The 72,089-nt window shown below is 35.7% G+C and overlaps 2 protein-coding genes across 3 annotated transcripts; both read right to left on the bottom strand.

Moving 5' to 3' along the window:
- Positions 1–39,780: 39,780 nt before the first annotated feature.
- Positions 39,781–40,827, bottom strand: LOC131857344 (uncharacterized). The gene has a single exon (XM_059209770.1). It carries the CDS (start codon positions 40,825–40,827, stop codon positions 39,781–39,783), a length of 1,047 nt encoding a protein of 348 aa, XP_059065753.1.
- A 2,551-nt stretch (positions 40,828–43,378) lies between these two features.
- LOC131051191 (uncharacterized) lies at positions 43,379–70,708 on the bottom strand. Of its 2 annotated transcripts, XM_057985584.2 has the most exons (3): positions 70,207–70,708; positions 66,428–66,586; positions 43,379–44,070 (listed from the first exon to the last, which is right to left on the bottom strand). In XM_057985584.2, the coding sequence occupies exons 1-3, from the start codon at positions 70,492–70,494 to the stop codon at positions 43,693–43,695; spliced, it is 825 nt and encodes a 274-aa protein (XP_057841567.2). In that variant the 5' UTR covers positions 70,495–70,708; the 3' UTR covers positions 43,379–43,692. The 2 variants fall into 2 exon arrangements, with proteins under 2 accessions (XP_057841567.2, XP_057841568.2); XM_057985585.2 differs by lacking the exon at positions 66,428–66,586.
- Positions 70,709–72,089: the final 1,381 nt, after the last annotated feature.

The following is a 72,089-nucleotide window of genomic DNA, read 5'->3' as shown; positions in this document are numbered from 1 at the left end:
TCTTCTATTATGACTGAATAATGTTCATGAATTTTATATGTAGTTATTAATTCATGAAATTACATTATGTGTGGTATTTGTGAATCAACATTGTTAATAGATGTTTGTTTACAACAAGTTGCGTCTAGATAGCCTATGGTTAAAATTCTTCAATTTACTATGAGAAACTTATCCCTTACATATAGGACATCCTTAGGATCACAGCTTGTGAAATTTTATAGTTCTATTTGTGATGAAGAAGATTGAAATTTAGGAGGAATTTGCAGAGGACTTTAGTGGAGATTCTGAAATTTTGAATTTTCATTTTTTATGAAATAATATTTACTTACAAAAGTTCTACAGTCATCTTGGAAAAGCTATAAGTAATTTGTGCAGGGCTTGATCTTATGACAGTTGACCCATGGTAGTTTGGATCTAGCACTTTTAGACGAATAAGGATCATGCCAAAAAATGAGAGTCTCTTGAAGCAAGATATCTTCCATGATTGGGTCCATGTAAGAAATGGATGATTCCGTGATAGGGGGAGCTTTGATTGATATCCTAGAATATTGATCATATTGATTCAGAGGGAGTGGACTATGTGAAGAAAATTTCTTTAGTGATCAGACAAAAGATTATGATTCATGGGATGGTGTCCCATGTAGACTGAAAGGCCCTTTATGCTGACTCCTAGGTCATGATATTTTTGGATAGATGAATACTTGATGAGCTTGGAATACACCAAGAATAATGTAAATCTTGTATTTCATGACAGGACAAAGCATGTGGAGATTCCTTATCATTATTTTAGAGACATGGTGGAAAGGAATGTTATATAGTTGAGGTATATTAGAGGTAAGCTTGGTATGGTAGAAATATAATTTTATCTGAGATTGAATCTCAAAATTATAAATTTTTTGTACTAATATATTTGAAAGATGTTTAATGTGTAAACTCTTTTGTCATGTGTGTGATTAAATGACTTCATGAGCCCCTATGAACACCTTGAAAGATGACGATATTTCAATGATGTACACCTATACTTTTGGTTATTGTTGTAAGGTGACGACTTTACAATAGTTAAACCTTACTATCATGATGGATATCATTTGATTTGATATCCGTGGACATGTCATGATAGTTGATATCTCTTAAGTGATATTAACTAAGTGGTGGATAAACCACAATAAGTTATATTACTGAGATATTTCATGGTGGATTTCATGTGATGTAATATCTGTGGATATGCCATGAGCAAATATCCTTATGGTAGGCATCATGCAACTTGATGCCTGTGCACATACCACAATGGATATTATGAGTATGGTGAATATCATGTGACTTAATATTCATGGACATGCCATTACTCCTGATATCACATTGAGGTGATATATCTCTCACACAATATATGTATCTATTGTGTTTACTTCAAGATAGTAATCATCCTCCCTAGCTAAGAGTGAGTGTTAATTAATTGTTGCTTTGGTCAAATTATTCCTATCGATGAAATCAAATGCATAAGTGGCCTATCGACCTTGAGCATTTGGTTACTATCCTTCTTTTGTATACTGCTAACAATTATGGTTATCACAATACATGATTAATAATTAGTAAATTAACAATCATATATATATATATATATATATATATATATATATATATATATATATATATATATATATATATATATATATATAATTTTTCAAATATACATATATACATGATTGAGTTTGATATAACAATTATTTATCATGTTGTTCATACTGTTGATATTAATAATGTTGTTAACATTAATCTTAAGGTTGATACTAATTATAACATGCATCGATATTGGATATTGACATTCACATTGGTGAGCATCGATAATAAATATCGATATCATACTATGCTTCGATAATAAGTATCAAGCATAATATGGTATCTATATCTAATATCGATTTTCCATTGACTATTACATGAATCGATAATGAGTATCAATTAAACAACATACATATCAATTAGTATATTGATTAGTTAATGATCAATCATGAGACATGTCTCACGTAGACACATGTCTCTACGTGAACTATGTTTGCGTAGAGACATGTCCCTACGGGAGACATGTCTCCACACTATTATATATATAATGATCGATCCACGTATCTTGTAAGGCACAAAAAAAAATCAATAAATGCTAAGAAAGACACAACAATATATACATAGTTTGTAATCATCTCATCAAGTATATCGGTGGCATTATATATAGTTCAGATTGGTATTGCATTCTCATTACATCTAAGCATCATCTCATTTATATTGATATTAAGATCTTAGCAGATCGATATATATTAATGTTACATTTATATTAATATATATCTAACTGAAATTACTGAGATATTGTTATCAGCAAATCATATAGAATTAGTATATACATCTGAGAGCAGTGATTATAAATTTAAAAATACTATAACCTCTAAATCTGATCTAAACTTTAACACAAATTGATATACAATAAAAATGTAGAATATATATACATTTATTGGTCATTCAATGACCACAACTAACATATATGATCCTATTCTTGTGGTGGATCATCAAAATCGAGCCTCTTTGATGCAGTACACGGCTTTGTAGATGGTTGCACAACCACAATTCAAAAGCCAAGTTAGAATCCTTTTGTAGAAAATAGTTCACAATTATCAACATAACTATGCATTTAACCATAATTTCTTTGCAATTGAAATGTAGATTACCCTCATCTGTTGATCTAGGATTTGTTGTCTTCTTTGTCTTCTCCTTATCAATCTTAGGAGTTTTCTTGAACACAAACTTCAAAGGATCCAAGTTATGGCTAAACCGTGAAGAGGCCTATTGTATATTAAATACAATTAATATAATGTACTAACATATATAGATCAAAAATAGTAAAAATCTACAATATAGAGAACAAAAGTGTACCAGAGCCTCAGATGCTTCTCCAGTAGACTGAAGAGTGCTTGCCATTGATGGAGTAGTTGTGGCTATTACCTATATGAAAATGATTAAATATTAAATACAATTAATATAATGATAAGTATTGTAGGTTAAATACAATTAATGCAATATATAAAATAAAAGTGTGTCAGAGCCTGAGATGCTTCTCCAGTACACAGAGGAGGGATCACCATTGATGAAGCAGCTATAGATATTTCCTGTATGAAAAATGATAAGATTATAATTTATCATAAGTTCATATTTACATGTGCATATAATCATCAAATCAATAAAATAAAGTAGAGATACATACCTCTGCCCTCTCTCGATCCTCAGGCATATCAGGTGCTTTCAATAATTCTACAAAGTCCAATGGCCACTATATATAAAATAGTCAAAAAACATTAATAAATCTACACATTCCAACTAAGACAATTTCAACCTTTTTCAAACAATTGTACAATTAAAAATGTGTTCAATTACCTTCTTCCCATGTTTACGCATTGTCGAGGATTTCTTTCGCTGAGGACGAGTCCTAGACACAAAGGGGGTACTCTAAAACAAACAAAATTAACACAAGAGATATTAGTAGATAATATTAAACATAATTTAAAAAATCTAAAATTAAATGACTTGCATATTTCATCAAAATAATACATAAAATAAGGTGTACAAAATATGATGCCGCATAGCTTTGTAGGCTAAAATCAATCGCTGAGAGCATGACATCATCAGTGTGGGACATTTGGTCCCCTGTCAATGCCTACAAAACAAAAAATTGTCAAGCATTAAAGAGAGTTATTATATCTTATAAAAAAAATTGAATTCAAAGTACTATTCTATTTTAACATGTTACAAAATTTATACTTAGGCATCGAAGTTGCAGCTGCAATAACTGCGAGAGGAATATCAAATGGTGTATTAACACCCACTGTTGCATCCTGAAATGCATATTGTTTGTATCAATTTAAATCAATCTATAAATTAAAATTTCATTACAATTACAAATTTTAAGTGAATGATAAATAAAATGTCATGAATTCAAATCAACACACCTGTGTTTGCAGCTGACTAGCAAACATGTCCATCAATTCATTTGTCAGCGCCACATCCTCAGTCATGCAAGTCTAACATCTACTCCCGCAAATCGTGCATAGATGGGATGTGGAACCATCTGCACTGGTCTCGACCTCCATCCCTGTGCATATGCCTGAGCAAGTGGGACACACATGCACAATGGGCTGACCAATGCTAGCTACCTCAGCTAATGGATCATCGTCTGGGCCAAGAGGGTGTGCTAACTATGTCCCATGTTGGATGATTGTATTAGTCAATGTTGTGGCTGCCTGAAGATCCTATAGCTCCATCGACTCTTTCAGGGCTACTAGGACCGTCGCATGCACCATGGGTTTGGGTGCTAGGCGACGACTCTACAGTTCTATTACCCTACGGCCTCTAGGTCTATCTTGGGCAAAGCCACCACCTCTACCATGGAACTCTCTCATATCAAAATAATTAGGTCACTCATTGAGGAAAAACTCACAATATACTTTCCTCAAAAAATATAACGAAACCTCAAAATTATTACAAGGTGGTTCGTCAAAGACCATCCACCACCTATTCCAAAAAAGATTCTTCATTTGCACATTGGTACACCAATGTATGGGAAATGTCTTTGCATTAAGAGGTAAGGAATCACCAGTTCTAGGATCAACAAAAAGAGCACATATTTGTGCTTTACTTATGTTTTTTTTCTTTTCATTGCATCATATGATAACCCATCAGCATAATAAGTGTGACACCTATCCCTATAGTTTCCCCATTTTGTAATCTAACTCGAAATTGTAGTAGCACCACTAGCCAATGTTTCTAGGGTAGTGGAAAGGGATAAATGATGCTCAAGCTCAAATGTTTTTAATCTATTAATCAGTCTAGTTATTTTAGCAATGTTTTTCCCTAACTAATTAAGCAAATCCTCCTTTGTAGTTGTTGTGCGGTCTCAAGGAGGAGCTGGAGGTGTATCCTGGGGGTTTTTTTGTGGGTTTTGTTGTGGGTTTTTCTGTGAGTTTTGAGGTGCGTCTTGTTGTGGTTTTGCATTTTCAAAATCTGATATTGGTAACAAAAAATTAAAAAAACTAATCAAAATCAATTAAATTAAATTGAAAACGTAAATAAAATTTTATCAAATGTGCAAACAAACAAAAAAAGTGTAACCGACCTCTTTCCATGGTGTCTGGGTGTGAAAATATGTAGCCTGCGTGCAGTTTGGAATGAAAAAAACCCTAAAACTCGATCTCGGCCACGGAAGAAAATAATATAGTCGATTGTTGAAAAAAAAAAATATTGACAGGGACTGCATACACAGTCCTTTAGGAACTAAAACCACATAGGGGTCCTAGTTCCTAAAGGACCACATACGCAGTTTTGTCCCTTTAGGCTCAGGCACAACAAACCTAACCGCGTACAAGGTTTTTATAAATTTTAAAACCACGAACATGATTGTTGTTTTTTCAACTTTTTTTTGGTGTGTTCCACTTTTTTGCACACCATCTTGGTGCACACACTCATGTACAACTACTTGTCACAACATTCTTCAACTATAGTAATGATATAGAAGCATCCTTAGACAACATCATGAAAATTTTATATCTTTCTAAGAAAGTGGATTTTATTATTTAGTTTAGTTTCTTAAGTATGAGTTTATGGTTATTAGGTTGTGGTTATGAAAATTAATATTTTACTATATTTTGAAATTTAATTTTATGCTCTTAAGCAAACTTTGAGTTAATGTTAAAGAATGTCCTACTAATATTTGAGGTGATCTGGATGAGAAAACAATTGTGAATTGTCTTCAAAGTTCATATGAGTAAACAATTATGTACAATTACGATTATTTCTAGTTGTGATAAGTTATTTGGAGTTTGTGTCAATAGAGGAATATTTATAGGGATTTATTTAAGCGACAACCTTGAACATATAAGGTGTACTAAGTGGAAGATATTCACAATTTTCATTTGAAAATCAAGTTCATTGTTACAAACTATTAGTTGGAATTGTTGAAGAAGCTATACAGTTTTTAGCAAAGCAAAATGACTTTGAAAGAATACGTTGAGGACTAATACTAGATGAAAATTAGGTTAGGATATCATTAGGAGGGAACTAATAATATGAAAAAGTATATCTCAATGGGCTAAGGGAGTTCATCTAGGAGGAGTTGGGTGTGTGGAGTATCAAGATAGTAGAAGAGGCCTACCAATTGTTTTTCATTACAAAGAAGTAGTTGAAACTTGAGCTAAAAGTTGGAAGAAAGATGAAACTACTCAAGAGAAAAAGAAAATCTTACTAGCCCACAATAGGAGGTGTGGCAATAGAGGCTCAACAAATTCAAGGGGTCAATGAAAGGATATCCATTACTTCAATAAAGGAGAAGGTGAAATCTCCCACTTTGAACATAAATGGATAATAAATCCTATCATATTTGTAGGAGATAGGACAATAGAACCTACCACAAAGGTATATATGATGATGGATGTTACCACAAATATGAAAGAGAAGAAGTTGTATGCGATAGAGATATTCAAAATATAAGTAGAGGGTATTCTTAGTAGGGTAAAAGAGATTGTGAAAGGAAAAATAATAAACTATTTAGACAAATAGTATGGAGAAGAGGGGCATAGCCCATTTGAGTTCTAAGAAAAGAGGTAATGAGATATAACATGAATTGCATATAGAGAAGAGAGGTCTCCTACTTTAGAAGGCTTGTGTTCTAAATGTGGTGATTCACTTATTTCAAAAAGGTCCTTGAGTTGTGATGGGAGGGGTCAACTAGCATAAAAGAAAATTCTATCATTAACTAGATGTAGGGACAGAGGTAATATTTTGACATGGTGATGGGTGGAAATAGTAGGCTATTTTGCATCCTTAGAAATGATAGACAAGTTGGGCCTAATGAGGATGAACCATATGCAAACATATAGGATTGGATGGTTGCAATAATAAGACAAGATACCATTGGAAAGGATAGTGCTCAATAAGGTTCAACATTAGGGTGTACCAAGATGAGTTGATGTGTGACATCATGTTGAAAGTTAGTAGATTTTCCTATAGCTTGAAATTGATAATCATTATTTGAGAATATTTTGAGTTAACGCTAAAGAATGTTTTTTTGATGTTTTAGATAATTTAGATGAGCAAAAGGATGGGAATTAGCTTGAGAAAACCTATTTAAAATTTACAGGAATATATGTAAGGATTTATTTAGCCAATTTGGGTGTATGTGATGGACTGCATGAAGGATAACTGTTATTTTAGCATTTGAATTTATATGTTTGTTTTTTTTGTTAATGGAATACCACATATGGTAATTGATAATGATGTTATCTTGTAGTTAACTAAAATTAGTGAAAAATTTTGTGGATTATATATTTATATAGGGTTCAGATCGAGAGAAGTAGAGAAAAAAAAAGAAAAGAAGTGATGGAAGAAACTTAGAGGTAGAGCAAAATTGGAGTAAGATAGAAGGTTCAAGATAGAGGTTGTAAGTGGAAAATAAGAAGTATGATATGGAGTGTACTCTCAAGAGAGACAAATATATGGCACAATATAGTTCATTAGAATAGTGTACAAATCTAAGGTTGTTCAATAATGTAGTATGTGGTTGAATTCTTATAGTAAGTGTAATAAAATAACTGTATCCTAGCATATAAGAGGGGCCCATTGAGATAAAGTGTGAATTTGAAATCTTGATTACAATCATGCAAGATCTAATAAATTTAATAACATTTTGTGTTTTTTATGAGATTCTTGTTTTATGAATATATTTTGAAGTTAGGCTACATGGTTGGATAGTCATTCATCGAACCCTTTGGCTATAACTACATGAACTAATTAGAAAATAAGCATTAAAAACATATGGAACACCCACTAAAATAAATAGTTAATTATACATTCTTCTTTACAAAATTGAGAATTTATTAAAAAAATGTATGCCTCAAAAATTTGTAATCGTTTGCTTCTAATTAATAGAACATATTTCTCCAAATCTTTATAAGGATGATTATGAATTTAATATCAATAAACAAAAATAGTTAATTTCTCTTTTCATCATAAAGGATTATGCAAGTAGGTGATTATTTCTTAATTGGTTGTTACTTATTTATTTATATTACAAGTTGCTAAAATATCTCATCTATATAAACAATGAGGAGACGAGTATTTTGCTCACAAAAATGAATAAGAAAGTATACAATTTTTCAAGCTAAGAAGTGATCAATAAATTATGGTATCATAGTGAATAAATTTCTAGTGCGTGGACAATAATGTCTATATTAAGGTCGTTATTTTAAATCCTAAATCATTTTTATCTAGGTTGATTATTTGCTAGTTAATTACTTTAATATAAGATAAATGATTTGTTCACTTTATTTACCATTCTACAAACAATATACACCTAAAAAAATATAAAATATAAACATATTAGATTTATCGAATTAGATTTAAATTTTATTTTTTTATTTTTTTATTTTATTTGTACTTTTTATTATCATTAAACTCTTCCACTTTATATTTAAACTACTTATAAAACCGATGATTCTTCAAAAGTTAGTTGATCAATTTTGTTGGTAATTAAGTGTTGTATGTATTAACAAGGGATGATATGCATCAAGTTCCTGACAATAGTGTTAGGATGTGTATTTAGAGTTAGGATTAGGTAGGATTAGTAGTATGATGTTGTATTCATTTGATGAGAGTGCATAATTTGAAAGTGAGTATGTGCTAGCGTGAGTCACAATGTCTAGTAGGAGGGAATCTAAGATATCAAAGATAAATGTAAATGATAAAGTTGCAAGGTTCACATCTAGGACTATGATAGTGACCTAGGTCAAGCCTACACATATAGATGTAATATGAGGTGATGGAAAATGTATCATTGTTCTAAATATCAATAATAGTATGATTAGAATATGGGATGTTATAAATTACATTAACATAAGAAGATGTTAGTTGAAAACTATATGAATTAGAAGATAAAAATATTGTTATGGAGTTGACTTATAATTATAGACTAAAAGAGTATAACAAGGGAAATGCTTATGCCTAGATTGTGATAAGCACACAAGAAAAACATTAGAGAGAAAAGACGTCTTGAGAAACAAAGTGAAAGAGATAAAGAGAAGAAATTAGAAGCCTAAAAATAGAAAAATCTTGCAGCAAAGAATTAGAAATGGACCGACCCATAAGATCATGATTAGGAAAACAAATAAAATAAAGCAACGATTGAAGTCTTAGCAGCAACGAATGATATAAAGGGATGAAATACATAAATGCAATGATGTAAGTAACAAAAGAAACAAATAGGAGTGATCATATTTAATAAGAAATGTCTAGCATTGAAGGAAGAGAAACAATTATCGAGTGTATTGGAGCAGCAATTTATCAAAAGTGTGATTCTATATGGACCACATTTTGAACAAAGGCGGTAATGAAAGGTCAGCCTTAAACCCCACTCAAAAAGCTAAATATTAAGTCAAGAGAATGTTATTCAATTCTAAGTGTTTGACACTTTTAAGTCTAGAAGTGTATTCTTAGTATGACCACACACCTTAAGCAACATATTAAAACCTAGAAAATGTCAATCAACTCTGAGTGTTTAATACTTGTAAGCCTAGAAGTGTAAGCTTAGTGTCTGTTATTTCAGTTGTTTTGTAATGGCAGGGTGCAATATTATCTTAATATGCAAATTTGTAATTAAATACAAACATTAAAAGGCTGTATTACAAAGGTAATGCAATTTCATTATTTTTTCTTTTACAAATAAAATACTGTATCCAAAAGGTGTGATTAGCAAAACAAAGGTAAATTATTTTTAAGAAATGGTGCGTCAATTTAATAAATATGATTGTTGTGACATTTTCACACATTGCCACATTACAAATGCGGACCCCCACTTTTTTCTTTTAGGGTAGTCCTTTTGCTTAGATTGGAATAGTTTCTTAGATTTTATCTTTTGCTTATGAGAGAGTATGCTCTTGTTAGTCTGATCTTGAATAGGTCTTGAGAGTGTGAATTTCATTTCCAAGGTGACTGAGTCACGTAGTGTTGTTTTGAACCTAAGATCAATGATCAAGTGCCAAAGTTAAGGATTGATGATGGAATTGCAAAATCTTGTCAAGATTAGAAGGTTGTTGGAGCTTTTCGTGAAAATTGTCAAATTATAGGAAGTCATGATAATGGTTATGAATTTGACTTGAAAAAGTAAGGGGTGTTTTCATCATTTTGGGGTGGAATAGCAAGGTTTCCTTGCAATTTTACCCAATCCTATATTCAGCCCTCAAAATGGATTCTTACTCTTAGAGGTTTTACTACACATACATCATGAAGTCATGACTTTGGGGTTATAAATGTTGCACAAGGATAAAAGCATGTCCTTCTTTCGAAGACAAAAATGTTAAAACAAAGAAAAGTTTCATCTTGCAAAGACTAGAAAAATATTCAATTGATATAAATTCTATCATGCATGTGTGCAAGAATGTAAATCTTCATGAAACTCTGTCTTGTGAAAAACATGAACAAAGTCCAACGTTGGTGAGAATAATGAAAAACCTTGTAAAAATCCAACCTCCAATTGAAAAACCTTGACAAAGTCCAATTAACATTGTGCAAAACCTTGTCAAAGTCTAATTCAAACATTGTAAAACTCATTGGAACTTTGATCTTCTAAAATATTGATCTTCAACAAAGTCTGCCCTCACTAGGGTATAAATGTAAAACCTCTCAAAAACTCTAATCTTGCATAGTGCACATTTCACAAAAATTTTAATCTTGCATAGTGCAAAACTCTGTCAAAATCTGATCAATAATAGAATGCAAATCTTATCACAAGTCCAACTTGGGAAATTGCAAAACATGATCAAAGTTCGACTAAACATAATTTCAAATCTTAAGAGAAATCCAACCTCAAGACAATGAAAAACTTGTGTGAAGTCTACCACAGTGGAGAAATGCAACATTGTTTTAAACTTCGACCAAGAAATAGTGTAAAACTTATACAATCTCCACTATCCTAGTGTGCAGGGTGAAAATGGAATCAGGTAAGTTAAGACCCAATCCCACTCTCATTCACACATTGGAATTTGAAAGAGCCTAAGCAAGTGATTCACTTTAACTGAACCTCTTCTAAAAGAGAGTCAAGGAATACTTCTACGGTTTTTATTCCTTTGTTGATATGAGAGAAATGAGTCAAATGCAAAGTAATGATAAGCTAAACTAATGAAATGTATGAAAACGACTATATTAATGACAATAACAGAAAATGCAGAAATGAAACTAAGATACAGAACACATATCTAACAAAGGAATTTTGATGTGCACCTGATATCAAAAATAGGGTCCCTATTGGATACTATGGTCCCTATTGCAGAACTAGAGTATGCAAACTGAAGTCCTGAAGGTCTGAACTATCAAAATATGCCACTAAATGCAAAGGACCAGAGCGCTAGGCATTCTAGTCCTAGACCAAAGCGTTGGGCACTCTAGTCCTAGGGATATGAGACCTGTTTCTGGATTTGGAATTGTCTCTGTTGATTTTGGCTTCCCAAAAGTTTGTAGCTCTGTCGAAAACCTACAAATGTACTTGCAAGTTGGAAAAAGGGGTATGGGTGGCTATATAGGGTTTTTCCTTAGTCAAACCCCTTGTTTTGGTGATTTCAACCTCCACAAATAGTCAATAATGTATTGAAAAGTGTGTGTGCCCTAGAATCTCATGTGTTTGTAAGATCCTAATGAACCAAAATGCAAAACTAGAGCTCTACCCTACACTTGAAGAAAAACCCTAAATGAACATAATGCAAATGCTTCAAATAAAAAATGCAATATGGATCTAAAGCAAATAATGTAAATCTGAAAATGAATGATGTGAAAATCACATAGAGATATGAAAATAACATGAAATCATACCAAACCCTAAGGGAGAGGTACAAGTCAATCAACAGTTAGTGATCTCCTTATTATTCTTCAATGTCTTTTAAGCTTTGATTGATGGTGAAAAAGGTTGATGAAGACTTTATGGATGCTTAAATTTTCTGATTGTAGACTCCACATAAAACATGCATTTTCAGTTGATAAGAGGGCTCCTTCAATTGCTAAAGAATGGATCCTTCAAATGAGGAAAGAAAAGGTTATATATATGCAACCCTAACTTTATTTTGATCATAGGCCAACCTAGGATTGATTAAACTTTGCACAAAGCTAGATTTAAACATTATAATACCACCAAATTAAGATCCCAAAATTCGAGGAGAAAAACTCGGGACCAGTGTGATTCACACTGGTCTAATCAACTTTTTTCCCTTTTTTTAGGGATGAAAGATATCACATGATTACAAAGTCAAATCTATCTTGATGCATCAATCCAAGGTGTTTAGAAATGCAAAAATGAGCCTTGAAAGTTAAAATAGGACCTTATTAGGATTTAATTTTAATTAATTAAAGATGATGAAATAAAAAGAGGCACACTTATGGTTAAGGGCCAATTTTATAATGTGTGGAATGATGAGAGGGGATTTTAGATTTAATTAAGTTAATAATTAAATGCTTAAAGGAACTTTAAAATTCAAATGCAACACACTAATGTGGGTGTTAACCTAATCATGAAATTGGACAACCCTAATTGAGGGTGTACAATTTACGATGCTACCCCTAGGTCAAGAATGTCATTGCATAGGAAAGTCTAATACCCCAATGATCCAAGTTTGTCATGAAGTACGACACCAAGAGGGATGTAGAACATATTCAAAGTCTGATTACACAATGCAAAAATGATTAAAAGTTCAATCTTGCAAAAGCACAAAATCATTAGGAACTCCACCCTTTCACAATGCAAAGATGAATCAAAGTCTGACTTCACTTTCTAAACCTCAAAAAGGCAAGCGACCTATTATGTTTTAATGCAACGATTTAAATTTAAAAGGAGAAATTGAAGTCGGCTAGGCTGAAAAGGGTGTGTCTCTTGGATTGAGTCCCTATATAGAGGGATAATTGCAAATCGATTTAAAGCATTCAAAAACATTTCAAATCCAATTCAAAGAGTAAACCAAAATTGTCCTAGATCAGTCGATTGTTTGGGAAAATTTGATCATTATATTGAGAAAATTTGCAAAGTAAGATTGGAGTGATATCGTCAAGATCAAATTTAAGGTGAATCAAGTGCTTTTGTGATCCATTCCAAGCCAGGTTGAGGCGAATCTTGTTAGAATATAGGGTAAGTTGATAATCAGTCATGGTACGAGTTTGATAAGGAGGTGATGTGACACATTTCTAGGGTCTAATCTAAGGTACTTATTAAGGAATCGAACCTAATTATGAACATTTTCCATACCTAAAAGTGCATGTTTGGGCATGTCTAATCATTTTCAAATTTGAAAAAGGGAGTTTGACATGAAATTGAGTTCATTTTGTTTCCATTATAACCTTCTTAATTCTAATTTTTTTTCCTCTTAATTTTTTATACGAGAATGGAGAGCAAGGAAGGGGAGGTCTTCTAAGGAATACACAAGGTGGCGGATCAACAACCTGAAGGTTCAATCATAATGCAAGGATGAAGATCAAGTATTCAACAAGGACTTCATTTTAAGGATGCAATATCAACAATACAATTTGCAATACTTGAGGCATTGCAATTTCAAGAATTCAACTACAAGGAAGTTGCATTACAACATTAGGATTCGATACATTTATGAAGGCACAGTGGAGAGAATTTAAGCATCAACTCTACTCAGGTGTCCAAGATCAACATTAAGACATCAAGGCAAGGATGAGGTCAACATATACACCTCATTCTTTCAACATTACTCTACAAAGGGAGACAATTTCAAGAACTTCAAGATGAGAATTTAAAAAGTAAAAATAGAAGACAATCTTGAATTTCCTTCAAAAATCCAACAATCAAGGCTAGTACAACAATGAAGATACTTCCTACGTCATACGTACAAGGATGATCAAGAATGAACAACAGGAAGGAGCTCAAGTCAAGTGTATAAGAATTAAAAAAAAACATCATTAAGGAAGATGGAATAAATTGTGATCATGATCAAGGAAGAAGATAGTTTCAAGAGAGTTAGCCAAAGTTAGCTTGATCACTTAGATTATGTGATTCGGGAATATGCCTCATCTTAATCATACCGGGCTTGAATAATGTTGAGTATCAAGATATATGTCTCAATATCAAACACTTTGTGATTTAATGTATCAAAAGTGGCATCCTATTCACCACCAATCAATCAAGTTCTTCCAGGTCAACTTGTCCAAATACATTGAACCTGATTCATCCAAGAGTGGAGCAAGCGATACATGGCGATTCATCAAATATTATTATATGTACCTAACCTCGCCTTTCATTGGTTATAAATCAAAGAAGAACATGTGTCCAATTCCATGTAATTTTCTTATTGGTCAAGAGGGAGTTTGTTGTAGCAAACCCTAACTAGGGTTTCATTGTATAATCCTAGTCGTTGATTTGGGAATCAATCTTGGCCCTTGAATTGTAATTGGGATCTCTTTAAAAGGCCTAGCTGGTGCAGGGCACCTAGCTCAAAGTTGTCTTTTCTTGCATTTTAGAGTTTTTGTGTGATTTCAAGTTATTTTATGTTGTAATAAGGTGGAATAAGTTATATGATGCTTTTTGAAGCCATAGTTTGGTTGTCCATACTTTTGTTGTGCTCAGGATCCAAAATTCTCATTATCCTGAAATATTGTCAAAATGACAATTTTTGGTTTGCACCAGGTGGATGCCTGGAAACTTGATAGAATGTTTGGAAATGGTTTAAATCCATTTAAGTATGCCATTTGAGTGATTTTTAAGTCCTTGAGAGCCTTGGAGTGTATTTTTGCACTCATAGGTAAAAGTTGTCAAAATTGTCATGACAACTTTTGCATTTTTAGGCAAAAGTTGTCCATGAAGGAAATGGCATTGGAAGTTGGTTGGAACCAACTTGAAATTGTATATAAAACCTTCTAAACATCTCCAATATGAGGTTAATCAACTTTTGGTTTGCATTCAATTCATTTGCCAAGGGTTTCATATGCTTTTTCTCACATTTGGACTATTTTTGCTTTGAATTTCTAATTTTGTACGACCTGTATGGTCTGGTATGGTGCTCATAGTAGCATAAGAAGTTATAATTTTTTTTTTACCTTTCCAACAAGTATAATATGAATGTCTGAAGTGCTTTGAATCAAAAGTTATCACTATTTTTGTAATAGTTGCTCACAAACCCTTGAAATTTGGGGTTTTGATTGTAAAAATGCATTTTACCTGAGCATCCATGAATGGCACAAGTTGCAATCCATTGGATGGATTGGGTAGGCTCTATAAATAGTTTTAGAGTAGGCATTTTGTGTTTTTGCGGGCCACAAGGAGGAGAATGGGTGAGATGAATAACACACAAGCTTGTAGCTAGTGTGTAGGGGCAGCAGAGATTGCTCATTTTTCAGTGCCATGGAGAAGTGATACCCTAGCAACCCATAGTGTTTTGGAAAGGTCTATGGGTGTACCAAAATTATTCAAGATTTTTCTGGTTTTAGATTTTGACTGGTGAAGAGTTTGGAGCACATCTTCCAAAACTGCCTGGAAGCCCTAAACCCCTTAAAAATAGCTCGTTTTGAGTTACCCTAGTTGTACAAAAAACCTAGATGGGAAAGTTTGTGATCTTGTGTAACTTCCAAATGGGTATCTAAATATGTAAACATATATAGGGGTTGTTAGGAAATGTTTTGGGAAAAGACCAAAAAACAGTCACAGAAGGGCTAGTCATTTAGGCCTAATAGCAGCCGGTAGAAGCAAGTTGAAAGCCTAGGGCTTGGGAGGAAGGTGCAGACCTTTATAATGAATAAAATGACCTTGAAAATACCTAAAAAACATAACCACAAACTTTAAACATGGTTAGAGTGAAGATCCTTGGCGGAGGTCTTTGGAGCCTAGCTGGAGTTTTGGGAAACTAGTAGGAGACCATCTCAAAATTAGAGATTTGGGGTCAAAACCAACAAGAAACCTCAAGAGGCTATACCTAGGAGGAAAGCCAATATATTTTAGGCCTTGGAGGTCTAAGGAGTGTACCCTGACAAGTTACCTTGGGGGAGCTTGAGTAGAAGGGTGAGTTGATGAGTTGGGGTGAGTAAGGGTGAATTGGAGAGCTAGGCACAAGAGCTCTACATCAGAGTGGTATCAAAGCCATTCTTTGAAAGATTTGTTGTATGTCAGATTGTGAAGAGTCAGAAGCAAGTTCAATGCCTCCAAAGGCAATGACTCCAGAAGCCATCCGATAGATGGTGGCAGAGATGATAGAAGGATTGAAGGATACAGAAGGAACCAGAGGAACCAGAGAGGCAAAGAAGGAGAAGGGAAAGGTTAAGACAGAATGGGGTGATGAGACTGATGAAGAAGTAGAAGATGGAGAGGAACTAGCAACAGTAGCTATGCCTCAAGAGCTCTACATCAGAGTAAGGGTGAATTGGAGAGCTAGGCACAAGAGCTCTACATCAGAGTGGTATCAAAGCCATTCTTTGAAAGATTTGGTGTATGTCAGATTGTGAAGAGTCAGAAGCAAGTTCAATGCCTCCAAAGGCAACGACTCTAGAAGCCATCCGATAGATGGTGGCAGAGATGATAGAAGGATTGAAGGATACAGAAGGAAGCAGAGGAACCAGAGAGGCAAAGAAGGAGAAGGAAAAGGTTAAGATAGAATGGGGTGATGAGACTGATGAAGAAATAGAAGATGGAGAGGAACTAGCTGCAGTAGCTATGCCTCAAGACCAAAAGTTATTCCTAGATGCAGTCAAATCCATTTCTAAGGACAATCTGGATGGATTACCCACATATGGAGGTAATTTCAATGGAGAAGAGTTGATAGATTGGATGGAAGCTCTCAATAATCACTTTGATTACAAAGAGGTAGCAGAAGAAAAAAGAGTTAATGTGGCCAAATTAAGAATGAGAGGATCAGCATTGGTTTGGTGGAATATGATGCAAGAAGAAAGGATACAAGAAGGCAAAAAGAAGATAACTTCATGGGAGCATATGAAGATCAGACTTAAGGCACAATTCCTTCCAGGAGATTATGAAGTTCAAATTCATAAGAGACTACAAAATCTGAAACAAAGGGAGCTAGATGGCAATGCTTACACGGAAGAATTCCATAAGCTAAGCCTCAGAGTTAAGAAGCATGAGAATGAGGTGGAGAAATTGGCTAGATACATGAATGGTTGAGACAAAATATACAAGATGAAATCAATATCCTTACTCCTGATACCGTTCATAAGTGTTTTCAATTAGCATTAAGGGTAGAAGACAAAATCAAGAGGAGGAGTGAACAAAATCAAAAGTTTAGAGGTGGCAAATCCTTTAGAGGAAGGGGCACTTTTAATAAAGGACAGCAAACATCAAGGAATGAAGAAAACTCAAGGCAAGAAGGTGGTGGAGACTCTTTAAGGGGGCCATTTAGAGGATCCTTCAGAGGAAGAAACAATTCTAGGGGCAGATTTGGAAGCTCGGGAAGAGGAAATTCAGTTTTCACTGGTAGATGTTACAATTGTAATCAAGTTGGCCACACAATGGGAAGGTGTCCAGAGAAAGCAACCAGCTCTTCACACTCATACATGGGTGAGAGAAGAACACAATTAGTGCAGGAAGAAGAAAATCAAAGTGTGTCTTCCCCTCTCAGCAAGGCAGGACCGGTGACAGATGTTGAAAGTTTAATGCTAAGAAGGTCTTTGTTGAAGATTCCTCAAGCTCAAGAGCCACCACAAAGGAAGAGTTTGTTTAGAACAACTTGTAAGTCTCAAGGCAAGATTTGCAAAGTGATTGTAGACTCAAGTTCAACTGAGAATATAGTTTCAACTGAAATGGTGGATAAACTCAAGTTAAAGAGGCTGCCACATCTCACTCCCTACAAGGTGTCATGGCTCAACCGGGGCCAACATGTCTTAGTTGATGAGAAAGCATGGATAGACTATGAGATTGGTGAGTATAAGGACAAGATTTTATGTGATATATTGCCTATGGATGCTTGCCATTTGTTGTTGGGACGTCCATGGCAATTTGATGTAAAGGCTCAACATGATGGAGAGAAGAATAGCTATATCATTATCAAGAATGGTAAGAGGTATCAAATGGATCCATTACCTGATCCAAAAGAGGAAACAAAAGTGGGATCAAGTGTGATGATGATGAGTGGAAAAGAGTTTCTTAAGGTGATGAAACAAGAAGGAGATCAAGGGTATGCTATTGTGCTCAAACCTAGTGAAGAAGGTAACACAGATCCAATGGAAGAAGTACCACAAGAGGTGAAGGGTCTACTCAAACAATATGCAGAAGTAATAGGAGAAGATCTAACTAATTCTTTGCCACCAATGAGGGATGTAAATCACCAAATAGATCTGATTCCAGGGGCAAGTTTGCCTAACAAGGCTGCCTACAAAATGACACCTAGTCAAAATGAAGAAATTGCCAAACAAGTGCAGGAGCTCTTGGACAAAGGATTCATCAAAAAGAGTTTGAGTCCATGTGTTGTACCTACTATCTTAGCACCCAAGAAAGGGGGAAAATGGAGAATGTGTATAGATTCCAGAGTAATCAATAAGATCACTATAAGGTACCGGTTCCCTATGCCAAGGATAGAAAACTTGTTGGACAATCTTGGGGGTGCAACTACTTCACAAAGGTGGATTTAAAATCAGGTACATCTCAAGGATGTGGAGATGGTCTTGAAGAAGCTGAAAAAGGCACAACTCAAAATCAACCTTGAAAAGTGTGAGTTTCTCAAGACTGAACTTGTATATCTTGGTTTTGTCATTTCACAAGGTTGTCTAAAAATGGATCCTAGTAAGGTTGAGGCAATCCTTAGTTGGCCTACACCTAAGAATATTAGTGATGTTAGGAGCTTTCATGGGTTAGCATCCTTTTAGAGGAAGTTTGTAAGAAACTTTAGTCATGTGTGTGCTCCTATGCTCAATACTATCAAAGGGGGAGTCAAGTGTCAGTTTAGGTGGACAGAGGAGGCCCAAAAGGGATTTGAGTTGTTGAAAAAGAAGATAGTTGAGTTACCTACCAGTAGGTTACCTGATTTCAATCAGTTATTTACAGTTGAGTGTGATGCTAGTCAAAGAGCAATAGGGGTTGTTTTGAGTCAAGAGGGTCTTCCCATAGCCTTTTTCTCTGAAAAGTTGAATGAAGCAAAACAAAAGTACTCTGTGTATGACTTGGAGTTGTATGCCATGGTGCAAGCCTTGAAGAAGTGGCGTCATTACTTGCTGCCCAAAGAGTTTGTGGTCTATACTGACAACCATGCCCTTAGTTTTCTCAATGCACAAGAGAAGTTGAATCAGAAGCACCTCAAGTGGGTAGAATACCTACAATCTTACACCTTCACTATCAACCATAAGAAGGGCACCTCAAATAAAGTTGTTGATGCACTCAGTAAGAGAGTCATGACCATACAAGAGATTAAATTGCACAGTTTGGGGTTGGAGGAGTTGAGAGACCTCTACAAAGAAGACAAAGATTTTGCTGATATATATGCTACATGTTCTGATTTTTCTAACACTTCTCATGTTTCCTACTCAGAGTATATGATACAGGAAGGTTTGTTGTTTAAAGGACATCTCCTTTGTATACCCCAATGCTCTATGAGACAAAACATCATTCAAGAGAAACATCAAGGGGGTCTAGGAGGTCATTTTGGCAATGATAAAACAATGGAGCAGGTTAGTCGGTTCTACTATTGGCCCAAGTCGCAATTAGAAGTAAGGAGATTTGTTGAACAATGTGCCATATGTCAGAGAGCAAAAGGATCAGCAAGTAATGCAGGTTTATATCAGCCCTTAGTCATACCCCAAAGGCCTTGGGAATGTTTGAGCATGGACTTTGTGTTGGGTTTACCAAGAACACCAAGAGGATTTGATAGTGTTTATGTGGTGGTAGATAGGTTTAGGAAAATGGCTCACTTCATCCCTTGTAAGAGTACCAATGATGCCACCTATATTGCAGGTCTTTTCTTCAAAGAAATAGTAAGAATCCATGGACTTCCAGTTAGCATTGTGAGTGATAGGGATGTTAAGTTTTTGAGTCACTTCTAGAGAACCTTATGGAAGAATTTGGGTACTAGAATCTCATTTTCATCTACCTACCATCCACAATCAGATGGTCAGACTAAGGTGGTCAATAGGTCCTTGGGTAATCTCCTAAGGTGTCTCACTAAGCAGCATGGTCAGACTTGGGACTTGGTGATCAGCCAAGCAGAGTATGCATACAATGATTCAGTCAACCGTAGCACAAGTAGAATTCCTTTTGAAATTGTTTATGGAATGCATCCTAGAGGTGTCTTAGAACTTAGTGATATCAGTACAATGACCCACAAGAGTGCTCAAGGAGAGATTTTTGCTAAAGGTATTAAGGAAATTCATGACAAAGTACGGCAGTCCTTGCAACAAAAATCAAAAAAATATAAGAAACAAGTTGATCAATCAAGGAGGAACTTGCAATTTAAGGTTGGAGACTTAGTTTTGGCTTATCTCATAAAGGAAAGACTTCCAAAAGGACAGCCAACCAAGTTGTTGATGAAGAAGATTGGGCCACTCAAGATTGTGCATAAGTTTGGCCAAAATGCCTGTGAGGTTGAACTACCTCCTTCTTTGGCCATATCTTCTATTTTCAATGTTTGTGACTTGTATCCCTATAAAGGAGAATATCAGACCTCTTAGATGGATACCACATTTCAATCTGAAGAGGATTGGGTGAAGGATTTACCAGTTAGTCAACCGGTTCAGTTGGAAAGCATCTTGGATACCAAGGTGATCAAGAAGACAAGAAAGGGCATCTACAAACATTATCTTGTGAAGTGGGCAGGTCTACCTAATTTAGAGGCTATGTGGATGTCAGAAGCTGACATAAATCATCATGGAGTGCAACTAACAGACTTGATAACTCAAGGGACTTGAGTTCCTTGCCCCAGGGGAGTATGGTGCAGGGCACCTAGCTCAAAGTTGTCTTTTCTTGCATTTTAGATTTTTTGTGTGATTTCAAGTTATTTTATGTTTTAATAAGGTGGAATAAGTCCTATGATGTTTTTTGAAGCCATAGTTTGGTTGTCCACACTTCTGTTGTGCTCAAGATCCAAAATTCTCATTATCCTGAAATATTGTCAAAATGTCAATTTTTGGTTTGCACCAGGTGGATGCCTGGAAACTTGCTAGAATGTTTGTAATGGTTTAAATCCATTGTAGGATTCCATTTGAGTGATTTTTAAGGCCTTGAGAGCCTTGGAGTGTGTTTTTGCACTCATAGGTAAACGTTGTCAAAATTGTCATGACAACTTTTGCATTTTTAGGCAAAAGTTGTCCATGAAGGAAATGGCATTGGTAGTTGGTTGGAACCAACTTTAAATTGTGTATAAAACCTTCTAAACATCTCCAATACGAGGTTAATCAACTTTTGGTTTGTATTCAATTCATTTGCCAAGGGTTTCCTATGCTTTTTCTCACATTTGGACTGTTTTTGCTTTGAATTTCTGATTTTGTATGACCTGTATGGTCTGGTACAGTGCTCATAGTAGCATAGGAAGTTATAAATTTGTTTTACTTTTCCAACAAGTATAATATGAAGGTCTGAAGTGCTTTGAATTAAAATTTATCACTATTTTTGTAATAGTTGCTCACAAACCCTTGAAATTTGGGGTTTTGATTGTAAAAATGCATTTTACCTGAGCATCCATGAATGGAACAAGTTTCAATCCATTAGATGGCTTGTGTAGGCTCTGTAAATAGTTTTAGAGTAGTTATTTCTTGTTTTTGCAGGCCACAAGGAGGAGAATGGGTGAGATGAATAACACACAAGCTTGTAGCTAGTGTGTAGGGGCAGCAGAGATTGCTCATTTTCAGTGTCATGGAGAAGTGATACCCCAGCAACCCATAGTGTTTTGGAAAGGTCTATGGGTGTACCAAAATTATTCAAGATTTTTTTGGTTGTAGATTTTGACTGGTGAAGAGTTTGGAGCACATCTTCCAAAACTACCTGGAAGCCCTAAACCCCTTAAAAATAGCTTGTTTTGAGTTACCCTAGTTGTACAACAAACCCAGATGGGAAAATTTGTGATCTTGTGTAACTTCCAAATAGATATCTGAATATGTAAAAATATTTAGGGGTTGTTAGGAAATTTTTGGGGAAAAGACCAAAAAACAGTCCCAGAAGGGCTAGTCATTTAGGCCTAATAGCAGCCGATAGAAGCAAGTTGAAAGCCTAGGGCTTGGGAGGAAGGTGTAGACCTTTATAATGAATAAAATGACCTTGAAAATACCTGCAAAACATAACCACAAACTTTAAACATGGTTAGAGTGAAGATCCTTGGCAGAGGTCTTTGGAGCCTAGCTGGAGCCTAGCTGGAGTTTTGGGAAACTAGTAGGAGACCATCTCAAAATCAGAGATTTGGGGTCAAAACCAACAATAAACCTCAAGAGGCTATACCTAGGAGGCAAGCCAATATATTTTAGGCCTTGGAGATCTAAGGAGTGTACCCTAACAAGTTACCTTGGAGGAGCTTGAGTAGAAGGGTGAGTTGAGGAGTTGGGGTGAGTAAGGGTGAATTGGAGAGCTAGGCACAAGAGCTCTGCATCACTAGCCTTCTCATTTGTAAAGGTTAATAGTTAATAGATAATAGCTATATAGTTGGTAGTAGTAGAGTAGGAGGAAAGGAGATTGTTGCTAGGGCTTGTTGTAATAAACATATTGTTTTCGTTGAAGGCATGGTGGATTTTTTATGCACACTATTTCAACTTGTTGCATGGTATCTACTTCTCATAGAATAGATCTTAATTAGATGAATGGAAGATCTTATTGGTGATGAATGGTGAGTCTATGTCATACCACTTGGAGTTTGTCGACTGCAAATCACAATGTGTGGTTAAAGTGAACTTGATTATAAGCTTAACTTCAATTACTTAATCTCATTGTTCATAATGTCGGTGTGCATAAGGTGATATGAAAATCGTTCACTCATCCCTAGGAGATTACACCATCTTTGTGTAGTTGTTCCCACATGGTGAAGCAAAGCTTGGTTTGGTGTTACGAATTCAATAATTATTTCTTATATTTCTAGGATTAGATTAGATTTTCTATCCCTCATCTCCTTTTGCCTTTTATTTTCTAGTCAGATTAGTTAGTTTCCACATTCCAACAAGAGTTCAAGTAAAATGTAAGTCCCCTTGTGATTCCAGCAAAATCATGTGATCACAATCACTAAGTCTATCCACAACATTTAAGTCACATAGTTCGCATTGCAAACCTTCTTGTCATCTCATTTGATCGTGTTGTATAGCATATGAGGTTTCTTTGTTTAAGAAAGGATAGAATACCTTGGTATTTTATTTTGTGTTTGAGGTGCATAAAAAACACATCAATAATGATGTCACTTGAGAGATGTCTAAGTTCAAAAGGTATGTCCTTTGAATGCATATGGAAGATATATAAGTCAAATCCAAATCATTTTTGGAGTCAGTGATGTGTGTGAAGAAAAATCAAGTATATACACCAAACATATGTATTCATGAGTCGTAATTGATTGAATATATGAGGCAGATTTGTTTAGACATATGAGACAGATTTAAGCAGATTCAAGCAAATTTGTGAAGCAGATTCAACCATATTTATGAGGTAGATTCAAGTAGATTTATGAAGCATATTTGAGAAAATCTTGAAAGATTTGAAAGTAGATTTTAGGATGAATTTATAACTCTGGAAGATTGAAGTAAAAGAAATATATGAAGATCATTCAAGATCAAAAGTTGTAATCAGATTTATGAGGAAGGGAGAACAATTTCATCCATTGAATAATTTGTAGGTTGGTGCCTATCAAATAAGAGATTGGTGTCTCTTGTTGAGTGGCTGCTTAGTTGTGAGATTCAGTACTTCTAGTGGGTTGGTGTCTGCAAATGCAGAATTGGAAGTTGGTGCTTCTGGTAGGTTGGTGCCTACAAATCCAGAAGTGGGAGTTTGTGCTTCTAGTGGGTTGGTGATCACAAACTAAGCTAGGAGTTGGTGCCTCTAGTAGATTGGTGCCTACAAACATTGTAAAAGAAGAAATATGAAAGCATTAATTTGTTATGTTTTTTCCCCTAAGTTACGGGTTCGGGTTTGGGCTCAGGTTCAAGGACACAAACCCGATTCGTGGATTCGAGCCAAAAAAAATCCCTTCAAGGGTTAGTGGGTCAAGTTTGTCTGTACATGCATACATACATACACACATGCATGCATGCATACATACATACATACACACATGCATGCATGCATACATACATACATACATACATATATATATATATATACAAAAATTTAAAGAAATGTACAAAATTATAAATCTATAAACATTTATAATATTCTACTTCATCATTTATCAATACCAAATGCCAATTGATAATTCATAATTTCAATAATATCATATTATCTCATATACCATATAATATATATCAATGTATCAAAGATTCATATATGTCTAGGTTCATGATTCAAATGAAAATCATTACAATTAAAAAATTGACAATCAAAAATAATAATTGTCTTCAATCTTCATCAATCATCAAAAGGATCTAGATCAAGATCATCATCATTTGCTCCAAGTTCAAATTCAAAATCATTTGAACTCAAAGTAGTGTCACTCCCACTATGTGCATCAGCTATAGGTATCTCATCACCATCATCCATAGTTACTCTAGCAAAATCATCAATAGTTGCATCCAAGTCGGTACACTCATGGATTACATCCCAATGCTTCATTGACCCTTCCTTGTATTGTTGTTCTGTATGTATTAGAAGATGCAAATTGGAATGAATATAAACCAAGTCTTATGCTATTTTTGAAGCCAACCGGTTACGCATCACTTGCAATCTGTTGAAATTGGAGAGAAAACCAACCAAACTTAAGATTAAAAAATGCAAAATAAATTAAAGCATTTTAAATGCTAAAGTCTATAATACAAATGTTAAAAATAAAAACAAAAATTACTTGTGATAGAATCTTGATTGCAAAAGGTTGCAAGAACATGTATAATCTTGACCATGGAGGTACCACCATGTAGTACCATCCATTTTGGATTGGTCATTAATGGCACAAGGAATATGACGTCTTCCTAAGATAAACAAACCAAGCTTTGTCCTTACAATTTCCACCACTTTAGGATGTGTGAAGAGTCTAGCAAATGCCAGCTTGTACCCAGTAGCAACTTCAGCAACTCTATATGGTTTAGTTCTTCGTAGCAAATAAAGTACTTCAATGGGTAAGTACACCAAGATGGTGAACAAAAAGGGGGGTATAAGTGGCTACTTTTTTCCTAAAATCGACTAAACCTAAACTTGCAAGAGAAATTTCAGACTCTTCACTCAAAATTTGAAGATATCAAAAGAGCAAGAATTGTACTACTCTGAATCTAGTTTCCAAACTACTAACGTTTTTCAAAAATGGATAATATTAACACGGTCAAATCTTTCGCGCACACAAAAATGTTCTTATTTTTTTCAGCAAAACATAACATAGTGTCTAGTATGCGCATCAAAAACGCTATAGTTACATATAGCATTTTGAAAAATCCTCTAGTAGTAAAATAGTTAAGAGTGAGTACTAGAAGTTGTGTATTTTTTTTGTAATTTTCTGTTGAGTACTTATTTTTTATGATTTTATAAAGTGGACCCATTCTAAAAATCAAGTACCTATTCGTGTGCATCACATAACTTGCACCAAAATAATAAAAAATTCAATTTTATTTTTTTAAAGTGTAAAGAATGAAGTGTAGAACAATAATATATAATTTGTTTCAAATTTGGACAAGTAGTTAAAAAGTTATTTAAAAAATGGTACACATATGTCTCTGAGAACTCTAGAGACACTGGTAAAAGAAATTAAAAAATATTATGCTAATGTTGTTCAAATCTAAAAAAATTATATGCTTAGAAAGCTCAAAAGATGTGTGAAATTATGCTGGCAATTTTACAAATACCCACTTAATAACGTGTAAACCTTATGACGAGGAAGTTGAGAAACCAAATTTGAAGAAGAAAAGACATAAAAAGGAGAGAAATAAGGCTCCCAAGCCTCATCCTTGTCATCAAAGCCTAAGTACAAGCCTTAATGCATACATGTAAAAATCCATTTGTCGTTTTAGTTTAAAAAACCCGATTGGGTTTTTATGCGTAAGGAACCCGTACATATTAATTTCACTTAATGTCATATGTATATGTATATGTATATGTATATAAATACATGTATACATGTATATATGTATGTATGTATGTATGTATGTATACATGTATATATAAATACATGCATATATATGTATATGTATATATACATATATATATCTATATCTATATCTATATATATATATATATATATATATATGTATATGTATATATACATGTATATATGTATATATATATATGTATATATATATATATATACATATACATATATATATACATATACATATATATATATGTATATATACATATATAGATGTATATATGTATATATACATATATGTATACATACATACATACACACACACACACACACACACACACACACACACACACACACACACACACACATATATATATTTACATATGTGTATATATATACATACATATGTATATATATACATACATATATATATATATATATTGGAATTTCTTAATGCGTACGTGTAAAAATCCATTTGTGGTTTTAGTTTAAAAAATTCGATTGGGTTTTTATGCGTAAGGAACCCATACACTTTAATTTCATTTAATGTCATATGTATATGTATATGTATATGTATGTATATGTATACATGTACATACATACATACATACATACATACATACATACATATATATATATATATATATATCTTGGACTTTCTCTCTCCATCCCCCTCCCCCACCTATGTCCATCTCTCTCTCTCTCTCTCTCTCTCTCTCTCTCTCTCTCTCTCTCTCTCTCTCTCTCTCTCTCTCTCGCGGAGCCATTGGGATCAATTTTGGGTTTATATGTAATCACATTCACAACCCACTTCTCACTTCTATCCCACTTGAGCTTTCTGAAGAAGATTTTCACCAAAATTTGAGAACGTGAGGTCCCATTAGAGTCATCCACCTGCAATGAAAATATGAGGTTGTTGTCATTATGGATTTCTTCAACCTCAAACATGCAAAACAAGCCCTACCTAAAATACAAGGAAGGGCATTTATTGGTCATGGTTGGGGAATGAAAAGAGGCAAATTGGTATGGGTTGAGTATGCCAGACCCACAACCCAGAATCAAGGCACACTTCTTATTTTCAATTTGGATACCATCATGTCACCACACAGCGTAAGATCCGACTTACAATGATACAGTATTCTTAGAAAGTGCTTCATTCCCCCCTCTCTCTATGTTCTTGCCAAAGCTTTCACAATCAGGGTTTGCATTCTTTCATTTCAACCATACAAATTTTTCATCTTAAATAAGTTTATGTTAAGGATTGCAAGCAAAGTAATTGCAAGTATCAGTATATATAAGCCATGACGGTCAGTTTGAATCCACGAGTGAAGGAGTTTGTTCGTCCTGGACAATAAATATATTCATAGCCTCTCCAACCACTTCCTCCATCTCCACCCTATTTTTTCCCCAACTAACAATGAATGCGCCCACACCCATATCACACAATATCTTCTCACCTTTTGCAATTGCAGATGAATTATATTCCACCAATATTTCCCCATTTCTTTTCTTCTTGTGAGTACTCAATTTGTCGGTTAAAGAATAATAGACCCTTTGCTGAACATTATACCTCGTTTATTGGTCATGGTTGGGGAATGGAAGGAGGCAAATCAATATGGGTTGAGTACACCAAACCCACATGCCAAAACCATGGCACGTTTGTTTTTTTCAATTTGGAAACCACCATCTCACCACGTAGTATAAGATCCCTCTCTCTCCCTTCTTCCCTCTCTCTCTATTTTTGCCAAAGCTTTCACAATTAAGGTTTTTGTGATTTCATGTCCCATTGGAGAAGATCAAGTTGTTGTTTCTACAAGAGGAACATGAATAAATTCAAAAATTATTCAAGATCAAGATGAAACCTTTATTCCTAACGACCTTTTAGAAAAGCTTCTACAAAGGTCAAATTTTCTTGGCAGCCTAACCATGCGGACCCCAAGATACCATTGGACTTGTTTGCAATGTACGCATCTCTTGGAGTTTGAAAACTATAAGAAGTAGGAAAGAAAAAGGAGGTGTTTGTTTCAAGTAAACTATTTTCACAAGCTTCAATTAGGAGAGGGTCTATTCAAGAAAGGTATGCATATAATTATGAGAGCTCTTTTGGAGTGTCTATCTTATGAAGTTGCTAAACCCTTTACAGTTATGTACACAACCAAAAGGAAAAGATGTGTCTGGCAACTGAATTTGTTGAAGTAGTTTCAAAAGGTCTATTATTAGAACATCTCCTAGAATATAATTGTTCCTCAAGTTGTTTGACTATGTCTTTAATAATCTTGTTTTCCTCTTCAACCCTCCTAGACACCTTATGTACAAATCTTGCAACATTTACTGTCATGTTTGTGGTCGAGGTGTCTAATACTCTCTTTAGAAATAATTGTCCATATAGTTCATCTTGGTGTTGGACCATTGAGGGCTCTTGAGTGGCAGGGTATAAAGACCAAATAGCTAGTATGTCCAATTTATCATAAAAAACAAAGCCAAAAACAGGCTCCTAGCTTGCTCGGGATCTAGACTTTCTAGTTCAATGTCTTGCCTTATCCTTATGCTATCTGTAAAGCGGAAAATCACGAGCAAACCCTAAGTGTTCCCCCCACCACTCTGAGGAGAGAGAAAGGGGGTCACTAGGGTTGACAGTTTTCACTTAGGAGAGACTTTACATTCAAAAGAGGGGTTGAAACCCACAAGATCCAATCCCACACAATGCAAGATTGGATTCTAAATGAGTTTCAAGGGTTAAGATAGCAAGGCTACCCTCTTTTGTAAAGAATGTAGATAGAAGGATTAAGCTAGGAATGCATAAAAAGTGAGCAAGATTCGCTTATAAACAGAGATAGGAATATAGGATGAAGCTGCGGACCTGGAATTAGCAGTAAAATGTCGAGACGGCACTGTCCTGCAAATTTGAGCGAAAGTTGACGGGACGATGGCGCCCGACGCGCACACGGTCCTCCGAAAAATCCGCGAAACAAAGGGGGATCTGTTCGTCTCTGCACAAGGATTCCAGATCTTCAATTACAGCTGCGTACCTGCAACCTACACACAGAAAAGCGAAGACGATTGGGGGGTTAGGGATTAGGGGTTTGCCCTTAGGTCAAACCCCGGTTTTGGAATTAACCAAGAAATGAGAATGCTGTAAATGTAAATGTTTGTAATGTAAAACAAGTACTAGTACCTTGTTGTAAGAATGTTTGTATTCTTACATGCGAAGGTGTAAATGTTGTTGTATGTTGTATGTTGTAAGTGATCTCCTCTTCAATGGTTGAATCCTTGTCTTGAATGCAACACTTAGCCTTGAATGGAGACTTAGAATGCTCAATTACTTGAAGGAATGCTTGAATGCTTGAGTATTGCTTCCACTACATATGTTCCTCCTCTTTTTTTCTACCCAAATGGGAGAGGAAAATGTAGTTTATATACTTGTCAATTAGGGTTGATAGACTGATTTTTCCGACCTTAGGCCGACCAGGAAAGATTATTTTCCAATTTGCAAACTAAAAGACCCGAAGCCCCAAAAGAGACCGGGCCCAAAATAGGGCCAGGAACCAGGGCGCTGGGCGCCATGGTCCCACCTCCAGGGACAGCAGGGTGCAAGGAGGATCAGGCCAGGGTGCTAAAAAATGCAGTTTTTGATGTCATGGACAAGTTTCAGGGTCTCCATTCAGGTTCCGTGTTGCATCGCCATCGTGAAGACCCAAATGCAGTCGAAATTGCAAGTGTCGCAATTTTAGGACGCTACACTATCAAAGGCAATGGCTAAGGAAAGGTTCCAGCCCTCAAGAAGTAGGACTCCACTTTTCTTAACAATTTGTCTTCCCATCTTCAGAGTCATTCTCTAATTTCTCATTAGCATACTTTAAAATTTCTCATCAAGGGTATCAAGTTGTATGGCTCTTTCTTTCTGAATCCGATTTGTAATACATTTGACCTGGAATTGCTTGAATTCTCTATTCTGAATGAAATTTTCATCACTCGTGAATTCCTCACAAGCAATGAGCCTCACATCCTCTATGATATCTCCTCCCAACCTAAAGGCACTAAGATCCCTTTCAAGAGAAGGATCTTCAATCTGCACCCCTGACCTTGTGTCAAATCTATGGGGTGGCATCAGTTATTCTACTTGAACATTGAATCCCTCAGGGATTTAAGTGGGATGTCTCGGTCGGGAGACAAGGTATGCAGAGGTGTAACAGCCCTTGGACTCTCAAGGACAATGAGTTGTTGTGACCCTGAAGAGGAAGGACCTGACATGGATCTCTAAGAAGATGAAGCAATGAAGGACCTTGGAGGGGGAAGAGAGACCTCAAGGGATGGTTTTGAAATTAAGGGAGTAGTGGAAGGAGGTGCCTCAAAACCTGGTGGGAGTGGTGGATGCTCAGGGACATGTGGTGGACAAGCTAGCCCAATAAGAGAGCCAATGGAAGATGGTGATTAATACCCTACCTCAAAAATAGAGAAACTAGGCCTTGTAGATTGCACTTGAACTCTTAGTCGATCATGGGGCAAGGGCATCTCATCCATGTCCTTGTATGCACCAAAGTTTGCCCTCATCTCTGCCTCGGGAATCAAAATTTGCTCCCAATAGGAACATAGGAGATGTCATTATTCTTCTTCATCTTCAAATTCTCATTGTACATTATTTTGTACCAGTTCTCCTTTTGCTTAAGAACATACTAATAGTCTGAGGCATTCTTAATCAAATCCTCCTCCTCATTCCATTCATGGTTAGGGCACTTTCCCTTTGTTAGTGTTCTTACAAACCATTCAGAATCATAAAACCTACGCTTTGCATAAGGAAGACCATACTTACCAAGCATAGAATCTAAGATGTCAAATTCCTTCTTGTTTGTAAAGTGAAACCCTCCTGCTTGAACTTGAGAAGGGAGAAAATATCCCTTCTTGTGTGCACGTCCAATAATAGACTTATTTGCTTCATAAAATTGGTACATAATCTCCAAAAAAGCAACTTTATCAAATCAATAATTGGAAGGTGCCTTGGTATAATAGGGCTACCAAAAACCATAATAATTGTATGATCCTTAAAATAGAACCAAGGCCCCCAATTATGATCTAACCCTTTCTCCGATTCTATTTCCTTTGGTCTGAAAAACTTCTTTACTTTTTCATTCAAACCCCATGGCACACTCCCTTGCAGTAGGGTCATCATCTTCCTGACATAATGATTTTCAAATACAATATAATTGGGCTGCCTGCAATGCATGTTCCACAAATATGTCCACTCTTGGACAGGACAATACTCATCTTCTACCATAGGCCTAACCCTAAGGTCTTCCTACCAAACCTTGAGACATTGAATAAAAAGATATGCATCAGGATTGAATAATACCTAAAATGTATAGAGGGACTTGCATTGAATTGACAAATTGCATTATGTAGCTTGTCAACAAGCAAACTTGCATAGTCAAAAGCCCTATTGTGGTCTCGGTTCTTAATGTCCATACATAAGACCAACATCCGATTAGGGATGAATGGGTTTGCATCCAAACCAAAAACTTGACACAAAGCAAAGTAAGTGTTCTTGAAATAGCTGGCAAAAAAATCAACAAAATAAGGGGACTGGTCCCTTGGAGTCAAAGCCTTTTCATCTCTTGACAAATGTTTTGGCCTAAAGGTCAGAACCCTGCTCCTATAGAGCCTGTCATGAGACTTGAACTCCCTAGCCAATTCATTTGCATCTAGTGGCCAATCGTTCCTATCATCTAACATAAAAGCATCTTCAATTGTCTTCTTGTTTATGACAATTAGCCTTCCATCGTCATGGGCCAGAATTTCTCTTTGTCCCTCCTTATATCTTTTGGCTATAGCTCTCACAAGGTCAATGTTAACAAAAACATTAGGAACAACCAACCTTCCTAAATTCAAATCCCAAATGTTCCTGATAGGGATGCTCTCTTTCTTCTTGTTATAGCATCTTCTCCACAGATTGAATCCCCATGGTTCAATGATAGGGTCTTTGCATCCCGCAATGTGATCAATTATATAATCCTCTAGCCTGCTGCCAACCTTTGCCTTTTTTTTAATATTAGTGAACCCTAGAAGTTGAGCAATGACTTCATCATTGAATTTCCTCTTGGATTGGGCGACTAAAGACTCAGCCATGATGAAATCCCGAAACTAGGGTTTGGCGAACAATAACCTACTATACTAAGGTTTTGCAATTCTATATCAATTTTTGTCTATAGATGTTCTAACAAGCTCAATTGCAATGCAAAGGGTCAAACATTAATGACTAAAGCATCAAGAAGTAAAATTTTAGGTTTTAGACCTATTGCAAATGCATTCACACAAGATTTGGAGCGAAAACCCTAACCTCTCAAAATTTGAATTGCAAAATTTAATTTTGCACTTTTAGCAAAATGGCAAGCATATAGAGATTAAAGTAGCGTCAATTGAACAGGAATTTTGCTTATAACGGTGCAAAGGGATGAATTAATGGCGGCACATATTCAGTTAGGTGTCGGGAACTAGTTGTTATCTTTCAAATTTGAAAGTTGAGCTTCTAACAGCTATTTAGCTGTTATAATCGGTGACCAATGAAATTGAAACACGTCAGTTGTGGGTCGAGGCTTGCACTGTAGTGACCCTAGCACTATCGAGCATCTCTGGTTAATTGTGTAATAGCGCGTCAATCCTGGCCTTCAATTCTTTGTTAGGTGTGTGCCGCTTAAGGGCACACCACTTATTTGTTAATGAAGAAGCATGGTCAACAAAATCACTTTGACTCTTTGACTACGCCATTGCAGAGATAGATTGGCGCACAAGCTCAATATATCTATGCAATCAGCGAAAATATGAGTTATCGATGCTACGAGATCTGCACAGAAAATATGTTAGTCTTAAAATACTAAGAGAGGCTCAGGTTCGGGTAAACTGAAAAAAGCTAATGCGCTGGACTGGACAACTTAAATGACCGGGAACCTGATGTAGGAGTTTAACTCAAAATTATAACAAAACAATGACCATACGCCTAGGGTTTATGGTTTAAGGATTAAGCACTTCTTGAGACAGTGAACCCTAGAAGACCTCATGACAGTAAACTCTAGAATGACCATACGCCTAGGGTTTATGGTTTCTCACAATCTGTTAGATCTCTTCGCCATCTTAGTATATTTCCTTCACCCATTCTATTTGAGTGTCAATTGCTTGCATCACCAAGTTGAAGGAGTGAAGGATGCATGGTGTCCAAAAAATATGTGAATATCTTAGGTCAACCAAAGCACGTGCAGCCCTACAAACCTTTGCATTGTTTGGAATGACTTGACAACATTTTCATGTCCCACCATATCTATGGAATATGTTTATGAGATAAGTTATATGCTTATGATTAAAGTTGAAAAACTAAAAGTTTATTAATAAATTGATTCACACAACCCCCCCCAACCTCTCAATATATTCATGTGATCTCCAATTTGCTCAATTAGTATCTTCTAGTGACAATATACAATTAGTGGTAACTACCAAAAGAAGAGGAAAATGTGCTCATGGCATAAGCCATGGCAACAAAGCATAGTTTGGTTGTGTTTGGAGGTGCTACCATAGACATAATCAATAAGAAACTTCCTAGGCCCCAAGCAAAACCACTACAATGTTATCACACATATTTGTAACATATTCTAGTGACAATATACAATTTTGTGCTACCTACCAAAAGAAGAGGAAAATATGTACATGGCATAAGCCATGGAAACAAAGCATAGTTTGGTTGCGTTTGGAGTTGCTACCGTTGACATAATCAATAAGAAAACCTTCTAAGCTCCAAGCAAAACCACTACCATGTTATCACACATTTGTAGTCATTCAAACTTCAAATATATACCAAGTCTCAAGAAGAATGTGGACCCAATGTGAGACAAATTTGAAACCAATCTATAGGCTAGAGTGTATTACGATTCAACAAAAAGGATAGTTCTAATAGTGGTATCAATGAATGGTGTAAAATTAGAGAAGATGAAATCAACAATAGAGGAAATACTCCAAGTAGAATAGGAATGGAGAGGTTTGACCAAAGTATGATTGGCCTCATTTATAAAACTTCATTTCAATTTCATGAGAGGTTTGAGAATTGTTGCCAAGCATAACTAGCCCCTCAACACCAATTTACTATATTATCATGCTTGTATAAGAAATAAAAACAACCAAGGAGAGTCAAATGAGCACAAAAATGGTAAGAGTGTCCACACAAGAAATAAACCATGAAAATGGAAGGGTCCTCACCTAGCAAAGCTTGTGACAAAGAGGGTAAGGTGGCTTCTCAAAATCTACTCTACACAACCTCAACCCTAATACTATTTGATTTTCACCTTGCAATACCATTGTAATTGAAACAATAGATTGTTATCGATAGAGGTAGTTGTGTGTACTTGTGTGTTCATAGTCATGGAGTGGTGATTGGCTCCATGGTCAAACTGGCCTCTAAGGAGTGAGGTCTTGTACTAGAAGCATTCAATAGGATCTTCTATAAGAGTTACAATGCCATAGTTGATACTACAGAATACAACTAATGCATTTTGGAGTGAAGCAAAGGATGTGCCTTGTAAGGAGCATACAAGTGGCAACAAATGAAGACCAATTGAGACCCGTATGGATATGATACCCTTACATCAATAATTGACCGATTGCGTAGTGGCCTTATAGTTCATTTTTATGACCTCTTAGGCTATGATCCCATGGAGGGGGGCTTCCTAAAAAATAGAGTAGGTGGCGCAGAGATTCTTTAGGAATTTTTTAAAGCGGGTGGTGCCATGAAATTCGTAGTGCACTTCTGCTTAAAAATTTAAGTTCCTAAATTGAAGGAAGTTGGTGGTCCCATGAACTGTACAATTCAGCTTAAAAAAATTAGCTCCTAAATTTAAGGATTAATTGTGTCTATTTTTGTAATGTGCAATTTTAACAATAATTTTTTATTGAATTATAATTGACAAGTGGCATCAATTATCCCTAAGTTGTAGGGGGCTAATACCAGCCCCACCCCATTTGCACCCGCACAAAAATGAAAATCTAAAAATTAGGAGCTTCTAGTTTTTAGAAGAATGAAAATCTAAAAATTAGGAGTTTCTACTTTTTAGAAGAAGATTCCAAATAATCCTGTAGCCAAAAAAAAAATTCTATGAGACCACCCTTTCCATAAAAATAGAGCCCAAGCCCCTCCCATGGGACCTCAGCCTTATTGATTTTAATGCTTGTTTTATCAAATGATTTTTTTGTTGATTTCTAATATTTTTTTATGGTGACATGAATATAAAAGGTAATATAATATTAGTTGTTATTTTTTTTATCAATAGGAGGTCAAGGCCAAAATTTTATTAATTAATAAAAACATTTATACACCTCCATTCAATGCAGGCATCGGTAGGAAAGAATGGAGGGAAGAAAACCTCCGACTTTGCCCAGGACCATAGTCCAATAAATAAAAGAATAAAATACAGAGCATAGATACAACAACCAAATTTAATCCTGGTTTTAGTTACAGATTGCTATAGATGAGCTGGTTGTCTGGATATAGAGAAGAATAGAAAAATACAATGCAAGATGCTAATGGCTAGACTTGCCATTTTTAATTTATTCTAAACTTCTCATTATGCTTAAACATGCGAGGAGGCTTCCATGTCTCATAGTTTTTGCTCTGATTGAATGCATCCCCTTTTTCACAAACGCTGAGTTGTGGAGAGGTCGTTCACGATGCTTCGGCTTCGGCAACCAGAAGGAACTTCCCTCCCGTCCGTCACCTTTACTGTAATCTAAAAGGAAGGTAAAATCCTGCAAATTTTAACAAACATTGGGTTGCCTAGGCCATTACAGTCGGGGTTACCTTTACACATTTTTCATGGGTAACGACATAATGTAAAAGGAGGTGATGAACGTCCATTGATAGAAACCCACATATATTTAATAACATATATAACCGTCTATGAGTTCCAAGGATCATAATATATAACGAAACAGAGTATCAAAAACAAAGAATCACGAAAAGTTTTTAGTTTATCGGACCAAAAAAGTCCTGCATTAAGCCCTCGAGATTAGGCCTTAGTCTACCTAGAGAATTTTGTTATAAGCATAGCAAATGTACACTAAAAAACTGCCCCTAACGAAACCCTTGAACGCTTAAATCCTCTATCCGACTAGAGAGCGTAGTCGTTGCTTGGTCCCGCCCTCTATAGGTCCCTTGTCTGGCTTGGAATCTCATCTTCCTCCAAAATCACAGTGTTTGGAATTTCCAAAATGTCTTCATACAAAGATCTCGAGATCCAGCCATAGTAACATAATAATGATCCAGAAAATCCGAGTCTAAAAGGTAAAGGATAGATTTAAAATCTTACCCCCTATTTTAAAATATTAAAGTTTCAAATCTATATAAAAGTTGGTTTAAAAGGTAATGAGTCTTGGTAGCTAATTCTAGTAGTTGGCAAAGTGCTAAATTGAATATTAATCTTTCAAAATTATACTAAATTATACTCAGCTAGTATTTAAAAATGGTAACGTAAACTGAAATCTTACAAGAGACAAAGGAATCTCAGAGTGGATAAGGGGAGAAAAAGGAAAGGTCAAGGAAGTTCTTTGCCATCAGCCCCCATGTTGGCTAACTCGTCAGCCCTTTTGTTGCCTTCTCTAAATATATGATTAATCGTTAATCTTCTAAAAAATTTGCTCAAAGCAATGGCTCTTGCAAGTAGTGCATTGAGTCTCCAATTAGGCATACTCCCCTTCCTAAAGCCGTTAATAATAATAGTAGAGTCTCCCTCAATCTCCAATTTCTCCACTCACAGCTCCTTGCAAATTTTCAACCCTTCCAACAGAGCCGCTAATTCGGCCCAATTATTAGTTTTGTGGCCTATTGGATGAGCTTTCAGAGCTATCTCTATGCCCTCTCAGTTGTGGATAGAGCAGCCAATACCTGCCACCCCCGGGTTGCCTCTGGAGGCCCCATCGAAGTTCAACTTATACCATCCCACACCTGGGGGTTGCTAGTGGCAATCAGCTCTTTTATTATGGTTTGCTTCAAGGTCAATCCCTATATAAGAAGGGATGATAAGTCCAGACCATATTCCTTTCATCTTCTCATCCCAATATGTCATATAAGCCTCCTTCTTCTGCCCATTGTTGATCTTACTGTTGATCTTTTCAATAGTGGCAGCCTCAATTTTGTTAACTAACTATTTCCAATCTAGTTTTTCATTTTTGAATAGGCGACGGTTCCTTTCTTTCCATAGTTCCCATAATATGATAGAAGGGAGTGTAATCCATAAGCCTTCAAATAAACACCCTTTCCTCATTGTTGGCCATGCTTTGAGCATTCCTAATAAAGACTGTGGAAAAGCTGAGGACCAACCCAATTTGTTGGTAAACCATCTCTAGCTTTGATTCGCATATTTGCAGTTCAGGAGGATATGATCTGTGTCTTCTTCCGCCTCCTCACATAGTGGGCACCTACTGGGACCCTCATACCCCATCCTCCTAAACCTATCCGCTGTTAGGAGCTTATTTTGAAGGGCCAGCCAGGTGAAGGCGCCTGCCTTGGGCAGACAGTGATTGTCCCAACACAATTTTAGAGGAAGCTCAGATTTAGGTCTAAGGTGTTGTTGAGTGATATGGCTATATCCATCCTTGGAATTATATTCTCCATCCTTGGATCCGTCCCAGACTAGCTCATCCTTGTTAGGGCTAAAAGAGAGGTTTCTTTCCTTAAGGATTGTCAATAGTTTGATCTTATCTGCTTCTAGAATTGCCTCATTCTCAAGGTCTTTCCAGATCCATCCCGATCCATCCTCAGAGGGGGAGATATAGTTCTTAATAGTTAACCCTCGTCTAGATACCAGGGTAGCCATTGTGGTACCAAAATCGTGAATTTTGTCTATGGCCTTTTATCCTCCCCATGAGTCAGACCAAAAAAGGACTTCTTCCCCCGTGCCTAAGTTCCATGTGAGCTTGTCTGTGATAATGTTTCGGCAATCCAGCATGAAGTTCCAAATGCGTGAACCCTTGGGTGGATTGTTTTCTCTAAATAAGTTGATGGGGTTTGCATCATTAAGGTATTTATGGCTCAAGCTTTTGGCCCATTTTAAATGTGGGCCTCTGAACATCCTCCAGATCAGTTTAGCTCTAAGAGCTCGACTTTGGTCACGTATGTTTTTGATACCCGCTCCTCCCTCCTCTATTGGTCTGCAAATTTTATCCCACGACAGAAGTGTTATCTTTTTGTTCTCATTGGCTCCTTGCCAGAAAAAGGTTCTCGAGTGTTTGTTGAGTTCATCCCTTTTTTTAACAAGCAAGTTGTGACAAAATAATTGATAGATGGGCATAGCTGCTAAGACAAACTTTACCATGGTGGCTCTACCAGCCGAGGAAAGTCATTTCCCTTTCCATGTATTTATCTTCTTTCTTATTTTTTCAACCAAATGATCCCATAATTTAGTTGATCTTCCCCCCTTATCCAGAGGAAGGCCCAAGTATTTACAACGAAAGTGTCCTCGCTTAATCTCCAAGATCCTGCAGATCTCATCCTCGGTAGATTTGTCTATATTAAACATGAAGATTTCTGACTTTTCCAGATTAACCTCTTGTCCCGAGGCTACAACATAGGAATTAAGAATTTCTTTGAAAGCCCTGGCCTCCCTAGAGTTACCAAGACCATAAAGCATGGTATTGTCTATAAAATGTTGGTGAGTTGTCGGGGTGATTTCTCTGGTTATGGGAATCCCTAAGATTCTACCATCTTCCCTAGCTTTTGATATTGATCTACCTAAGGCCTCTGCCATAATGATGAATAGGAAGGGTGATATTGGGTCCCCCTGCCTTAGTCCTCGAGAGCTATTAAAGAAACCCTTAGGGGAGCCGTTGATCAAAACAGAGAACTTGGGGGTTGAAATGCATTCAAAGACTAGGTTGATCCATGTTTTGTCAAAGCCAAAGGCCTCTAAACATTTGCACAAAAATCTCTAGTCCACTTTGTCATAAGCTTTGTTGATATCCAGTTTGACCAGCATACTAGGTTCTCCATTTAGCTGGACTGGATGAATAGCTTCTTGTGCAATAATTACACCGTTATAAATAGATCTCTCGGGCACAAACCCTGTTTGTTCCTCACTAATGATGATAGGGAGAAGTCTCTGAAGTCTGATTGCAAGGGTTTTAGTGAAAATTTTATAGAGGGTATTTTAGGTTTGTATTCATTAAAACATTCTAGTTTCTCTTTCTTAGGTATCAAAACAAGGAAAGTGTTATTGATTTCTCTCAAGATCTTGCCCGAATTTCTAACCCCCTCCAGAGCCTACGTGATCTCTTTACCCATGAAACCCCAACATTTTTGGAAGAAGCTTGTTGGGAATCCATCGGAGCCAGGGGCTTTGTCTGGGTTCATGTTCATGAGGACTGATCTGACCTCTTCCTCTGTGAATTTTTTTTAAAGGATTTCATTGTGTTCTTTATTAAGGATTTTGGGAATGTTTTTTAGCATATTCTGCTAACCTATGAGATTAGAACTTGTTATATTATTAAGGATGTCCTTAAAAAACTTGACAGCTTCTACTGCCACTTCTTGTGGCTCGTCTGTCCTAACCCCCTAAGAATTCCTAATGCTAGAAATCCTATTTACACATCTCTTGAGCTTAGTGTTGTTATGAAAAAACTTAGTGTTTCGGTCTCCATCCTTCAGCCATGATTCTCTAGATTTTTGTCTCCAATAGATTTCTTCCTTTGCTAAGATGTCTTCATAATCCTTGAGAAGTGTTTTTTCCCTTAGGAAAAGAATCTCATCCATTCCACTCTTTAGGACTTCAGTATTGACAGCCTTTAGTTTTGTTTCCACTAATTGTTTCCTTTCAAATATGTTGCCAAAATGTTCAACATTCCATTCCAAGAGCTTCCTCTTAATGATTTTCAGTTTGTTTGCCACAATAAACATTTTTGACCCTGAGACAACCTCCTCTTTCCAACACTTCTCCAAAAGCAATATGTTCTCATCCTTATACCACATTTGCTCAAATTTGAACGGACAGTTCTTTGGGCCTTGCTCTACCAATATTTCTAGTTGGATCGGATAATGATCCGACCCAGATATAGGTAGGATCTCTGCTTCCATAGTGTTATTAAAATTTGATAATCCCCCAAAGATGAAGAATCTATCCAGTTTCTCTGCTATGTTGTTGAAACCCTTCCTCCTATTATTCCATGTGAAGGTGTTATCCGTTGTCTGGATCTCCATAAGGGAGTTTCTATTGATCCAATCTGCAAATTCTATGGCTACTACTGATAACTTGTTGCTTCCTCCTCTCTTATCTGAAACTTTTAAAATGGCATTAAAGTCTCCTCCAATAATGCTTACCTCATTCGGATTGTTTTTAAAGAATGTTTCAATTTCTAACCATACAAGGGCTTTGTCCCTGTTCTGAGTGGGTCCATACACATTGATGAGGTTAAATTTTAATTTGTTATTATAACAGTTTACCCTCCCACACATCCAATTCTGCCTCTTCTCAATAGGAGTAAATAAGGCGTTTCTAGGATCCCAAATGATTGCTAATCCACCCGAAACCCCAAGGACTGGAGAGTCCTCTGCTTTTCTAAAGCCTAATTTTTGCTTGAATAGGTCCATCTCTGCTATATTCATTTTAGTCTCTTGGATTATTAAAATATCTCATTTTGATTCCGCGATGCAGCATTTTATGATTCAATGCTTGTTAAGGGCGTTCATACCCCTAACATTCCATGATAAGAGTTTCATGGCTTTGTGGGGAGGAACTTCCCCTCCTCTACATTAAACAGTGATGAGATCTTGGATTGTCCCACAACTTCTCCATCTTTAGCTCTCAGCTCAACAAGAGATTTTTTGCCTCTCTTCCTGCTTGATTTGGCACAGTCAGGGAAATCCTTACTCTCCTCTATGGTTTCAATCCCCAGGATGTTTGGGTTCTGATTCTCCATGTTGTCTAGATCGATCATCAACTCTTCTGTTTCCAGATCAATTCTAACCGAGTGCTCAAGGTCTTTAATTAGGAGTCTCTTCTACAGTTCCAGTTCTTCATTGTCGCAAATTTCATCGACAAACTGTTCCATGAGATCATCAACAACTGATTCCCCAATATAATTAGTGATTATATTAACTTCCATTTCCACTTGCTTTTGTCTTCCAGCTCCTTCATCACTTGACCCATCTTTTTGAGAAGAAGTTTTGTCTGCTACTACCGCTGCATATGCTTCTTCCCCTGTCTTGGGTTCACACTCCATCCTCTGACTAACTGGAGATTCCCTTACTGAAGTTGTTTCCTCAATTAAGAGCCTTGTTACCTCATTCTTTGGTTGTCCTGAGATAATGTTCTTATCTAATGACTTTCCATCTGCAGGGGTAGCTTCATTTACCCTAGTATCATTGATTGATGCACCAAACTCCTTTGGGTGCCTACCTTCAATATTCCTATTAAGCCCTTCCACCTCTCTTGGACTCTCCCTTATTTCTCCTCCTTTTAATTCTACTTTGCCTAAAATATCTCCAGCCTCCATAGCCTTGTCCACCTGTTTGGGTATTAAAGTTGTGGGGATTGTCTCCCTACTGGACATTCCCTTCGGAGATGCCTCAATTATGAATCCTCTGATCTCATTATTGAACTTAACCTAAACATCTAGTGGTTTCTCCATGCTGCTGGGTAAATTTGTCGAGGGAAATGGCCTACAGGGCGATGCTACATTGACTCCACCCTCGAGAAAGGGGCCAGTGTAAAAGGCCAGTTTGATGTTAATAGATTGTTTATTGAGTTTCAAATCAATATTTTTTAAAGATTTTGCATTGATATCCATGCCAATGATGATGACTTGATTTGGAAATGAGCAGGGGGTTTGTTTAACGTCTCTAAAATTACCTAATTTATTACCAATTAATTCCAGGATCTCAGTGTTTTGGCATTCTATAGGTAAGTTAGGGATTACGATAGCTCTGTCTACCTCAAAAGACTTTAATCGGGACGGATCAAATAGAGGCTCCCAGTCCCAACATTCGAATTCGAAGCCCTTATGTTTCCGTTCACAAACTCATTTTTTAGTTTCAAATTACTACATTTTATGCATAAGAAATCTTCAGTGAGGATAGTGATACTTACCTGGTCCATGAAAGACGACATAAACCATTCAGCAATCTGCTCGATTTGGGAACCTATGCCCGTCCATCTCACGAAGACAGACTGGTTTTTGCATTGCTCTTGGTGCCTCGCAAGTGTCTTATAATCAATTTCTACCAACAACGTTTCCTCCTTAGCCGAAGGATGCAGGGATCGAGCTCTCGGGTACTGTCTTTTGGGAGAGTTTCGATTATGAGTATTTTGAGCATATTTGACTTGATTGACTAGGGTTGTTGGAATACGCCAATTATCATTGACGCTATTTGTCTTAGGGTGCTTGCGAGAAGGATTTACGTGATTGAGATTGTGATGGGCCGGTTTTATGAAACCCTCCTCCGATGAATGCAGGGAATTAGGGTAATATGCCCTATTCTTGGGATGGTGAATGTTGCCCACAAGGATGCAGTTTGCGCCGCTCGCCAAGAATTTTGGTTGCCTTATGCGGAGACTGACCTTCTGCCATCCTTGGCTACCATCTCTTGGTGGAGGAGGGGGAGCCCTACCCATCTTTGTGCCCACATATTTAGTTTTCAAAAAAGGATTGTTGTGCTATTGTTTTTTCTGCTATGGAATGCAAATCTCCAACTCTCTACTCTGCGGGTAAGTGATCCGCCTTGCTTAGCCCATGGTGTAGAGACAGGGCAACAAACCAATTCGCAGTTCCCGTAGGATTTTTGTGCGGAGCTTTCTCATGAATCGCATAGTTCACTTGAGAATTGCGAAAGGATTTTTTCGTGTGCAGAGCCACTGTTAAATTTGATTTTTTTATAATATTAGTTGTTTTAGTGGATAGAATAAAACAGCCTTTTTTTCAGTTTAAGCTATGATTCTAACAATTTTATTGTACATTCGAAAGATTCCGATTCATAAAGATGGTAAAAAACAAGGGCAGTCATGCTCATGAACAATTCGATAAAAATTGCATCATTCTTATGATAGAAACTGTGTTTGCTCTAAAGACATTTATTCCTCTCTACCATCATAATCGAGCACTCGGTGATGTCACTTTTAAGGTGGTCAGGAAAGATGAGCATTGATCAACATTCAGCATCACCCTGAACTTCCACATAGGGATAATTCACATTTTCAGAATATAAAATTCAAACATTGAGATAGGATGGAAGCCAAACTAGTTCAGAAGGAATTTGTTCCTTGCAACAACCAAATACTATTTCTTTAAAAAAAATTAATAATAATACAAATTCACACTTTTATCTACCAAGAAATATAATTACAGATAATAAATAAGGGAATTATTGTACTTTTTTGCTTTCTTTCTTTATTTCTACGTCATTGAAAGAAAATCAGTCATAAGTAATTAATAAACATAATTCCTGTCAACCAATCAACTGCAACTTGATGTTCTATTGAGAAATAGTACTGCTCCCTTCTTTGCGTGATGATGTACCACTTGCAGTAGCATCAGCTGGAGTAACGGATTTCTTCAAAACCTTTGGAATGTCATTGTCATCTTGTGCACAACGCTGTTGGGGATGAGACAGTAGAATACAAGTATCTCGAAAAAGAACACGTGTAATACCTGTACCATTCTCAAATATATATCCTTCATGTTCACTAACACGTTCAAGGGCATCAACAAGAGCATCATACACCTTCTGTGGGCAATTCTCTCCACTTGGTTTATCATGAAGATACATAACATCCAAAGTGAAGAGTTTTTGGTTTTCAGGCCAATGTGATGGACATTCTGGCACTACAGACGATCTGCAGTATATAAGAATCTGACAAGAGAAAATACAGCATGTTATTTAAAGTAGGACATATCCCTATGAACCTAGTTTGGTCAATTACCAAGTTGAAAATCAAAACTTGTCAGTTTTTAATAAAGGAGATGAACATTGTTTTAAACCATTGATTCAAATGCCACTACGAATTTCAATTTTAATAATGGTCTAAATATAATTTTTGATAAAAACTTAAAAAGATAAGCCTGTTTGGACAAACCCACAAAGATGACAAATATGAGGAATGATTTATGAACAAACAGACAAAATTTATTGATTGACAAAAGAAGGGACGAAGGTTAAAATCCCTGACACACCACACCAGCAAAGGTAAGCTTCATAAATACTTGCTCAACATGGTAGCTTCCCCAATCACCCATTTACCTACCTATCCACCACCTATCTCACACAAAAACCACCAACATCTAAATAAATTTATTTCTAATTCACTAATTTAAAAAAGGGCTTTACAAAAAAATTATCTTTCAAGCCTACAATTAATAAGTTGGATCACAAACCCAACAAAACTACCTGTCTTTTAAAAATCTTTTCCTAAGTTCATTTGAACACCATTTACGAGAAACCTCATGTTTTCAAGATATAAACAATTGACAGCATTGAGAATAAGGAATGAATGATGTCTTTAAACATATTCATTTTTGTTACTTCTCTCCTGATTGAATTAAAATCTTTTGACAATTAAAATCAAGCGTATGAGGTTTAAAAAAGGAAAGCAAGGAATGAATGATGTATTTAAACATATTCATTTTTGTTACTTCTCTCCTGATTGAATTAAAATCTTTTGACAATTAAAATCAAGCGTATGAAGTTTAAAAAAGGAAAGCATAGGATTGTCATTCTAAAGTAGGAATATATGTGCATGTTCCTCATGGTTCCAGTTTATTGCATATGCTTTAGAAGATAAAGATGACCATGTAGGGAGCATCGATCCTGAAAGCAGTGAAAATGGCTCTTTTGCTCTACTGAACCAAGTGCTCTCAATGATTTACAGATTCCTGATGTAAAATATAGGCCATATGAGACATCAAGAGTAGAAATTGTGTTCTTTGTTTTAGTCTTGAATCTAGCTATTGAAGAACTTCAATTTTGTGCTGATTTAATGCAACAATCAATGTAATTGTATTCCCTGTTTGTTTTTTAATGTCTTTGAATCAGCAATACAAATTCATAATAAAAGTGTGCCATTTTTACCTTGCTACATTTTTAGACTTTATAACAATGAAAACAATTTTGAACTTTAATCCCTTCAAATTCAAACCAAAATTGAATCAGGTCAGTCAAGCAAATTCATTTTAAATGTAAGATGCCTGTCATATATTTCATAGCAAGACAACCAAGATTAGTCTGTTTGGGAAATTTTATTGCAGCCCTTGATCAATTTCTAACAGAAGCCATTTGTAGAAAAGTACTAAAACGGTGCAACTCTTGTTGGAAGTAACCCACCGCCATTAAAGCTGATATAGTGACAATCCATGCTCATTCAAAGTTTTACCATTACCACAAAATCTGATAATAGATGAAGACAACCTCATATAAGTGCAATGCTGCCAGATGAGACCAAAAGAGAAGCAAGAGATGCTGCCATCACTAAATGCTCAAACCACTAAAAGGAAAATGATTGCTATTCCTATTTGTCAATCATTATAAGAAAATTTATTATTTGGTCTAAGTGTTAGGACTTGGTATTGAATCAGCAAGTCCTAATTTATCCTATCCTTTGTAGCTTATCAGATAATGATGAATATGAAATTAATATTAATATGTAATAAATATAAATTATATATTAAATCTTGTTTATTAGTATTATTAAGATTTTATTTAGTTCATTCTATTCATTTATTTGGTTATATATATATATATATATATATATATATATATATATATATATATTATTTTTAATTGTGTTATTATTTATTATTAAATTCTATTTTAGAGCGGCATTATCATGTTTTGATTGTTTAGAAAACTTTATTATTCTTGTTTTTCTGAAAAGCTACATATGCAAACTTTTCACTTTACCCCTCATATTGATAAAAGGGACAACTCCATGGGTTATAATAACATAATTCTTTAAAGTGCTTCGACTAAAATATATTGACTTCAGATGCATTGGATATAAATTCAAAATATAATAGATAAAGTATTGGGGGCAAATATAAATTAACTGGGGTTTTCAATTAGGACCTATCCTATCTAAGATTTTCCCAAAGGCCTATCATGTATATTGTTAGCAAGCAACCCAGGAATCTGTCTTCATTGATCGGGTTGAGGGTCTAGTTAGCTTTCTAGGGCAAACATATCAATCTTCAGTAATATGCAAACCAGTACATTTAGATTGATTTGTGCCTTTTTTTTTATCTCTCTCTTTACCCCTCTCTATCCATTTTTCTCCATCTCTTTATATATTTATCTTGCACAAAAACTTACCCCCACCTACTTTTACATCACCGGTAATAACAACAACATCTACAGAAGATCAACTGGCAGTTGAAAGTATGGATGTAGAGGATGTCAATCCTAATCCTGAAGTATGGATGTAGAGGATGTCAATCCTAATCCTCCTTTATTTTAGCTTAAATTAGGCTATCCATTACATTATCTAATTAGATATTAATTACCCTGAAGTTACAGGTGATTTCAAGATGTTTTGACCCCCGAAATCAAGCCCCCAAGTTCAAAATAGGACCTAATTAGGGTTTTTGATTAAATGATGTATATATCTAATTAAGATGCAAAGTGGTTGATTCTTTGATAACAATATACAGGCCACCATTAGATTGCAGTCTAATGGAATCGTTTCCTATTAATAAAAGGGACATATGTAGAAATATATATTAGTCACTTTCAAATCCCATTACCACAAATCTTCTGGTAATGATTGAAGGAATTACTGAAGAAATTTGGTATGGAAAACTCTAAACCGGTAAGTACTCCTATGACTACAACATAAAATTGAGTACATCACTTGCTACTTATAATGATTGACAAATAGGAATAGCAATCATTTTCCTTTTAGTGGTTTGAGCATTTAGTTATAAGGTTGATTGATATTGTTATAGAGAAATGGAAACAATATATATTATGCAAATTTATATTAGTCACTTCAAAGAATCTATAACTAGTGCATTTATTAATAAGACTATATTAATTTTTATGTTGTAGTCATAGGAGTACTTACCGGTTTAGAGTTTTCCATCTTAAAGTTTTTCTGAAAAGCTACATATGCAAACTTTTCACTTTGCCCCTCATATTGATAAAAGGGACAACTCCATGGGTTATAATAACATAATTCTTTAAAGTGCTTCGACTAAAATATATTGACTTCAGATGCATTGGATATAAATTCAAAATATAATAGATAAAGTATTGGGGGCAAATATAAATTAACTGGGGTTTTCAATTAGGACCTATCCTATCTAAGATTTTCCCAAAGGCCTATCATGTATATTGTTAGCAAGCAACCCAGGAATCTGTCTTCCTTAAATACATATAAAACATCAACAATATATGGAATGGTCACTTGGAGTGGTACCTTATTATGTGTTCGATAGTGTACAAAATACACGTCAACAGGAGGTAACGCACGTCGGCTGAGGAAAACTTGTGATCTGATTTAATGCATTGTAAACAAGGTGTTAAAGAAAAGTTACAAGAGAAACAAGTAGGAGGTAACCAATGAGTTATTATACCTTCTCAATGTTTTCAATTAGGACCTATCCTATCTAAGAAGACTAACCTATTGGCATATTGTGGGCTTACCTATCCTATCTAAGAAGACTAACAGTTATCAGAGATATACGGTGTCCAAAGGATATTGTTTATTGAAATACAAACACTTACTTGAATTTCCCTACAAGACTAATAAGTAACTAATTTGATTATCTTGAGTGTGGGTGGGAAATTTACCTTGGATTGCAAGTTTTACTTTTCTCTTGTTTTAGTGTTGTAGGGAAATTTTAAGTCAATTACAAGTGTACTTTATGTAATTTTTAAACTTATTATGGGAGAGGGTTCGTTGAAGAAGCAGATAGTTCCAGATGAATTAATTAAAGCTAGCTTCTCAACAACATCAAGTTGAATATCTACCAAGTTACAAGTGTCAGATGAGGTGGCATCCCAGTCATGGAAGAACTGCAGATTATATAGTCTTATTAATAAATGCAGATTATATAGGCTGAGACCAAGTGTTGTAGCAGCCACAGTACATTTGGGTTTTGAATGTTGTCCCTCACTTTTATTCTCCGGTTCTCAAATCGTTTAAAACAAGTGATGGAATTATGCCATGTGCATTTCTCAACACTATTTGATGGAACTTATTTATATTTATAATTTTCAAATAGTGTATGGCCTAATACCCCTATCCAATACTTTATAGCCAACACAATATATTCACAACACACATGCAAAATTGTAAAGTGTTGTAGGGAATATATTGTTTTAAAATATATATACAATTATATATACACTATTCAAATATATTCACAACACACAACAACAAAATTTTCACAACACACAAACCAAGTGTTATTGAAGCCCTTGATTTGGAACCTTTATAAATAAGTTCAAGAAGGTAAATCTGCATATGTTTGGGTCATTTATATTAGTCACTTTCAAATCCCATTACCACAAATCTTCTGGTAATGATTGAAGGAATTACTGAAGAAATTTGGTATGGAAAACTCTAAACCGGTAAGTACTCCTATGACTACAACATAAAATTGAGTACATCACTTGCTACTTATAATGATTGACAAATAGGAATAGCAATCATTTTCCTTTTAGTGGTTTGAGCATTTAGTTATAAGGTTGATTGATATTGTTATAGAGAAATGGAAACAATATATATTATGCAAATTTATATTAGTCACTTCAAAGAATCTATAACTAGTGCATTTATTAATAAGACTATATTAATTATCTAGGGTGAGTCTGTCATTAATTGTACTAAAAAAACAGAGTGTGTTGAAATGGAGGGTGTAGTGCCGTCTCCAAAAGTAGCTGAATAAACTATGTCTTTTATGACTATTTTATATGCAAATTTGGGTGTCATAGGCTAACTCAAAAGGTGACTTACTAGTGACTTTCTTGATTGTGATTAGCCAGTTAGAGTCACTTGATTTAATCTTTGAAACAATGTTGTCTTGACATTATTTCAAAGAGGGGCAAAATGTATACACATAAAAATTGGCTATGAGCAATTAAATAAATATTTTATAAACTGGCAGTTGAAAGTATGGATGTAGAGGATGTCAATCCTAATCCTGAAGTATGGATGTAGAGGATGTCAATCCTAATCCTCCTTTATTTTAGCTTAAATTAGGCTATCCATTACATTATCTAATTAGATATTAATTACCCTGAAGTTACAGGTGATTTCAAGATGTTTTGACCCCCGAAATCAAGCCCCCAAGTTCAAAATAGGACCTAATTAGGGTTTTTGATTAAATGATGTATATATCTAATTAAGATGCAAAGTGGTTGATTCTTTGATAACAATATACAGGCCACCATTAGATTGCAGTCTAATGGAATCGTTTCCTATTAACCCCTTCGCCTTCTGCGTCCAAAAGGTAGGGTATGGATGATGCTGAAGCTACATGGGTGCTTGAGACATAGTTTAAGAAGCTTGGATTTGATCAGGAAAAGCTACATATGCAAACTGTCACAAAAGTTTTGAAACTACTCTTATTATTCTTAGTATTGATGGCTTTATTTGGACTTACACTTTCCTTATGTTGTCTACAACACTAAAACAAGAGAATTTATATGTATATCGATTAAATGGGGTTTTCTCTATTTCTCCAGTTCATAGAGATTTCATTGTATTTGGGTACCTGATCGTGGCACTATATAACCCTTAAGCTGCAAGTCTTTGTGCTTTCACTATTCTTGGTTCAAATTTAGATATCAGACATGTGTTCTGTCTCAGTTTGTTTCTTGTCATCACTGGATCATCCTTATCTCCTATAATCTGACTTGATGCATGATTCCTTCTGACAGACTTGGCTAACCACTTTGTTTTCATTGCGGCCTATCATATTTGCATCTTCATTATCAGTTTCATTACCCCATTCATATTTGTAATCCAACCCCTTTAAGGAAGCCATCAGGAAGTTGGTCCAAGACATTTTACTATTCTATAGGACAATATAATTAGGTCCTATAGAATATTATGAAATTTTGTGTCATGTGCTCGATTAGAATTTTCTTGGGTTATAATAGAGAAAATTATAACATATGAGGATTTAATTGACAATACAATATATTTCTATATTACATGTCAATTGGTCTGAATCAATATGTCATGCTATAGATGAACTTAAGTATCCTCGGGATGACTTGTATTTTGTAAATTTTTTGGCTAAATTTTTTGTAAATATTAGTGCTTATATATAGTATAGGGCATCCTATGGCAGTATAAGACATATAAATTCTTTGAACATGGCATCCTAGAGAGGGTTCAGTGAAGAATCAGTAAGCAATAGCGGAAAAAGAACTAATGGGGGGGGCTCTTGTACATCACTTCTTTTACATCACTTTATTTTACATCACTTCTTTTACAAAAGATTCAGGAGGAAAGGAATATTAGGGAAAACATGGTGACTAATGCAGAGTTAGCCAAGAAGGTCGAAGACCAAGAAGAGGAAAACATTCAAATATAGGAAGCTAAATACTCTAGTTATATTCAGGAATCTATAAGAGAGAGCAAGCAACCCAGGAATCTGTCTTCATTGATCGGGTTGAGGGTCTAGTTAGCTTTCTAGGGCACCCTACATGATAGGCCTTTGGGAAAATCTTAGATAGGATAGGTCCTAATTGAAAACATTGAGAAGGTATAATAACTCATTGGTTACCTCCTACTTGTTTCTCTTGTAACTTTTCTTTAACACCTTGTTTACAATGCATTAAATCAGATCACAAGTTTTCCTCAGCCGACGTGGGGTAATAGTGCCACAGTACATTGGCTTTATTTTTTAAATATGATATTAGAAATATATTTTATTTAAATTTTAGTGAAAAATAAATTAGATGAATGGGGTAATAGTGCCACAGTAAACCTAAGAAAAAATTCATCTCACCAATCATAGACATCTCAAATTCATTCTTCATATTATCAGAGAATTCCATACATAACTTATCCTCAAATTTGTGCTAGAATTAATATTTTCTTATAATGATTGACAAATAATCATACAACAATCTTAAAAACTAACTTTAAGATACAGGCCTAATTGAAAGTTTGCATATGTATCAGAGAATTCCATACATAATGATTGACAAATAATCATACAACAATCTTAAAAACTAACTTCTTGATAGTCATTTTTAGCTTCTCTTAGGTGTGGAGCTAATGCTATTTTTGAGCAGCTGGATCGATTTCTTGTTTCTTGTTTTGTAAATCATTTGTTGCATGATTTACAAAAAATGGTAGAAAAAGTCATATATCAAAGAATATGTAAGATTAAGTCTTGAATAAATACTCGAGACAAAATAATCCAGAAAAAGTCATATATCAAAGAATATGTAAGATTAAGTCTTGAATAAATACTTGAGACAAAATAATCTACAGTTGAGTAGTAAAGTTGTTAAGTAATAAGAAATATAGGGTGACTGGTTGGAGCAAGAGGTGGATCGTGGCTGCTAGACTTTCTCCAAGTATCCTATCCTATCCTTACATCGTGCCTAATCAAATCACCTCATTAATGACATATCTCTAGTAGGTAGCTTTGTTACTCTCAACTCTCTCTTCATTGATGATGACATGATTTTAATTCAAATTACTACTAGTGATGACAATAACCTACATGATACCCTTAAATTTTTGAACTTTTCTATATATCAAAAAATGGTAGAAAAAGTCATATATCAAAGAATATGTAAGATTAAGTCTTGAATAAATACTCGAGACAAAATAATCCAGAAAAAGTCATATATCAAAGAATATGTAAGATTAAGTCTTGAATAAATACTTGAGACAAAATAATCTACAGTTGAGTAGTAAAGTTGTTAAGTAATAAGAAATATAGGGTGACTGGTTGGAGCAAGAGGTGGATCGTGGCTGCTAGACTTTCTCCAAGTAATAGGAAAGTTTCCAGTAATTCATCATAGGTTAGTCCTTTATTATGGACTAACCTATAATAGGCCTATCCAAATAGGCCTGAAGTCTTTTGAAAGATAGGCCTTATATATTGATATTTTGTTAACTTTATATGATATTTTAAAATATTCCGGTACGCCGGTACGGCAAAATTTTGAAAAGGGATTTGGGTTCGTTTGGGTTCGTTAGTATATTCTGTAGAGAAACAATATACAGAGCTATCCATCTACGATGGAGAGAATAAAATAACATATTCCAAACAACCCATAAAGCGTGACAAACTTGCTGAAAGAAGAAATTTATAATAAGCTAAACGAAAACAAATATACTAACGAACTATGGACATTGATTAATATATTCGCATTTTGGAAGATGAAAATATTAATTCTAGCACAAATTTAATATACACTTGTTGAAGATTAGTCTTCTTAAAGGGTGGTATTACAATTTAATTTATAATCAACTTTATTTATTGATTAGGATGATTGCTATCTTATTATATATTGTTTTTATTGAATAGTTGTTTTTCTGAATTTTATTTATTATTATATTTGTTTTCTAATTACTTTGTTATTTTGTCAATAATATAATAGTGTAAAATTTATATTATGCAAACTTTACCGGAAGTATTATTATTTTCATATGTTAGGAAAATTTATGTAATTTTGTAATAGTGCCACAGTACATTGGCTTTATTTTTTAAATATGATATTAGAAATATATTTTATTTAAATTTTAGTGAAAAATAAATTAGATGAATGGGGTAATAGTGCCACAGTAAGTAGTAGTATGAAAATGATTGCTATTCCTATTTGTCAATCATTATATGCAAACTAATATTAGCACTAAATGCTCAAACCACTAAAAGGAAAATGATTGCTATTCCTATTTGTCAATCATTATAAGAAGATTTATTAATCTTCATTGCATTAATTTTTTTTCAAATTGCATCCTTGTCAACTATGAGTACGGATATGCAAGCAGGGGCTCTAGGGACGAGTAAAGAATTGTGAATGTAAAAACAGAAGAAAGAAAGGGAAGATGTAGGTGAGATTTACCAAGATAGCAATCAGCATCAGCGAATGAATCCAGACTTCAACTTTAGTTTTGAGCAATTAGTACCAGGGGCTCAATAGCAGCCATTTATTATCCTTTACCCACATACCCTAATTCTGAAAATGAAGTTCAAATTTCTGTCCTGACATTCTTGGTGACTATGCTTCTCCCATTAGGCTATCATTCCTAAACTCAGGACTCCAGGTACACAAATCTTACAGTCTGCTGTTTTCATCTCTCCCCTTGAGCATTCAAAACTAATATGGAGACGCTATCATTTTGTATGTATTTAATGTGTACAAAATTTGAAGGAAGACATGATCCCCATCTCTTTTATGCAAGCAGAGAGGTTGAAGGAATATGTGTTCCAGGATCTGCTGGAATTCACTAGTCTTCCAAGATCTTAAGGAATTTGTGGTTGCTGATGCCCAGTGCAAGGGGTTGAAGTAGCAGTTTGAACCTGGGCATTTTATGTTAGGGTTTAGACAGACCAAAGCAGTTAAAATTATTTGATATAATGCAGAATAAAAGAGGCGAAAATAACAATCCACAATAACACAAAAACTTAACATAATTCACCCCACGCGGGCTACATCCACAAAGAAAAAGACATCAAAACTTTCTTTTTATTATCCAGTAAAGAGCAAATTACAATCTGATGATATTTCACATTCTACAGCCACTTATTTATCAAGCCTTTCTGACGTTTTACAAAGGTTGGTTTAAATACCAAAATAATAGCCAACTCCTTTATCAAATAATGGGGGGAAAAACGCAGCTAACAAAGTCACCAAAATTTAATCCCAACAGCATGATCAGTCGCCACATACCAATAGTTTACATGGACTAAGCATATAGCAGAAAAGATTCAAGTGCCTGCTGTTGTTTTTCATGAGCCGCCTCTATTCATTTGTTGGAGCCACCTAATTTTTCTTGCAGCACCTGCTGGTTAGAAAAGGTGGCTACATACCAAAATAATAGCCGACTCCTTTATCAAATAATGGGGGGGAAAACGCGGCTAACAAAGTCACCAAAATTTAATCCCAACAGCATGATCAGTTGCCACATACCAACACAGTTTACATGGGCTAAATAGAGCAGAAAAGATTCAAGTGCCTGCTGTTGTTTTTCATGAGCTGCCTCTAGTCATTTGTTGGAGCCACCTAATTTTTTTTGCAGCACCTGCTGGTTAGAAAAGGTGGCTACTTCTTTCCCATCAATGGATTTATTCATAGAAACCTTGCAAGTAGATTTTCCCTTTTCTACTAATGAGTATCACATTCATGTTTTTGCTTTTGCACCTTAGATCAGCTGGCTCTTTTCTTGGTGGATCCTCCTCTTGTTAGTTACAGGACTGTTCTTATGGTCTCCTGAAGTTGCCACATGGTTGAAAGTTCATTGTTCTTCCCGTTGAGTTCAATGTGTTGCCATGGACACTGAAGTGGGTAAATCTCAATTTGTTGCATGTGGGTTCTCAAACATCAATTGTGTGACACTCCCACACTAATCACCATTGGTTGCACGTGCTTATCTAGCTAGCTCAGGTGGAATTTCATGAAGGCAGAGGCAGCTGTATGATAGCGGAATCCCTCTTGAAAAGTCCTAGAGAAAATTTCTAGACGAAGAAGTCAAAAAATTAGTTAAGTATTAGGAGAAACCAAGGGATGATGGCTGCTGAAATTATCAAAATAATGAACATGGCTCTGAGGTGGGAAAGTTGAGAACTGCAACAAAAGAAAGGAAGGTTCAGAAAAAGATATACTTCCAGTGTTACGACTATTGGAAAGTATGGAAAATAAGCCTTTGTGTTTGCATGTGTGTAATTTATTGCAAACAATATGTGTGTAATTTATTCCGATCATTTGCACGTAAACCAATGACAAGGATGACTCCATGAACTCATACACTGGGTCATAGGTGGCTTAGGGGAAGCTAAATGACCATTGATCATCCTAGAGGCCTTGGTGGGACAGGTTGAAGTCACAGCTAAGCGGAGTTTGGAGCTCCGCGGCCACCATCCAAGATAAAGCAAGACGATGGTTGTCTCAATGTAACTAGTAACCAGATAGTGGCCATCTTAATTGTAGCGGATGGTCACTACAATTGTAGCTGGATAATGTTGCCTTGTTGTAGCAAGGTGTATCAAGTGATGCTGAAATTCCCTTTTTTCACTTGTGCTTGGGCCCATTAAAAGGGTTGAAGGGTTGTAGCCTTCCTAGTTTGTGCATGAGTCCTATTAATTTGTATGTTAAATTATGAGTCAGTAAATTTGTGAGACCTTCTTCTCCGAGTTTAAAGATGAATTTACAAAACTTTGAATCATAAATTATGCATTGTTGCTTTTGCACATTTTGAGAAATCATGCTAGATCATGTATATAATTAGGTTTTTTGAGTCGTGTCCGCTCTTTGTTCGTAGTTAGGATAGATTTGTTTTCCATATGCTTTAGTTCATAGTTTTAAAACTCGTGAACTCGCCATGGACTCGCGAGTCCATTGGCGGACCAAGTCAACTCGCCAAGGACTTGCGAGCCGAGTCTTGGCGAGTCCTTCCCAAGGACTCGTGAGTGTTTCACCTGGACTCACACGAGTCTTTCACCAAGACTTGCGAGTCTTTAGCCTGGACTTGCGCAACCCAGAAAACACACCCAGCAAGCTAATAAAGTGTTTTTTTTTACTATTTTCATTCACTTAGCATTGTTTCTTAGTGAAAATAGGTTTGTAGGGTTTCAAGTCAGTCTCATTCTCTTCGTTAGAATATATACATGAAATATTACATTTAAGTATAAGTTCTTATACTTTAAGTTATATTTCATGTATATATTGGCAGGATGTTTGAGAGTGGTTTTAGATCTCTAGGAGTTATATAATGCAAATTCTAGGTTTTGGATCTTTTAAATTTTCAGACTTAGTCAAATTTCAATAATCAGTAGGCTCCTATTAGCATTCTCTCGCTCTATCTATCTCACTCACTCACTTTATCTGCCTCGAATTTTAGACCTATCTATCTCCCTATCACTCTTCCTCTATCCCCTCTCTCTACCACTCTCTATATTAGTCTCTCCTCTCTCCCCCAAGATCTAGACCTATCATTATATGTAATTTTGTAAACATTTATAAACTTATGCTGCTATTATACATTTTAAAGTTTGAAACTATGAGTATGAATGAGGAAATTTCAAATATTGAGTGTTTGGAGATCATATGACATGTGTAATGTTTCAATTATGGCTCTTATGTTCTCTAAATGCATTAATTTCTTTATGTTTTTTTTGTAAAACTACGGTTTTTTTTTGCCGAGTCCTTTCACGAGTCTTTCAGAAATCTGAGTCCGAGTCCAATTTTTTGGTTTGTCGAGTCCACGGCGAGTTTGAGTATTAAAACTTTGCTTTAGTTTAGTTTGTTTAGTTTAGTCTACCTTGAGTCGTTTGCTTTCCCTAGTTTAGTTTGCTTCGGCTAGTTTAGTGGTTGCTTAGCTTTAGGTTTCCTTTTGTGGTATCCCAATTTGTGGGAAAGGCGTTGTTGCCTTCACAACATACACTAGCACGATTCTGATCTTATGTTTGGATCCATTTCCTAGATAACTATTCATGAAGTGCTTAGAATTCGAGGTTGTTTTTTTCAAACTTTATCATTTGGTTAGGATTTGTCCTTGACTCGGAAGGAAATCGTTTAATGTGTCTTGACACCGAATCTTGCAATTGCTATATTCTTACACACTCAATCAATTGCTCTCAGTCATTAAGGTTTCCTAGGTGAAGTCGTGGCTAGTGAAAAATCTCAAGTCTTGCTTCAGTGCCACTGTAATTCGCAAACCCATTATGAACTTCATTGCTTATGAGCCAATTGTGAAATGTGAAAAGAGAAAAGCAGTATCATGAATGAGAAAGAAAAGAAAAAAAGAAAAAAATCAAGAAGAGAAAAAATGAAATGGAAAGAAATATCAAAGTTTTTGGCTTTGGGAACATGCAAATAACTCCATCGAGGCTATGTACGCACAATTGGCAACAAAGCAATATTCGTGAGGTTAGACTAATAACCTCGTCGGGGCTATGGAGTCATGGACACTCGCTAGCAACGAGGCTCTATCCAAGATGCTTTTGAAGTTAGGACTACTCACGTAGCTCATCACAATGGATTCTAAGAGTCACAATGATCTTGTGAGATGGAATGAATACATTTGCGCACACATGGGTAATCAAAGACAAAGAGCCTTGATCCAATTTCTGATTTTTCTTCCCTTTTGAGTATGTTTCCTAGTCCCCTAATAGGTTGGGTTGAATTATTCGGAGGTTCTAGGTTTGGTTTGGGTTATTTATCTTTGAAATGTTCAAGAACATTTATTCAAATTGGCGATAGATGTTGTGACATTTTCACTCATTGCCCCATTACAAATGGGGACCCCCACTTTTTGCTTGTTATCATAGGTGTTTTGTTTAAGTCATCTTTAGCTTGACAATAGTCATAGTCTTTAACCTCTGCTTATGAGAAGGGTTTGTCTTGACAGTCCAGGTTAGGAGTGTTGAGCAACCATTAGTATGTCTAAAGATAGTAAAGTCTTATCTTTAGTGTGGTCAAGTTCGAAATTCATGAACAAACGCCCAAGCCAAGGAGTGAAAGTGAAGTTGTAAAATCTTGTCAAAATTGCTAAAATTGCTCAAAGTTGTCAATATTGTCCAATGTTGCAAAATCTTGTCAAAGTTGTTAATGTTATCAATTTGGTCATAGTTGTCAAAGTGCATAAGATGTTGTTAGGAATGGATATAAGAGATAGAAGTGGTAACTTTGCTTGTGATTCCATCAAGAATTGCAAGCACATTACCTCAAGGTCATTAACTTCAAGTCTATATTGGTGCAAGACCTAGGTGAGGAAAAAGTATGAAAATTTGACTAAGTCAAGAGTCAACCCCCTTGCACCATGCACATACCCCAAATGCGCTCAAGGAAGATCTTTGTGCAATGAAGCTCTCAAGATGCGCTCAAGAGGAAAGGTGATGAAATTTCGTTTGGTTAAGATTGTGCAAGGCACCCTCTAATTTCCGCCCTAAGCAAATGAATGTGCACACTAAGAAGAGAAAGCGATGTTAAAATTGCTAAGGAAATGAAATTTCATAGATAGGCAACTGATTGTGCAAGCTAAAGTCTCAATCCCACCCTAGGAAAGGTTGTGCATACACGCATGACAAATCTGATCTAAATTGTGCATGTGCACCATGCAATCCCGCCCTAGGAAAGGTTGTGCATACACGCATGACAAATCCGATCTAAATTGTGCATGTGCACCATGCAATCCCACCTTGCACACTTTTGTGCATCCAACCCCTTAGAATCAGCCTGTTTTAGTGAAAACCTATGTTTGAAATCTGACCTCTTGATGCAAAAAATTATCTAATTGTCACTTTTAAGTGGTCTCCACTTGCATTTATGCAAGACTAGATCTCCAATGTGCTCACGGTTGTGCACATACTCCCTACAACCCTGCCCACTTCACAAACATATGCAGAGGCGTTTCTTAAACCCAACCTGATTTATGCAATTAGTCCTCTTGAATGCGCTATGCACGTGATTGTATAACTCAAATAAGGTCTGGCCCTCAAATCTGCTCTCCTTTGTGCATTTAAACCCTCTAAACCCACTCCAAGGATCAACATCTTCAAGGTCGGCCTTAGCACAAAAAGTTGTGCAAGGACACATGCAAATGCCACCCGACTTTGTGCACACTACCCCTCCAAACCCATCCACATGCACTTTTTGTGCATGCACACGTATCAATGCACTTAAGGGTTTTGTGCACTAGGGTGTCTTGAATGGGTCCTTACATACAACACTTAGTATGAACATACATCAAATGTGCCTATAGGAAACATTTAGCAAGATCAAAAACATGCTTGGAAGGTATAATTTGTTCATTCTTACAAGCTTTCTCATCCTTACTTGTTTATTTTGCAGGTTGGAAGCAAGGAAGAGAGGCTTATATGATGACAAGAGAAGTAAGATGAAGCACATTCAAGGATGCAAAGGGGTGATCAAGAGGACTCAACCATATGAAAGTGCAAATGCAAGGATCAACATGACCGGACATGCTAAAGAATGAAGAAGCATAAGAGAGGATGATCAAGATAAAGTAACATAATGGAAATTGACTTGGATTTGGGAAATCCAAGATCCAAATGGATGGTACCTCAAGGATGACTCGTCAATGCAAGGAAAGATCAATAGGGATTGCTTTACAGTGAAGGGCTCTGAATCAAGATAGGCAATGTGAAAAGAACAATTGCAACATAGAGATACCCCTACATCAAGGCAAGGAATTCAAGTCTAAAGCAAGGATCAAGGTGAAATGCAACACAAAGACGAAGTTCCCAAGTTAGGGGATGAAATTGTGCAAGAAGATCAAGCCAAATACTTTCAAAAGAGTTAATCAAAGTTAGAAACTTGATCACCAAGATGATGCAATTTGAGAATATGAATCATCACACCAAGCAATTGAAAATGTTGAGTATCAAGAGATATGCATGCTAAGGTGGTGCCTATTAATCATCATGACAAGTCAAGGTGCCTAAATGCATTGAGCCCGACTTATCAACAACTATACATGTGGAAGGCATTGAATTCAATGTAACAATTCAATTTTCTCATTGGTTCGAATTCAATATAGGACGTGTCCAAATGATGTAATGTTCTTATTGGCTAAAGAGGAGTTAGTTGTATCTAATCCTAATTAGGGTTTCATCTTGTAATCTCAACCATTGACCTTGAATCAATTTGGGCCATTCAATTGTAATTGGGATGTCTATATAAGACATTGCCTTCTCATTTGTAAAGTTTAATAGTTGATAGTTGATCAATAGATAGTTAGCAAGTAGAGGTAGAGTAGGAGAAGAGATTGTTGCCAAAGCTTGATGGAATAAACATATTGTTTTCATTGAAGATATGGTGGATTTGGTATGTTATTTCAACATGTTGTGTGGTTCCTACTTCTCAAATTATTAAGACTTGTTGATTAGTTGAATACAAGATCTTATTGTTGATTAATGGTGAAGCCTATGTTCATACCAATTAGAATTTGTTGATTGCAGGCTGCAACGTAGAGTTAGACTGAACATATCTAAAAGCTTAGCTTCAATTGCTTTATGCTCATTGTTTATGGTGTTGGTGTGCATAAGTGATATGGAGATAGCACCATCTTTGTATAGTTGTTTCCTCGTGGCGAAGCAAAGCTTAGTTTGGTTTCATCAAGTCAACAATCAGTTCTTGCCTTGCTAGGTTTGGATTAGATTTCCTATCCCTTTATTCCTTTTGTCTTTTCTTTTCTAAGTAAGTTAGATTCCACATTCCAGTTGTGATTCATAAGCGTAAGTCCCTTTGTGTTAACCAGCATTATTGCATCAAATCTTTGAGTCTATCCAACATTAAAGTCAATTGTTCGCATTGTAAACCTTGGAGTTGCCTTATTTGATCATATTATTTTAGCATATGAGGTTTCTTTGTTCAAGAGGGGATAAAATACTTGGTATTTTATTATGTGTTTGAGGTGTCCTAAAAAGCACATCAACAATTCCCTCATCCTTGAGATCCCCTCCCAAATCTGTTGGATCTATAATCTCTTCATCCCCGTCAGAAACCACCTCAACATAATGTATCTTCCCCTTTCCAAGGCATCTATGTCCTAGCGCCCAAGGTTCTCTACATTGGAAGCACAACTTCTTCCTTCCAAGTTCTTCCTTTTGAAAGGGCTTCTTTTGTTGTCGTACATGTGAATCCTCTAAATTGAATTTACCATTAGGGGTAGAAAACTCTCTGTTACGAGCTCTTCTTACTACATCATTTAGAGCTGGTGGGTCAGATGCCTTAACCCAACCACGTAGCGGCTCTAACACTCCATCCACAAATTTGACAACCAAGTTGTGCTCAGAAATATTGGTGACCATAATTGAGAGTTTCTAGAATTCAAACACATAGGATTCAACCTATCCCACCTATTTCAACTATGCAACTCTTAGAAGTGCAGCTCTAGATCCTTCTTATCAAATCTATCAATCAATCTCTATGTGAAATCTGCATAAGAAGTGATTCTATCATGTACCAAGGTCACCTAACCATGGTACCACCACTTGTGAGCCTCCCCATCCAAATGAAGTGTAGCATACTTAATGGTTTTTGTTTCTAAGATGTGCTTGAGCTGGAAATATGTGTCTAATTTAAGCACCCACAAACAAGCAATGCTCTTGTTGCAACCATCGTAACTGGGAATCTTGCCCAATTTACGATACAACTCCTAGTTAGATCCTTGTCCCTAATCTCCTCTAGACCTACTGTACTTCACCTCTAAGCAAAAATTTCCTAAGGACATGGCTGCATGAAATTCAGCACCTAATGATTGGTACTCCCTCAAATAATCTGCAAAACTTTCACCATCTCTTTGTTGTCACGTTCATCCTCTTGGTTGCACCTTTAGGAAATCAGGCATTAGAGGTCTAGGGTTGTTCTTCTCATTTCCCTAGAGTTGTTAACTAGAACGTTAGTTGTTGCCTCTCCATGGTTGCCATCATTCTCACCATTGTGATTGTTACCTCGATTGTTCACAAATGCATTGTTATTTGCCGCATTATTCAAAACAAATTGGGTCACTAGTTGCAATAAATCTCGGTATTCTCTAGTGAGGTCATTCAATATATCTCTAGTGTTGGAATTCTCACAATCTCTATCACCATATTCTCTTCTATTTGCTCCACATCTGCTAGAGGATCAATCTCTTCTTGAATTTTCTGAATTTTTGGTTGGTTACCCAGTCTCTTTCAAAAATAATATTTGCTAGCACCTTCACCTAGCTGCATAAGATCAAAATACTAATATGCCAAGTGGAATATCAACATGCGATCCTCCAAGCTAGCAAGGTCACTTGCTCTGATACCACTGTAAAGATCTGGGCTAATTTTTGTACAAAGATTTTCACTTTTTCCCAATGTTCAGAGGATATTTATTTTGCCAAATAGTTGTCATGAACTTATTTGAAGAGCTTCAGACTGAAATACTTTATGAAAGTTTTTTTATTGCTTTTGATTCACAATGCCATACAAGTATTCATAAGTTCCATTAGCATTCACCATAGACAAGGTAAACAACAAATTCTATTACGGGATTAACTGATGACAGCCCGTCCATTCTATTGTAATTAAATGACAAATTACAAATAAAGCATATATTAGTTTCTGACCTCAAGGACTACAGTAGTCATCTTTCTATGTGAGTTGTAGGTAGCATACAAAGTCAACGATTCCTCTTCTTTTCCCAGCAAACCCGATGATGGTTAGCGCCTATGCTTGGTGCCTTATACTCATGCCACCCCAGTTCAAGCCTGAACACTACAGTAAAGACTCCTTAGAAGGAGACTCATGCTAGCGCAACTGATTTATACACCCATCCTTAATGATTTTCATGCCCAACACATACAACTTACACGAATGGCAACACAAGGGTCCCACATATTGCAGAATGAATCCACACGCCAACAAATAGACTTACATGCTGACCCAAAAGCAATACGCCTAGCAATATGTGGTTTGCCTCCACAAAATTGTTTCATATTTGCCAATAACATTAACGCCCAACCTCTTGAAAAGTTTGACCACCAATGATATGATCCCAGCACCTTAAACTTGCTCCAAAATGATGCCTCAATAGTAGCTAATCCTCACGCCAACCATAGTGTGATATTCTGAAACAAACTCCCACACCAAGCAAACAGGTGCGTATATGGTCTCTTGATAAGCTTCAAATATGGCACCCAGCTTGCCGTGCAGAAGTCTTTCAAATCTTTTCAATAATTTGTCTTGCCTATAGGACTTCACAAATTATTTAATCTCCTTTCGATTATGCTCCAACATGAAACATGTATGATTCCACCTGCAAATCTTTCCATACAAACTAAAACCCTAAATGTTTTTCACAATATCAGCTAAGGAGGACCTTTCACCACCGAGCCCGATCTTTGTCGTAGGGTTTTTGTCCTAGGTTGTACTTGAAAAAACCTATTCAATCTCCAAAATTGTGGTTTTCAAAAAATATCAAATATCTAGCATGCCCAAATGAATCCCTTCATTCTCCTTTTATAACCCTGGGTGAACTTTCAAAAAGAATATATTTTAAATTTACTCTTAATAATAAATAAACCTCTAGGGAGTGTCTTTGAACGTGTAGTGTTGAGGTTAAAACACTTCGTTGGTGACGCGGCCACCAAGGTTCAAATCCCTACTGAGCCACTGAGCTCGCATGCCTTGTGATTTCGTTGGGCTGTTGCGCTTGTAGGTATGATCAAGTGAAGTGTGGGGATAAGGTCCCCCGTTTGTGGCCTCACAAGTTCATAGCTCCGAGTCAAAACTGTTCACATGGAACTGGAAGGCGTGTCATGACAGCATCACCAATCAAGTTAAAAAATTTACCAAACATAGTTTTAAAAATAAAATCTACCTCTAAGGAGTACTTTTTGAATCCCTTCATTAAAAATAAATCAATAAAGCACTTTTTAGAAATTGACTTTATAATATCCACTTTTAATAATAAACCCACTTCATTATTCTTATTCTACCACCCAAGTGATATTATAATTAAGTAATTAAATACAAATTGCCCTAAAAATGTCAACAACTTAGGACAGCTTATTAAATTATCTCTTTTCCATTCACCGAGGCCAAAAAGGGGGACATTACAGAAATTTTTAAGTTTTGATAAGAAATTGGAAAAATATTTAAATCAAAAATTGAATTGCTCTACTTTAAGTAGAATCCACTATAGTGATATCATAGCAGCCAATTAAATAACATTTAATGAAGGTTTTTTAAGTAATTTCATTAATATTTGGACCAGGTACATTGCATACAAGTACCTATCCTCTTTCTTCTTCCCAACATTGACCTCACACACAAAACCTCTCTCAATTGTGAGAGATCTTTTCTTTTGTATCACGCCTTAGTTGTCAGGGTTCATCTTTTTCATTTTATGCATTCACATTTAGAGGTTTTACTTACTCCCTAAGTTGCAATTATGGGAGTAGATTAGAGTAAAAAAGTGTTTTACCTTAATTTTCTTTTCACTCTAGTACTTAAGCTTACTCAAGTCATGTTTTTTTGGTGTCTCAAGTCATATGATGAGGACATAAGTCATGATCTCCTTTCATCTTCACTTGGGGTTTCTCTAGGTTTGCTTTTTCCTTTATGATGATTCTTTATTGTACTTTCATTAATTCAAATGTACAATATATTTCACGCTCCTGAATCAATCAGCTTTTGGCCTCCACAACCTTTTTTTTTGTGACGGGTGTTTGATTGCAGGTGATCCTTCGGAGCTTTAGGGTTAAGGAATCAACTCCAACATCATTCACCTTTGATAGATTTTTTTACTATATAGCTTATATAGCTTTTTCTCTCCTATTGGTGTAAGTTCTTCTCTATCATAGCCTTCACCTCCAAAGAAAATGCAACAACCCTCAAAAAAATAGCAATGACAGCTTGGAGGTAAAATTGTATTCCTCACTTGTGTTTGTGAAATGAGCAAACAAAGTTAAGTGCCCTCACTTGAGGGCGAAATTAGCAATTTAGGATACTTCTTGTCTTTTAAGTTGTTTTAAAAAGTGCTTTTTTTCTGTTTTTTAGCTGGATGGTCCAAATGTCCAAGGACACATAAGGAATCCAAGGTGCCCGTAGGGAAACCTAGGCCATCCCAGCCCCAAAGCCGACCCATACAAGTACAAAGGAGAATTACAAAGGAACCCGGTATCATAGACGTTACAAACGAACCCGGTGTTAAGAAAGAGCTTCTGTGGAGAGTCTCATTGCTTCATTTATTTTAGCACTAGGTGGTCCCAAAGAAGTAGTCAATCTTAAATATGTAAAATATGAAAATCGCAAACTAAAAGATAGGAGCGGCCACCATTTAGAAGCAAAATTTTCAGAGATTGATAAAGGGTGCAAATAAAGATATGCGGAAAACATTTAAGGGCTTCCATAGACATAAGGCAGCAATGCACGCACTAAAACTTTTTTATAGTTTTCATGAAAACTATTTAGTGATACTTTTTAAGAGGTCCATTAACAGACAAGTTCCAAGAGACCACAGTTCTGTTATCGACTGTTATCTATCCACCTGACTAATCCCATGAAGGGGAGTTTACTAAGTTTCTGATCATGTTCTGCAGAATGAATATAGGAGTATCAGTAAAATGATCTCATCGGATGTAAAAAATTTAAGCTTTGCTGCATACTTTTGTAAGTCTCTGTCCAAAATGAACATCAAATATTTTGGAAGGAACTTACTAGAAAATCCCTTAAACTGTCATTTTGCAAGAAAATTTCTAAGGCAAGTCCAGCAATCTTTCAATCAAGTCTCTCTAACACTCCTATAAATCTCTCCCTCCAAAAACATAGCCGTGCCAAGAATTCTAATTTTTTTTTCTGAAACAATCAAGTCAGATAAGACCACCTGAAGCATTATAAATTGAAACTAAAATTACCCTTCATAGGATCCATCCATTGGAAGACACTGGATATTGAGCCATTTTAGTTTGACCTGTTCAAGCAAGTTTGCTTGATAGAATCCAAAGTCAACTGGAAGTAGACTAGTAAGTATTAAATTTAACAAGTGGTGCAGACTCAAGCCAAGACATAATTCAGAATAACACATGAGGGCAGGTGCCACACATCATTAATGACTTCTAAACAGAAAAAGAAAATTACTCTTGAAGAAGGATTCTCGAATAAGTTGCTGAAAAGAGATTTCTATATCTTAAAGCATGTCATGAGAGAGATACTAAGCAACTTGAGAGCCCTAACTTTATCGTTGACATACCTTATACTGAGGAAAATTTTGAGGTATAGAACAACTTGCATATCTTTCCGTTTCAAAAAAGTATAAATAAAGATACGCATTGACAGCCAATATTTGACAAAAAAAATATAGAATTATTGTTTATACTTGTAAACCTAGTTTTGGCCAAACCAATAACATTGTAATTATAGATATATGTTGGAGCCTAATTTCTATAAATTTCGTCAGAAATTAGTCAGACAGCAAAGAAACATAGCTCATTAAAAAAATTACCTACTTATACTTTATATTAATTTTTAGTTTTGCTGTTCAGAGGTTCTATGAATATATAATGATGAGGAGAAGGCAAAATAATTACCACTCTCAGAGATCGAAATTGAGCACGGGACTTCTTAGCCTCACTGGCAACCATTCTGAAAAGCTGATTGAGATCACAGGCTTTGTATAATGCATCTGTTGTCAAACCCCTCACTGATGCATTTATGGTGTTTAGGTCATACGTGAATTCCCTCTGCCACTGCAATGCATCCCCCAAACATATTAATATAAATCCATTTTCAAACAGAAAAAGTATGTGTGGCCTAAATATTATAATGAATTATTAATTTTGTTAATAGCTCAAGGGGTAAATCGATGGCCTTTCACAGCAATGACCCAGGTTCAAATTCCCTAAACACGTGTTGACGTAAATTTGAGTAATGTTCAGCATAAAAGTCTGTGTGCCACTTACTTTAATAGACAAGACTCAGCACAAACACTCGAGATAAATTGAAGGGCTTTCACTGCAAAGACTTGTGTCCAAGCAGCTGAAAGCCATATTACACAATTCAATGGATGAAGCTAGGTCCAAGTGCTAAAGAATAAATATCAATAAGACTTCATAGACGAGGACCTAAGTTGAGGTCCCCATAATATATGTATGTGTAATATTCGGTAATATAGAACATCCAATCTGGCCTTGGCTTAATGGACAAGGCAAGGTGCAGGTACTAATTCGGTGTCAATTTGACATAAAACAGACATAGGTTCAATTGCCCTAGATAAATGAAAAAAATATGAGTAAGATTGAATAACATGTAACCAATTTTACAGCCAACTCTAATGGATGAGGTTAGGTGCAAGTACGTGTTAAGAATGGATTTGATCGAATGGAGACCCAGGTTCAGATCTCCAAAAGACAGGTTAATCAATGTATGATTAACCTGCATCAGCTTATTATAACGTGTATTGCAATAAAGTTAAGTGCAAGTGCAAGCTCTAGATGAACTTGACAAAATAAAGACCCAAGTTTTAATCCATCAAAGACATGAAAGCATGTTTAAGTGTGTCATTGAATAACATATATTATCAAGTTCTATGTCATACTTGAAAGGAAGAGGCCAGATGCAATTGCAAATTCTACGTGAAACTTTAACAGTTAAAACAAAAGGTTCAAATCCTAGAAAGACAACATGTAATATAGAGCAATATATATGGTCCAATTTTACAGCATACTTGGATGGATGAGGCTAAGTTCAAGTACTGGGCGGATTTGACCGAATGAAAACCCAATTTCATACCCTTGAAAGACATGTTTCCATGTAATTCAACATATTTCAATGGATGAGAACATGTACAATAGTGAGTTCTTGATGAATTTGATGGAATTAAGATTTGGGTTCAAATCTTCAAAAGATATTTTTTAGTGTAATATAGTTAATATAGACCATCCAAATCTGCCATATTTTAGTGGCTGAGGCTACATATAAGTTATGGGTGAATTTGATGGAACAAAGACCAAGGTAAAAATGCCCAAAAGTCATGTTAACGTATAACATTGAGTAGCATATACCATCTAATTATATGGCCAACTTGAAAGAACAAGGCTAGGTTCAAGTACTAGCTTTGGGTAAATTTAACAAAATATAAACCCAAGTTCAAATTCTTGAAAGATATGTCAACATGTGAATTCTATGGAGCAAATGGACAAAACAAGCTGTCGCTAAATTTAACTAAATAGAGACTCATGTTCAAATTCCCAAAAGAGAGGCATTCTGATGTATAGCTTTGAATAACAAACATCATCTAGTTCTACGTGATAATTTAATGACAGTGGTTATGTGCGGCTCTAGGTAAATTTCATGGAACAGAGGCCAAATTAAAATTCCTAAAAAGCTTGCTATGTGCAATATGGATTAACAAACATCATCTAATAATATGGCATACTTGAATGGCCAAAAACAGAAAATATATCTTCCAATTCTATGGCCTGCGAGAATGGCCTATTGCAAGTCTAGGAGAATTAGACAAAATGGAGACTGGTGTTTGAATGCCCAAAGCACATGTTAATGTCTGTAATATAGAGTAACATGCAATCATATAGTTCAATCATCGAGGCTCCATGCAACTGAAAGTACTGGATGAATTTGTCCAGCATTTAGGCCAAAAGTATCCCTCCTGTGGTTAGAAAGGAGACACTGATCTAACACTGGACACATCATCTCTGTAATATAGAGTAACATGCAATCATATAGTTCAATCATCGAGGCTCCATGCAACTGAAAGTACTGGATGAATTTGTCCAGCATTTAGGCCAAAAGTATCCCTCCTGTGGTTAGAAAGGAGACACTGATCTAACACTGGACACATCATCTCTAGCGTTGATGATGGGTTCTACAGAAAGACCTAAATGTTGATAAAATTATATGCTAAGGGTAAGGTTTCATGAGGGGGGCTTTGGGATCTATTTTCATAAAGCAGGAGGTCTCATGAATCAAAAAAATTATGCTACCCTTAAAAATAGCAGCCCCAACATTTTAGAGCTGCATATTTTAGCGGGTGCAATCGGGGTGGGGCTAGAAATTGCCCCACCAGCGTAGGGATATTTTCTGCCACTTGTTAAGTAGCTACTATTTTAAATTCCCTCAAGAAAAGAAATAGAAGGAAAATGCTGTTCATTTATTAATTTTTTAATTTGCAGCATTCTTCATGAGATCACCAGCTTTCCCAAATTTTGGAGCTTAAACTTTTAAGCTGATCTGCACTGCTAAATCATAGGACCACCAGCTTTAAAATATTCCTAAAAAATCTCAGCAGCACCCACTGAATTTTTTTAGGAGGCCCCCTCTCCATAAGACCTTACCGTAAGCATATGATTCTAAAAGACTCACATGAAGCAACACACTGCCAAATATCATATTGAAATTCAAAAAATAAAAGTATCTAATTGGTTGTTTTTTAAAACTCAAAATGGGGAAGGGATTTGAATCCTGGACCTCCAGAGCCCTCCGACATAAAATTCGCATCCTGATAATCGCGTGGAACAATATATAAGTTTCATTCTAGAAACAAAAGGATAATGAATCATGACAGATTAGAGCATTCACATGTGGATATCAACAAATAAAATATCTCTAATTGGCTCTCTTTTTAAGCTCGGAATGGGGAAGAGATTAAACAATGGACCTCCGAAGGCCACAAAAACTTTTCACTTTCAAAATTTATACATGATTTTCATTCTAGAAACCAAAAAACATCAATTGGGATAGATAAGAACGTACCCATCTGACAGAGATATGCAATTAAGATAAGGAAAACTTAGGGTTAGGATCAGTAGTTAGAAAGGGGTTACAAATCAATCAACAAACAAAATAACTCTAGTTGGGTGTTCATTGCTGGAGCTGGGGGAGAAATTTGAACGCTAAAGCAATATGGGATTGGCTGTCTTTTAAAAGTTCAGATTGGGAAAGGTATTTGAACCCTGGATCTCCAGAACATAAAATTTGCAATATTACAAGCTTGTAAGATATTTCATAATTTCATTCGAGGCACAAAATAGATGAATCGTGATAGACAAGTACATAACCAAGTGGAAGAGCTATCGAGTTTAGAGAATGCAAACTTATGATTAGGATTGACGATAGTTAATAAATAAAATACTCTAGTTGGGTGTCTTTTTAAAGCACGGATTGGGGAGATGATTTGAATTCTAAGTGAATCTCTGATTGGATGTCTTTTTAAAACTAAATTTGAGAAAGGGATTTGATCCCTGGGTCTCCATTGCCATCTTGCCTACCATTTCGTACCTTCGTAAATTCAAATATAATTTTCGTTCTGGAATTAGAGAAAAATAACCAATCGTTATAGGTAAGAAAATACCCATGTAGCAGAGTGATCCAATTTCGCAAAGGCGAACCTATGGTTGGGATTTATGGTTAATTTGGAGTGAACGAATAGTGATATGGCCTGTTTTATGCAGTCCATACGAGTAAAAGTTTGGCCTTTAGCTCCTACAGATTTCATCTCCGCTTCCATCTGCCGATCAACGTCAACACAGAAAAGTATGTCTTCAAATGTGTGTTGCATTTTGTGGAGTTTGTAAGCAACTGAATTTGCATTTGCTGATGCTCCTCCTTCTCCATGTTCACCCGAATCTCTGTGCTGCATTTTTAAGACTAGTCAATCTGCTGTGGTTTTGAGAGACCAGTTGAATGAGTGTACTCGGGGGGGAAGCGGCGAAGAAGATAATTCTCAGAGGCAACAACTGTGATAACTGCCCACGGGTCACTTGAGTGCTTGCAACTCTGGTACAAGGTTTGTTTAGAGAAGTTATCGTTTTTACAATTTCTAGGTTATTGGTGGGGCGATTCAATTCCACACATTCGCATAACCCAATAGAATCTTCTTGAGAATATTCTTGTAATGAAATTTTTTTTTGTTATGCTTCAATAGTTATTAAAAAAAATTATTTAGATCAATCATAAATAAATATTTTTCTTTCTTTTAACTTTTTAAATTTATTTTAATGTATACATGCATATTTGTTAACTTTATAATTAAAAAATTATATTTCTCTTGTAAACGATTGGTTAATACTTTTTTCCCTGTTATACACGAGTTTCTTCTTGGATGCAGCATAATGGGTTTCTTGGAAGCCGCATAATATTTCTTATTTTGCGGGGTAGTTCTGGTTTTTCCGGATGCCACTCCTAGCTAGGGTTTGCGGTCTTGCATGCACGATCCCTTCCCCTTCACAATTGGAGTTTTCTTTTCCTATTTAAGTTGTTTATTGGAATGGTATTTCATTCAGGAAGCTTCATACATTTACCTCTACCAGGAATAGAAAATGTAAGCAGATTATAGTTGCATTTTGAATGTTTTTTAACTTTCTAGTAATACTTTGGCTATTTATGTCAACATTGTTTAGGGCTTGTAGATTCTTAATCTTTGTTATGAGGACAAACAAGGAAGCATTTGTATTTCATTTCTGTCTTGAGATTAGGTTTTCTTGCTTGGATTTTAAGATGCGCTAATCAATTTCATCTTTCTACAGGAAGATTTTTTATGTATCAAGTTAGTATCTATTGCAAACAATTACCTTTTATTATTTAACCATTTGATACTAAAGGTCTACCCACTCACAAACATCTAATTTAGTGAACACGGTGATATGACTCCCACTATGAGAAACCCAACGACAATAAATATATTCACTTAAAGATGATCTGGGTATGTCGATTCAACTTTGAGGATCAAATATTATGACCGTGCAGGTGTCACATCCTCCTTCCCTGCAGGGCATTAGCAGGGTCTTCAAACCCATCTCATCCCTCTAAAAGTCACCCAGTATGCTCTTAGGTTTTGGTTTCTGCACTTCCACTTCTTTTCCATTCACTACAAACTTCATCCTCCTCCTGACATTCTTATTTTAACTCTTTCTCACATTCTTCTCTTCCGGTGTGGATGGTGTGGTGCTTTGTACTCTCACTCCCACAGCGTCGAATACACTACGAGAGCTCTTCACGTCAAAGTTGTCCAACTGAAGCAAAAGAACATTAAGATTCAAAAGTCTCAGATGCTAATTTCCTATCACTTCACAATAAGACTCTGGTGGGTATGAGAAATTTGTTTTCCTTCAATGCATATCTCATTCTTTAAAAATTAAAGATGCATAAACTTTGTTTGGATGATACCCCTCATTCTAACTCGTCAAATAAAGAGTTGTAACTTTCTGGAATGCATTTTCAATATCCTGCTTAATG

Source organism: Cryptomeria japonica, chromosome 8 (genome assembly GCF_030272615.1).
Source record: "Cryptomeria japonica chromosome 8, Sugi_1.0, whole genome shotgun sequence".
NCBI classification, from domain to species: Eukaryota; Viridiplantae; Streptophyta; class Pinopsida; order Cupressales; family Cupressaceae; genus Cryptomeria; species Cryptomeria japonica.
The sequence above is the reverse complement of the archived record's forward strand: the minus strand, read 5'-3'. Positions and strand labels throughout refer to the sequence as shown.

Bases quoted from the DNA above. Each gene is read 5' to 3' on its own strand.
- LOC131857344 (XM_059209770.1), bottom strand. From the start codon at position 40,827: ATGAATATAGCAGAGATGGACCTATTCAAGCAAAAATTAGGCTTTAGA.
- LOC131051191 (XM_057985584.2), bottom strand. From the start codon at position 70,494: ATGCAGCACAGAGATTCGGGTGAACATGGAGAAGGAGGAGCATCAGCA. The intron at 66,587-70,206 runs GTATTTTCTTAC...GATGCATTGCAG, and splicing joins TGGATCACTCTGCTACATGG to TGGCAGAGGGAATTCACGTA. The intron at 44,071-66,427 runs GTAATTATTTTG...TTCTCTTGTCAG, and splicing joins AATTTCGATCTCTGAGAGTG to ATTCTTATATACTGCAGATC.